This window comes from Amblyraja radiata, chromosome 28 (assembly GCF_010909765.2).
Source record: "Amblyraja radiata isolate CabotCenter1 chromosome 28, sAmbRad1.1.pri, whole genome shotgun sequence".
Lineage (NCBI taxonomy): Eukaryota > Metazoa > Chordata > Chondrichthyes > Rajiformes > Rajidae > Amblyraja > Amblyraja radiata.
In genome coordinates this window covers 8764396-8827225 of record NC_045983.1, presented here as the reverse complement: position 1 = coordinate 8827225, position 62830 = coordinate 8764396, and the positions used below count along the sequence as shown (strand labels likewise).

General features: G+C 46.2%; 3 protein-coding genes and 1 long non-coding RNA gene across 7 annotated transcripts; 3 read left to right on the top strand and 1 right to left on the bottom strand.

Moving 5' to 3' along the window:
• Window positions 1–2720: 2720 nt before the first annotated feature.
• Window positions 2721–11457, bottom strand: mrm3 (mitochondrial rRNA methyltransferase 3). Of its 3 annotated transcripts, XM_033045717.1 has the most exons (5): window positions 11073–11457; window positions 10919–11024; window positions 6403–6647; window positions 4376–4540; window positions 2721–3331 (listed from the first exon to the last, which is right to left on the bottom strand). In XM_033045717.1, exons 1-5 carry the CDS (start codon window positions 11422–11424, stop codon window positions 2790–2792), a joined length of 1410 nt encoding a protein of 469 aa, XP_032901608.1. In that variant the 5' UTR covers window positions 11425–11457; the 3' UTR covers window positions 2721–2789. The 3 variants fall into 3 exon arrangements, with proteins under 3 accessions (XP_032901608.1, XP_032901607.1, XP_032901609.1); XM_033045716.1 differs by having other exon boundaries at window positions 10919–11457; XM_033045718.1 differs by lacking the exons at window positions 10919–11024; window positions 11073–11457 and adding an exon at window positions 8969–9018.
• A 2695-nt stretch (window positions 11458–14152) lies between these two features.
• glod4 (glyoxalase domain containing 4) lies at window positions 14153–34320 on the top strand. Of its 2 annotated transcripts, XM_033045713.1 has the most exons (9): window positions 14153–14429; window positions 17622–17671; window positions 21442–21562; window positions 21705–21846; window positions 24130–24266; window positions 27079–27165; window positions 29444–29557; window positions 31536–31622; window positions 33852–34320. In XM_033045713.1, exons 1-9 carry the CDS (start codon window positions 14304–14306, stop codon window positions 33915–33917), a joined length of 930 nt encoding a protein of 309 aa, XP_032901604.1. In that variant the 5' UTR covers window positions 14153–14303; the 3' UTR covers window positions 33918–34320. The 2 variants fall into 2 exon arrangements, with proteins under 2 accessions (XP_032901604.1, XP_032901605.1); XM_033045714.1 differs by lacking the exon at window positions 31536–31622 and having other exon boundaries at window positions 14281–14429.
• A 4281-nt stretch (window positions 34321–38601) lies between these two features.
• Window positions 38602–42770, top strand: LOC116989136. Its single transcript, XM_033046362.1, has 4 exons — window positions 38602–39196; window positions 41759–41940; window positions 42265–42385; window positions 42748–42770. Exons 1-4 carry the CDS (start codon window positions 38797–38799, stop codon window positions 42768–42770), a joined length of 726 nt encoding a protein of 241 aa, XP_032902253.1. The 5' UTR covers window positions 38602–38796.
• A 39-nt stretch (window positions 42771–42809) lies between these two features.
• LOC116988800 lies at window positions 42810–43239 on the top strand. Its single transcript, XR_004416073.1, has 3 exons — window positions 42810–42822; window positions 42915–42980; window positions 43178–43239. It is a non-coding gene; the product is annotated as an uncharacterized LOC116988800 (long non-coding RNA).
• Window positions 43240–62830: the final 19591 nt, after the last annotated feature.

The window sequence follows — 62830 nt, the reverse complement described above, 5'->3', positions numbered from 1 at the left end:
TGTGTATGGATCCAGGCACCGCCATGTGGCTGATATCAGGATTGCAGCAGTGTGGCATGCTTCGCCTCACTTAATGGATGCAGCACCGGCTAGTGGCAAGCTACTGAACTGCAACTGGCAACTGGCTGCAGTAACTCTGCGGGACAGGCAGCAACTCTGGAGAGAAGGAATCGGTAACGTTGCGGGTCGAGACCCTTCCTCAGACCCGAAACGTCGCCCATTTCTTCTCTCCAGAGTTGCTGCCTGTCCCGATGGGTTCCTCCAGCATTTCGTGATCTATCTTCAATGTATTATTGGTGTGCTGCAATGGCAACTCAAATTTCACACCAATTGGTGTATGTGACAATAAGTGTCCTTTGTTTGTCTTTGTAAACCAGAATCTGCAGTTCTTTCCTCCACATTTACACTGCACCTGGCCAATTTGCTTCACTATGCCCCTATCTGTTCCCTCAAAGTGCTCTCCAATTAGTCCCACCGCATTCTCTTTCTCAACAATCCCTCAAACGTTTTCCATGCAGGTATTTAATTAATTCCCTCTGAAAGTTGTGTTCTTCATCCACTCCCAAGCTTCAAATCTCATATTTAGCTGAGTTCAGAGTTTAACTTAGTTTAGATACAACATGGCCCTTCAGCCCACTAGGTCCACACTGCCCATCGATCACCGGTTCACACTAGTTTATGTCATCCCACTTTCTCATCCACTCCCTACACACGAGGAGGAATTTGCAGAGGCCAATTAACCCGTATGTCTTTAGGAACGTGGGAGGAAACCGGAGCACCTGGGGGAAGCTCACGTGGTCACGGGGAGGACGTGCAAACTCCACAGATTGCACCCGAGGTCAGGATCGAACCTGGGTCTCTGGCGCTGTGAGAAAGCATCTCTACCCGCTTCCCCAAGGTCCTTTTGCCATTCACCTTAACAGAGAGAGGAGGTAGGTTTGAACGAGCAGTGAAATGTGGTCAGGGGGGGGTATAGATAGGATGAGGGAATCTCATTGACACGAATGATCCAAGGATGTTTAAGGAGGAACTGCAGATGCTGGAAAATCGAACGTAGACAAAAATGCTGGAGAAACTCAGCGGGTGCAGCAGCATCTATGGAGCGAAGGAAACAGGCAACGTTTCGGGTCGAAACCGTTGTCTAAGAAACCCAGTCTGAAGAAGGGTTTCGACCTGAAACGTTGCCTATTTCCTTTGCTCCATAGATGCTGCCTCACCCTCTGAGTTTCTCCAGCATTTTTGTCTACCAATGATCCGGGGATGATTGGGTTAACGCATGAGATGCGTTTGATGGCTCTGGACCTGTACTCAGGAGGTTGGAAGGATGAGGGGGTAATCTCACTGAAAACTGTTGGATAATTAAAGTCCTAGGTAGAGTGAACGTTTCCAGTAGTGGGAGAATCTAGGACCAGACTGTGCAGCCTCAGAATAAAGGGACATATCTTTAAAATGGAGACGAGGAGGAATTTCTTTAGCCAGAGGGTGGAATTCATTGCCGTAGATAGCAGTGGAGTCAAAGTCATTGGGTATTTTTTTAAATCTTGATTAGTAAGATGCCAAAGGTTACAGGGAGAAGGCAGGAGAATGGGGGTTGAGAGAGATCAGCAGTGATTAAATGGTGGAGCAGACTCAATGGGCCGAATGGCCTAATTCTGCTCCCATACCTTACAGAAGGGGATGGGGGTGGGACAGTGGGAGAATGGATGTGCATTGGGATCAGGGAGAGGGGGGGAAAGAGAAGAAAAAGAACAGAGTTGGATGTTAGCAAAATATAAGAGTAATATCCAGGTTAAAATAATACTAGAATAGAACCTGTTAGCCCTGGACCTAACCACTAGCCCCACTAAAGGTTAAGAGCGCTCTCATCACAGACGGCAGCCCTTTCATCAGAAGTCATTCATGAAGGCTACATTTAATCAAGCAAAACAATACTTTGCAAAGTATGCAGGTTGTGGTAATTGCCTGACATTTAATAGTTTTGCATTGAAGTGCATAATATATTGTTTATACAGTTGTGCAAACACTAACACTGTAGTCAATGTACATTAGAGTACGTCATTTAAAACCACTCTGTCAAATCACGCAGAGGCTTTGTGTTGCCGGCCCAACTCTGTTGCCTGGTTCATCAGCGGGATTGTGCTGACAATGACAAACACCGGTATATTGTCTACGTCCCTGCAAGAACGCACGATACCAGTGTTATTATCACGCTACCTGTTTGACTTGCACAGCTGACTCTATTGGTGTGAGGCATCACTGTGGCAGTTGGTAGAACTGCTGCCTTGCAGCGCCAGGGATCCAGGTTCGACCCCGTCCGCTGGTTCGATTCTGACCTCGGCTGCTGTCTGTGTGGAGTTTGCACCTTCTCACCATGACCGCGTGGGTTTCATCCGGGTGCTCCGGTTTCCTCCCACATCCCGAAGACGTGCGAGACAATAGGTTATTTGGCCTCTGTAAATCGGCCAAATATGTCGGGAGTGGGATGTGCACGCGGGATAATTAGTGTGAATGGGCAATGGACGGTCAGCATGGATTCGATGGGCCGAAGGGCTGGTTAACATGCTGTATCTCTAAAATACTAAACTAAAGACGGGCGTTGTCCCGAAAAGTCACCCATCCTATGTCTCCAGAGATGCTGCCTGACCCGCTGAGTTGCTCCAGCATTTTGTGTCTATCTATAAACTAAATTAAAAGTTGTGAATAGTTGAAAGACAGCTGGATTAGAGATTGTAAAGGATGCACTTGTTTTATTTTTTTTGCTCGTTTTTGATCATAGAACAGCGATGTTACTACTGGCTTGTTGGAGTCCTGTTGGCGTTTGTTGCCTGAAGCAAGAGCTGCCGCCGGCCCTCGAAGAGTAAAATGCATGCCGCCATGGCCGAATTGAGGCTCTCCACGCCCGGAGTGATGGGAATGTACAGTCTCCGCCCTCTCGTCTTCTCCACCAACAAGAGAGCCTCTAGGCTGAGGCCGTGCGTCTCCCCACCCACCACAATGGCCGTCTGTTCCATCGCCCACGGCTGGTAGCAACTCTGAGTGTCCACCTTGGGCAGCGAGAGCGAGCACTCTCGCTCCTCGTCCTTGCTGTCGCTCTCCTCGTACTCATCCGCTGTGCGCGAAGACCTGCAGCTCCGGTCACCCGCAGACAGGGGTCCGGGTAGGGCCGAGGGGTTGCCGACAACCGGGTAGGAATGGTCCGCCACGTGGACACAGGTGCTGTTGGAGATGTAGTTGGGAACCACCTCCCACTCCAGGCTCGCTATCACGGCCATGCGGAAGTGAGCACCCATTCCGGCCCGAAGCACTTTGGGCTCCCACACATCCACACAACCTGCATGGGGAGGGGGAGGGAGGGGGAGAGGGGAAGACGGAGGGGGAGGGGGGGGAGTTATAAAATTTCAATAATTCCCTGCATTAGCTTTTAACAACACAACACTGTCATTCATGCATGAGCTCGGAGTGAGGGTCAGTGTTTGAAGATATCAATGGGCTAAAGGGCTTGGTTACATGCTGTATCTGTCAATTAAAAAATAATTATCCAAAATGATTAAATTCAATGTTAAGTGCAAGGGCTGCAACATGCCTTGATGAAAGATGAGTTGTTCCTGCAGAGGCTTCTTTTAGTTATAGTATTAGTTTAGAGACACAGCGTGGAAACAGGCCGTTCGACCATCTGTCACTAGGTCCACGTTATCACTTCCACTCCCTACACACTCGGCATAATTTTACAGACGGTCAATAAATCTACATACCCGCACATCTTTGAGATGTGGGAGGAAACCGGAGCACCCAGAGGAAATCCATATGGGCAAAGGGAGAGAATACAAACTCCACACAGACAGCACCAGAGGTCAGGTTCAAACCCAGGCCTGTGGCGCTGTGAGGCAGCAGCTCTACCAGTTACGCCACTGTGCCACCTATAATTGGGGTATATAAAATCACATGGGGTATAGATAAAGGGGACAGCAATAAACTCTTCCCCAAAGTAGAAAGATTTGCAAACAATAAATTGGGATTTTTCTTTTTCTTCTTCTTCTTCTTGTTGCGTATGGCGTGCACAGTCTAAAGTTGTAGGACAACTTGTTCTATTTGATCTTATTTGATTGTGCACGCCAGGTTGATTGCATTCGTCGAAACAAGGCGGACCACGCAATCTCCCACCCCGGATTTTTGTTCGATTAGTGCAAACAGGCGCATGATAGCATGGAGTCAATGGGCCAAATGGCCTGCTTCAGTGCTGTGGCCTGGGCAACCTTGGCTGTCTTTGCTGCCAGTTCGTGGTGGTAGAGGTGGCGTTTCAACCAGGCTGCTGCCCGTGAGGACACTCTGGAGAGAAGACAACGTGTTGAGGGTGCAGAGGGTTATAGAGACTCACCTTTGGTCAATAATATCTTACTGCAGCCAGCTGCCGCTGCAGATCGTAATATTGTGCCCAGGTTCCCGGGATCTCGGATGTTGTCACAAATGAGGAAGAGGGGAACGGTGTGCTCTTGTTGAATTGGATACTTCATCTTTGAATATTCTGGCTTAACAAAAATTCCTGTCAGAAACAACGAGAACAGACGGGACATTTAGTATTTTAAATCCTGCCCGACTTTTTTCATGAGTAGTTCCAGGCCAGACAAAGGTTGCGCACTATTTTCACTGTTGTCCAGTCAAGATCTTAAATGGATGCCTGGCCTCCACTCAGTGCTGGAAATTCCACTACATTTCTGAAGAGTAGGGGGTTCAGCTGGAGGCCTGGACCATCTACCCTTCATCACATTCACCTTGCCGTGAAAAACTATCTGCCGTTCACCAGATGTAGAGACAAGGAACTGCAGGTGCAATTTACAACAAAAAAGACACAAAGTGCTGGAGTAATGAACAGGGGTGGGGGGGGGGGGGGGGGGGGAGGCAGCATCTCTGGAGAACATGGATAGGTAAAGTTTCAGGTCAGGACCCTTCTTCAGAATGATTGTGGGGGTAAGAAATCTAGTAGGGGCATGACAAAGAGTGGAGGGTGATAGGCGAACATAGGCAAGTGGGAGTTTTGATAGGCAGATGGTTGGACAAAATGGTGAGAGAAAAGGATTGAAGAGCTGTGATTTGCGAAGGAACAGAGGTGAGGGAGAAGGGTAGAAACAGGTGCAAGTCCAGGTGGGGTACGTGGGAGGGGGCAAGAAAAAGGGGTGTGGTGGGGGGGGGGGGGGGGGGGGGGAAAGGGAGAGGTTGTTAGAGGTGACCTAAAATTGGAGTATAGAATGTCCACTCATCAACATTGTTTGCCTCACAGCAGCTTGGTACAATAACACTTTGAAATGCATCAATGCAAAGTGATAGAGAATTACTATTCAAGTATAAGCTGATACTTGCTTTAATATTAGCAGTGTGGCTTGTCTTTTAGGTGTGTGCATTGATATGTTGTCCCCACTAGTTCAAAGAGTGACAGCCTCTAGGTCCGCCTCATCAGGCGAAGAGGGACTGTATTGTCAGAAATAGCATCTGGTCATTGCTATTCTGCTGTGTGTGGAGGCATGTGGTGTACGTAGAGGGTGGTGGAATGTGCTGCCAGGGGTGGTGGTGGTGGTCAGATAAAATAGTAGGTGGACAAAATTGCTGGAGAAACTCAGCGGGTGCGGCAGCACCTATGGAGCGAAGAAAATAGGCAACGTTTCGCCCCGAAACGTTGCCTATTTTCTTCGCTCCATAGATGCTGCCGCACCCGCTGAGTTTCTCCAGCAATTTTGTCTACCTTCGATTCTCCAGCATTTGCAGTTCCTTCTTGAACAGATAAAATAGTAGTGTTTAAGAGGCTTTTCGATAGGCACATGGATAGGCTGGGAATGGAGGGATATGGAACATGTGCAGGCAGAAGAGATTAGTCTAACCTGGAATCATGTTCGGCACAGACATTGTGGGATGAATGGCCTGTCCCTGTGCTGTACTCCTATCTTATGCTTATTTTTTTAAACCAGTATTGCTTTTTCTTTGCCTTCAGCCCACTGAGTCCGCGCCGACCAGCGACCACCTGGTCAGTACACGAGAACTATCCTCCACACTTGGGACAATTTTACAGCAGCCAATTAACCTACAAACCTGTATGTCTTTGGGGTGTGGGCGGAAACCAGAGCACCTGGAGAAAACCCACACAATCACAGGGAGAACGTACAGGCAGCACCCGTAGTCAGGATCGAACTTGGGTCTCTGGCGCTGGAAGGTAGCAACTCTACCGCTGTGTCACTGTGCCCCCAGACAGTGGACTTCTGGACAGATATTGATTAACAGATGTCTGTAAAAATGGAACGCATTCATTACCCGGGTACGGCCCGTATTGAGATAGGCGCAATCAGAATGAGACGATGCTCTCCCCGACTCTGATTCTGCCTTTCTCCCGTTTTATCGGTGATTTTTGGTACTTACCGAGTGCTCCCTGGGGAGTTACAAGCTCAGACCACATCTTAATCTCGTCAAACTTCACTTTGATCAATTTAACGTGCTTCAGTTTCTCCGGAGGCAATTCCTTCACGCTGTCCATGTTACTGAAGAAGAGGGTCTCCAGCGACGCTCCGGCTTTCAAGGCATCCGCTATCAGCCGCCAACCCTCCAGTAGGATTTTCCCATGCTGGTTACGGAATTTCTTGGACTTCACAATGGTCATAACTTTTCTATATCAGCAGGAAAGATAAACCAGAATTACAGGTCAAAAATGGACCAAGAGATTCAGATGCTGCCTGTGCCGCTGAGTTACTCCAGCATTTTGTGTCTATCTTCGGTGTAAACCAGCATCTGCTGTTCCTTCCGACACAGGTTCGCCATTTAGTTTAGAGATCCAGCACAGGACCAGGCCCTTCAGCCCATAGAGTCCAGTGTCCAGCGATCCCCGCGCGCTAACATTATCCTACACACACTGGGGACAATTTACAAATATAAGAAGCCAATTAACCTACAAACCTGTAGGAAGAAACCGGAGCTCCCAGAGAAAACCCACACAGGTCACTGGGAGAACGTACAAACTCCATACAGACAGCACCTGTAGTCAGGATTGAACCCAGGGTCTGGCGTTGTAAGGCAGCAACTCTGAGCCACTGTGCCTCTCCGAAGCAGATTTTATTTTTTAATTACATTTTTTTTTTTAAATGAGAAACCTGGACATAAAATGGACCAAGCGGTTCACATCACAAAAGGATCATAGAACTGTTCTTACATGCAGAACTGTGTCAAGGAATGTAAAAAGTGCTCTTCCTATTGATTTTCCAGTCTCTCTAATTAATTCCATCAATATTGCAGATAATATTAACAGTTTACATGTTGCAAGCATTCCCGTCTCTGAGCTTATTTAATGCTCACCCCAGATTTGTATTGATAACACTGAGTGAAGTTTCTTGAGCATGCTGCATCTGAGGGGCGAGGAGGAACAGGAAATCACAGAGTCTCTTGCTCAGAGTAGGGGAATCGAGAACCAGAGGACATAGGTTTGAGACGAGGGGGGAAAGATTTAATAGGAATCTGAGGGGTAGCCTTTTCACACAAGGGTGGTGGGTTTATGGAACGAGCTGCCGGAAGAGGTAGTTGAAGCTGGGACTATTACAACATTTAATAAACATTTAGACAAGTACATGGTTAGGATAGGTTTGGAGGGATATGGGCCAAATGGAGCAAAATAAACTGTTGGAAGAGCTCAGCGACTCAAGGCAGCATGAGTAAGACTTCACCCATCACCTTTCTTACCTGATCTTATAAAGGTGTATAAAATAATGAGTGGAATTGATCCGGTGGACGCACATAGTCTCCTGCCCAGAGTGGGGGAAACGAGAACCAGAGGGCATAGGTTTAAGGTGAAGGGAGAAAGATTTTATGGAAATCTGAGGGGTGGCTTATTCACGCAAAGTCTGGTGGGTGTATGGAATGAACTGCCAGAAGAGGTAGTTGAAACTGGGACTATCACAACATTTAATAAACAACCAGACATGTACATAGATAGAACCAGTTTAGAGGGATAAGGGCCAAACGCATGCAAGTGGGATTAGTGTAGATGGGAATGTGGATCAGTGAGGGCAAGTTGGGCTGAAGGGTCTGTTTCCACACTTTATGACTCTAAGACTTAGATTCCGGCATCTGCAGCCGCATTTTGACATCACCTTGCAGATGCTGTCACTGCCTCCACACTCCTCTTCCCCCACCTGGCTCCATTTGCCTCCTTTTATTTCTCTTTCATTATCTGTCTCCCCTCTGTCCTGATGCAGGGTCTCTGCACAAAACATCCACTATTCATTTGCCTCCATAGATGTTGCTTGTCTCACTGAGTTTATCCGGCTGTTTATTTTTTGCCCTGAATTTCAGATCATTCTGAGCATAATGTTTTTCCCTGACATTCACCTTTTGCCCAAACTTTAAACGAGTCCCCAGAATGACTCACTAATGGGAGTAGGTTCTGTCTATAAACCAGGCTTCGTCTTGCTGCAAGAGTGGCCCCAATCAACCGATAAAGCAAAAATGATGTTGACAAATGTTTTTTGAGGATGCAAGTATCAAAATAGAGAAGAAAGAAAACTGAGGATGTGGTGTGAAAAAACACAAAAAGCTGGAGTAACTCAGCGGGTCAGGAAGCATCTTTGAAGAAAAGGAATAGGTGATGTTACTGATCGATACCCTTCTTAATACTGAGAGACTCCAGACTGAAGGATGTGGTGTATTAGGATTTCTAATATCTGGATTTTGAAGAATATAACTGATAAGCAGGGTATTGTTAAATGGCGAGTGATAGTGGATAGTGATGTTGAAAGGGACAGAGGTGTGCTCGAAGTTCAGAAAAGATTTACTAGACTGGTTCCAGGAATGGTAGGTTTGCCATAAGAGGTTTAGTTTAGAGATACAGAGCGGAAACAGGCCCTTCGGACCACACTGACCAGCAATCCCCGCACATTAACACTACCCGACACACACTGGGGACAATTTACATATATAGCAAGCCAATTAACCTACATACCTGTACATCTTTGGAGTGTGGGAGGAAACTGAAGATCTCGGAGAAAACCCACGCGGTCACAGGGAGAACGTACAAACTCCGTACAGACAGCTCCCGTCATCGGGATCGAACCCGGGTCTCCGGCGCTGCAAGCGCTGTAAGGCAACAACTCTACCATTGTGCCACCGTGGCCGCCCTTGGAGATTGACTGGATGGACTGTATTCTCTAGTTTAGTAGAATGAGAGGAAATCTCATCAAAAGAATGCTGGAATCGTGAACAAAACACAAAGTGCTGGAGGATAAGAAGACTTTATTGCTTTCCATCAGTGAGGAATGTGGGGGAGCCGCTGTGATGGATGTTTTTGTTAATTTTTATGTAGTTGTGTGTCTTGGTGCTTTTTTCTGGTAGGACTGAATGGTAAATCAAAGTTCACAGTACCTTAAATGGCACACATGACAATAAAGGACCATTTAACTCAGCGGCTCAGGTAGCATCTGCAGAGGCAGAGGGATAGTCGAGACCTTACATTATGACTGAAGACGTCGAGGGGAGATCAGGTCTGACTGGCGATGAGTGGAACCTGTTGAGGAGGGAGATGGAGGGCAGATGGAACCGGTAGAGGAGAGGTAACCACACTTGCCCCAATCCTCCCCTGCTGAAGGTCAGCCCTGCCGGGATGTTTGATCAATACATCTTCCACGGGACCCGGACAAAGACGAGATGAGTACTTTTTGCAATTTTGTTTAGCGCCTTTATGGCGACCATTTTGTGTACTTTGTATGCAAAAACAAAGAATTCACAGCATCTAGCTGGGTACAAGTGACAATAGGGTGATTTCACGAAAGGTCACTGGAGCGTAGATCCGCACCCACGTGACCGAAAATTTTAACTGGAGTACATGCGTCACTTCCGGTACATGTTAGTGAATGGGAAAACACGCACTTTCACGCCATCAACTTGCAGAGCTATAGATGCTTGAGCTGCAACCAAATCTGCTTTAATACTCTCTTCTTGTTGCACGTGCATGGCGTTCTTGTGCACATTGTCTATCCTGCTCACAATGGGTGCCCAATCAGGATAGTTGACATCATTCCATGCTGCAGGCTTGTCTGTTATTAGATGATAAATAAATAAATAAGTAGTTTGGGTGATTGTGCAGGCTTTAAACAAGAAACATTGAGAAATATATTTTGGCAAATAATAAAATGTCCTGCTTTTGTCCAACTAACAGCTGACAGCTTGCATCTCAGTAAAATTTATTTCAAAACGCATTGATAGTTTACGATTATTTAAATGGTAAACGGAGCTTCAGAAGCGTTTTCATTTTGCATGTTAAAACCCACCTGAGAACCATGGGCGATTTTGCAATTTTACTGGCGGATTTTTAACTTTTAATACTTTTCATATAACAAATGAATAAAGATAAAAAGTCAATAATGCCTTACTTTTGATGAAATGCAGCGAGCAAACGCGATAATTCCCGATATTTTCGATCTTTAAATCTCCACGGCAAATGTCCGCTAACAACATCCGCTGTATTTACACCTTCAGCTCCCTCTTGAATTTACCTTAGTTTCTATCTTTTTTTGGGACTGTAAATTTAGGTAGCTGTGCCTCACGGTCACCCCGACTGGTACAGTTAATTGCAGCTCAAAAACGGGCCGTTTTCGATGTTTTTAACGGGTGAGAAAGTGCGTGTTTTCCCATTCACTACCATGTACCGGAAATGACGCATGTACTCCAGTTAAAATTTTCGGTCACGTTGGTGCGGATCTACGCTCCAGTGACCTTTCGTGAAATCACCCTAGACATCTTCCACGGGACCCGGACAAAGAAGGGATGAGTACTTTTTGCAATTTTGTTTAGCGCCTTTATGGCGACCATTTTGTGTACTTTGTATGCAAAAACAAAGAATTTCACAGCATCTAGCTGGGTACAAGTGACAATAAAGTATCATCATCATCCTTACGCCAGCCGCTTGTCTCCGGGGAACGCCCTCTCGAACGACAGGCCGGGGCCGAAGGGCAACTGCCCGGCCGGACCACGGAGCCCAGGTCCCTCCTGCCCGGCCGGACCACGAAGTCCAGTCTTCTCCCGGCCGAGGGGCAGCTGTCCAGAACGACCACGGAGCCCAGGTCCCTCCTGCCCGGCCGGACCACCGAGTCCAAGCTCCTTCTGCCCGGCCGGACCACGAAGTCCAGTCCTCTCCCGGCCGAGGGGCAGCTGCCCGGCCCGACCACCGAGCTGAACCTCCGTCTGCCGGGCGGGCCCACCGAGCCCTGGCCTCTCCCGGCCGGGAGGAGCCTCCCCGGCCCCAGCAGCTCCCTGCCGCCGAGTGTCCAGCACCTCGATGGGCCTCCTCCTCAGCGCTCTCACGTAGCGCCTCCCCGCAGCGGCCGGGAATGGGAGAGGAGCGGCCGGGAGGGAGAGGCGGGCGACGGCCCCGCCAAACACGAGCACCCTGAGCGCCGCCATCTTAGCCGGCAACGTCGCGCCTGCGCACTAGGCCAGAAGCAGACTCGCGTCACCAGCTGGTTACGTCACCCATTCCTTCTCTCCAGAGATGCTGCCTGTCCCACTGTGCAACTCCAGCATTTTTGTTAGTTAGTAAGTAAGTTTTATTTATATAGCACGTTTTAAGTCAACTCGCATTGACACCAAAGTGCTTTACATAAAATAGATAATAAGTTACTATACCATAGAAAAAGGTTTAAAAAAAATAAAGAAAATGGACACAACACATTATAGAGTTCAACACAAACGTCCCCCCACAGCAGAATCAAAAATTTCCACTTTTAATCCAGCATTTCAGTGTAAACCAGCAACTGCAGTTCCTTCCTACACATGTTTAATAGCACAATGGTTGTTGAGAAGAAGCTGCTCCTGAACTGAGGTTACAGCACTTCTACTATATTTTAGTGTTTTTTAACTTTGTTTTATGGGGGGGTGACTTTTTAAAATCTCTTACTTAGACGGAGATGCGATTTTTTTCCCGCATCGTATCTCCGTCCGCACTGTGGCCTAACATCGAGGAGCTGGCGGCCTTTTGCTGGGGACCAACTTCGGGGTCTCCAGGCCGCAGGAGCTTCGATCGCCCCAACGCGGGAACTTCGATCGCCAGCTGCGGGAGCTTCGATCGCCCCGACAGCAGGAGAATAAAGAGTGAAGATTAGACTCTATTGCCTTCCATCACGGTGAGAAATGTGGAATCCGCTGTGGTGGTTGTTTATGTTAACTTTTATGTAGTTGTGTGTCATGTTTCTTTTTTTTAGTATGTCTGTATGGTAAATCGAGTGTCACTGTACCTTAATTGGTACGCGTGGCAATAAAATACCTTGGAACCTTCTTCCATTTGGGTAGCTTACAGGCCAGAGATATAAACACTGAATTCTCAAATTTCTGTTCATCCTGTTCCCTACCCTCCGCTCTCTTTTTCCTGCCTCCCCACATATTTCTCCCACTATCCCATTTCTCCCATCCCCCAGTGACCCTGTTCCTTCCCCCTCCGCATGCACGTCTCCCATCAGAGTCCCACTTTGCTTTTATTCCCCCTCTTTCCATGTCCCCTTCCACCCGTATCCCACTATCTTGCATTACATTTCAATTCTCTTCTACTTTCTGTATCTGATGCCCCTTTGGCTCCTTTCACCTCTGGTATTTGTCACCCATTTTCTAGTAACTCCCTCCACCACCAGTATTCACCTATCACTTGTATAAGAAGGAACTGCAGATGCTGGTTTACACCAAAGATAGACACAACGGGACAAGCAGAATCTCTGGAGAGAAGGAATGGGTCACTTTTTGGGTTGAGACCCTTCTCTGAAAAAGTTTCTAAGAAGGGTCTCGACCCGAAGCGTCATCCATTGTGGCTTGGTTCGGCAACTTGAGTGCCCAGGAGCGGAAAAGACTACAAAAAGTAGTAAACACTGCCCAGTCCAACATTGGCTCTGACCTCCCTACCATCGAGGGGATCTCCTGCAGTCGCTGACTCAAAAAGGCTGGCAGCAGCATCAAGGACCCACACCATCCTGGCCACACACTCATCTCCCCCCTACAGGTACAGGAGCCTGAAGACTGCACGTCCAGGTTCAGAAATAGTTACTTCCCCACAGCCATCAAGCTACTAAATTCAACTGAAACAAACCTCTGAACATTAATAGACCATTATCTGTTTATTTGCACTTGATCTGTTTTATTTATTCATGTGTGTATATATTTATATAATGGTATATGGACACACTGATCTGTTCTGTATTCATGCCTACTATATTCTGCTGTGCTGAAGCAAAGCAAGAATTTCATTGTCCTATCTGGGACACATGACAATAAACTCTCTTGAATCTTCCTTCCGCCCAGAGATGCTGCCTGTCCCGCTGAGTTACTCCAGCATTTAGTGAATAACATAGAAACATAGAAAATAGGTGCAGGAGTAGGCCATTCGGCCCTTCGAGCCTGCACCGCCATTCAATATGATCATGGCTGATCATCCAACTCAGTATCCTGTACCTGCCTTCTCACCATACCCCCTGATCCCTTTAGCCACAAGGGCCACGTCTAACTCCCTCTTAAATATAGCCAATGAACTGGCCTCAACTACCTTCTGTGGCAGAGAATTCCAGAGAGTCACCACTCTCTGTGTGAAAAATGTTTTCCTCATCTCGGTCCTAAAAGATTTCCCCCTTATCCTTAAACTGTGACCCCTTGTTCTGGACTTCCCCAACATCGGGAACAATCTTCCTGCATCTAGCCTGTCCAACCCCTTAAGAACTTTGTAAGTTTCTATAAGATCCCCCCTCAATCTTCTAAATTCTAGCGAGTACAAACCGAGTCTATCCAGTCTTTCTTCATATGAAAGTCCTGCCATACCAGGAATCAGTCTGGTGAACCTTCTCTGTACTCCCTCTATGGCAAGAATAACCATCTATCACTTGTCAGACTTTCTCCTGGCCCCCACCTCTCCTTTCCAGCTTTCGTCCCCCTATTCCAATCAATCTGAAGAAGGGGGGGGGGGGTGTCGGAAGGAACTGGTTTACACCCAAGACAGTCACAACACGCAGCCATCTGTGTAAAGCAACATGTGCAGTTTCTCCATCCACACTCCACTGCAACTGAGATGGGCCTGGTCACGTGACGGCGGGGAGAAGCTGCGATGCCGCGGGTCACGTGGGGGCGGGATGACGTACGGGGCGGGGTCACATGAGGGATTGATGACGCGGTGCCGGGGTCACGGTGGGGCCGGGGGCGACATAGAGAGCAAGAGGGAGGGGGGTGGGGAGAGGTGGTGAAGTGGCGCCGGGGTCACATGAGGACGTGGGGGGGCGAAGTGGTGCCGGGGTGACGTGAGGCGGGGTCTCATGGGGATCGCCTGGTCACGCAGACGGTCCGATTTCGTGGTGCAGGGCCGGGCGCTGCACTTCGTCATCAGGGTGGGTGACCGGGAGGTCACCTTCAAGTTTTTCAGGGAGGTCCTGGGCATGAAGGTGAGTGGGATGTCGGTGTCGTCCACCCCCCTCAGTCACTGGTGGCGGCGGCCCGGCCCAGATGCTGCTTGTCCCAGTGTATGTGTAAACCAGCATCTGCACTTCCTTCCTACACTCCTCCCCACGCCCCCTCCCCTTGTCTTGGAGGGTGCTTGACATCCACCCACTCAGCTGTATGAACACTGATTTCACTAACTTCATGTAACCCTATCTCTCCATCCCTCCCCCACACTAGTTCTCTGACCAGTTTCACTGTCCTCCTGATTAATTTGACTGATTGTGTGTCACCTTCCCCTCGATCAACCATGAACCATACTACATTTCTTTTATCACTGTCTGCTTTGATCTGTTGTTTTTCGCACCTTAACCTTCCATATCTCTAATCTCCCTCTCCCCTGACTCGGTCTGTAGAAGGGTCTCGACCTGAAACATCACCTGTTCTTTCTCTCCAGAGATGTGCCTGTCCTGCTGAGCTGCTCCAGTACTTTGTGTCTAACATGTTCTCAGCCAGTTCCTAGGACCTCTGCATTCCCAGCCTCAGCCTGGTAATAACTCAGGTTTAACTCACATTTATCCAGATATTTTGCTTCTTTTCCCTGATCAGCCAATGACTGCCAATTCCTAAGATAGACATATGGGGTCACGTGTCCTGTCTGGAGAGAAGGAATAAGTGAAGTTTTGGGTCGAGACCCTTCTTTAGCTGGCTTCCTACATTTATTTCGTAAGTAGTAAGGTACTGACGGTCGAGGAAAGATCTGACGGACAACCTGCCAGACACTTGTCACTGCTAGACAACCAAATTCTTGGTGCTTGATGGTAGGGTCTGGCAGTAGGGCATTCCGGCAGTGCGCATAGGAAACCACACTACAGGATCCATCTTGTATGGGTTGAGCTATGTGCACCCAATGAATGGGCTCTTAAGTTCTTGTGATCTGTTTAGTTTAGTTTAGAGATACAGCATGTAAACAGGCCCTTCAACCCACCGAGTCCGCACCGACCAGCAATCACCCGTACACTAGTTCTATCCTACACAATAGAGGCCAATTAACCTACAAACCCACGTTTATTTGGGCTGTAGAGGAAACTGGGGAAAACCCACGCGGTCAGAGAAGGTACAAACTCCATACAGACAGCACCCATAGACAGGATCTGTCAATCAGCAACTCCACTACTGTGCCACCCACTAATCCCACATCCACGTTATCTTCTCCATTGAATGTGGATTGCAGGCTAGATTTGACGGTCGACCCTTTCATAAGACTCAAGGAACTATAAGATTAACCATCAGCAGTGGGTTATACTTGCACAAGGAGAGAAGTGTCAGTCAAAGGCTGTGATTGCAACTCCAAAGTTAAGTCGGCACAGCAGGACATGTATACACCAAAAAAGATAACAACTTAGGCAGTACAGATGTGAGGTAGATTGATATGTTAATTACAGGAGTTGTACTTTACTCTTACTTTGCACAAAAGTCGCGACTTCTCCATTCCAAATGCAATAAGGTACAAAAGGTAAGCAGTCTGAAGAAGGGTCTTGACCCGAAACACCACCCATTCCTTCTCTCCAGAGATGATGTTACTCCAGCATTTCGTGTCTACCTTTGATTAGGCCCTGTTTTTTTCCCATCATTATAAATTGTCTGCTCAAACCTGTCCAAACGTTTGGGAGGTTGTAGTTACTTAGAGTCATGGAATCATAGAGAGTGGAAACAGGCCCTTCAGCCCAACCTGCCCACACCGACCAACATGTCCCATCTACACTAGTTCCACCTTCCTGCGTTTGGTCCATATCATTAACCTGGTCTAAATGTTTCTTGCATGTTGCGATCGTCCCTGCCTCAACTATCTCCTCCGGCAGCTCGTTCCATACATCCACCATCCTTCGTGTGAAGACGTTACCCCTCATGTTCCTATTAAATCTCCCCCCCACTCCCCCTCTAACCTGAAACCTATGTCCTCTGGTACTCGATTCCACCATTTTGGGCAAGGGACTCTGTGATCTATTCCTCTCGTGATTTTGTTATCAAGACTGGAATTTGTGTATTCAACCTTATGCTGCTGCAGTTTCCATCTTGAATGCTGGAAGCTAGACCCCCTCCTACCAGGTACTGAACTCCCCTCCTGCATCCCATCTCCTCTCATTCCCAAGACCAGTCTCCAGTCATAGAGCATGTACAAGAGCAACAAGCCCTTGGGCCTACCTTGTCCATGTCTCATGCAGAGCTGTTGCCAAACCAAGCTGCGATGCATCCCAACAGTATGCCCTCTATGGTACATCATCGATAACTAGCTCCTTCGTCTTGCTGACATTCGGGGAGAGGTTGTTGCCCTGACCCCAATAGCCTGAATAAAAGAACGTATCTTTAGAAAGGAGATGAGGAGGAATTTCTTCAGCCAGAGGGTGGTGAACCTGTAGAATTCATTGCTGTAATCGGCTGTCAACGGGTATTTTTAAGGCAGAGATTGGCACGGGTTAATACGTGGTGTCAGGGGTTGATTAGTTCTTGATTAGTACGGGTGTCAGGGGTTATGGGGAGAAGGCAGGAGAATAGGGTTGAGAGGGTAAGATAGATCAGCCATGATTGAATGGTAGGGTAGACCTGATGGGCCGAATGGCCTAATTCTGCTCATAACATGAACAGAGCTTTACCCTGTGGTTTCTTTGTGATGGCTGCACCAAGCTTCAGAATGTCCACTCACCAATTACTGGCCTTCTGTCCTCTGGCTCTTACCCTTTGCTCCAACGTGGAAAGGTTTTTCTCGTCTAGTCCCTTTGTAATTTTAAGTATCTCCATCAGGTGTCTTCCTGGTCTCTGCCCCAAGAATACTAACCTAATATAGACACAAAAATCTGGAGTAACTCAGCAGGACAGGCAGCATCTCCATCCAACTCGCACCAGTTTCTTGTTTTCACCCAACAAACAGCTAACAATGCGCCTGTTTCCTTTATCATCGTGACTTTTTTGCCTATCTTTTATTCATTGTTCTACATCTCTACATCTTCGTCTATATCACTCGTTTCCGTTTCTCGTGTCTTTCAGTCTGAAGAAGGGTCTCAATCCGAAATGTCTCCCATTCCTTCTCTCCAACGATGCTGCCTGCCCCGCAGCTTTTTGTGGTCAATCTTCGGTTTAAACCAGCTTCTGCAGTTCCTTCCTATTCAATACTAACCTGATGTTGGATGTTTGTATAGGTTCTGCGACATGAGGAATTTCAAGAAGGCTGCAAAGCTACTTGCAATGGGTGAGTAAAGGCTTGCGTTGCTTGTGGAAGTGAAGGATGATTGAAAGTAATTGAGCACAAACAACACTGCTGGAGTAACTCAGTGGGCAGGCAGCATCTGTGGAGTGAATGCAAAGGACTTGGGTTTATTACTGTCACGTGTAACGAGATACAGTGCAAAGCTTTGTTTTGCCTGGTATCCAAAGGCAATCTCCGGTACAATAGATGAAGCAAAGGAGTAGATAGTGCAGAATATACTTCTTAGCATTGTAATGCATCTTCTCAAAGGCAATTAGAGATTGTCTAAAGCTTCATCTTTAAGATCAGATAATGGCACAAATTTTATCGGAGCTGAAAGAGAATTGAGAGAAGCGCTCGATGGCTTAAATCAGAATAACATCCAGAATGCTATGCTTCAGCAAGGGATAAGGTGGAACTTTAGTCCCCTAGCAGGATCCCATCACGGCGGTGTTTGGGAACGATTGATCAGCATGGTTCAAAATGTGCTGCACTCTGCTCTTAAACAACAAGTTCTGGACGATGAAGGATTGCAAACTTTCTTTTGTGAAATTGAAACAATTTTAAATGGTCGACCTATTACCAGGAGTTCTGGTGATCCAAGGGACCTGGAAGCACTTGCACCGAATCATCTTCTTCTGTTGAAGACCAAGTCAATACTACCACCTGGGCTCTTTGTGAGCGAGGATTTGTACATTCGACGCAGATGGAGACAGGTACAATATATGGCACATCTTTTTTGGAAACGGTGGACACAGGAATACTTGCCTCGAACCCCAGAACGACAATGATGGTCAAGGGTAAGAAGAAGCTTTATTCCAGGTGATATCGTTTTGGTGGTTGATTTAACTGCACCACGAAGTTCCTGGCAGAATATTGGAGATCATACCAAGGCAAAGGATTTTGTGCGCACAGTACGACTTCAGACTAAGAACAACATCTTGGTAAGACCGATAAGCAAGATATGTCTGCTCCCAGAAGCCAAAGAAGAAGATTGAAGAATCACTGAAGTAGTTTGAATGCTAACACATAGTGCATATCTTTTATTTTTGATAATATGTTTTCATAGCAAAAGGATTTGAGTATAAGAGCAGGGAGGTTCTACTGCAGTTGTAATGGGTCTTGGTGAGACCACACCTGGAGTATTGCGTACAGTTTTGGTCTCCTAATCTGAGGAAAGACATTCTTGCCATAGAGGGAGTGCAGAGAAGGTTCACCAGACTGATTCCTGGGATGGCAGGACTTTCAAATGAAGAAAGACTGGATAGACTCGGCTTGTACACGCTAGAATTTAGAAGATTGAGGGGGGATCTTATAGAAACTTACAACATTCTTAAGGGGTTGGACAGGCTAGATATAGGAAGATTATTCCCGATTATTCCCGAATTTCAGAACAAGGGGTCACAGTTTAAGGATTAGAGGGAAGTCTTTTAGGACCATGATGAAAAAATCATTTTTTACACAGAGAGTGGTGAATCTGTGGAATTCTCTGCCACAGAAGGTAGTTGAGGCCAGTTCATTGGCTAGATTTAAGAGGGAGTTGTGCCAGATCAGACAGGAGCTGATGGCCCTTGTGGCTAAAGGGATAATGGGGTATGGAGAGAAGGCAGGTATGGGATATTGATTTGGATGATCAGCCATGATCATATTGAAGGGCCGAATGGCCTACTCCTGCACCTATTTTCTATGTTTCTATGTTAAGCTTTTATAGCTCTTTTTACTGTTTATTAGTACTGGCTTCGTTATATACGTAGAACAACTAAGGGCCAGTGTGTAGGAGCCATTCATGCGTAAGTTAGTTACTGTTAGTATATTTTAGTATTTTGTCTAGATATTTCTATCTGTATTGTTTTGTATGCTTGAGGGTGGGATTTTGATACGCAGATGGGCGTGACTTACATTGAACTAAGTAAAATGACGGAGTGGTCAGATCAGACGGGAGCTGGCACTGGAGAGAAGACACAGTTTTTACCTTTAGTGTAATGGCAATTTCTTAACTTTCCAGTGTCCTACTTTTGATTGCCATTACTACACTGACAGGGAGGTGTGGAATCTTCCAGTCATTATTTCCAGTTTAATTGATTCTTTATTGAAGTTGAGAAACAAAGAAGTGAACATACCAGATCCTCTTTATTCTTATACAAATCGTAGCTTTCCGTTCTTACTATCTGAATTGGTAAAAAAATGTGTCTTCTCTCCTGTGCCAGCTCCTGTCTGATCTGGCCCACTCCCTGTTGTTTTAGTTGATAGTAACTAACTTATGCATAAATGGCTCCTACAGATGGTACGAGACCGGAATTGGCTAGGATAGACTAGCAAATGATACTTAAAGGGTTGACGGTGGAGATGCAAGGGCAAAGATTTAAAGATCGCTTGGATGAACTACAACAATTGTTCATCCCTGTCTGGCGTAAAAATAAAACAGGGTAGCTAATGTGGTTAACGAGGGAAATTAGGGATAGTGTTAAATCCAAGGAAGAGGCATATAAATTGGGAAAAATTTAGAACTCAACAGAGGAGGGTGAAGGGCTTAATTAAGAGGGGGGAAATAGAGCATGACACAAAGCTTGCGGGGAATATAAAAACTGACTAAAAGCTTCTATAGATATGTGAAGAAGAAAAGAATAGGGAAGACAAACGTTGGTCCCTTACAGTTAGAAACAGGTGAATTTATAACGGAAAAAAAGGAAATGGCAGGCTGATTAAACAAGTACTTTGGTTCTGTCTTCATGAAGGATCTTCTGAAACAGCCTCCCATGGAGTACTTTATCAAATGCCTTACTAAAATCCATGTAGGCAACATGCACTGCCCTACCCTCATCAATCATCCTTGTCGCCACCTCAAAAATACTAAAATCAACTTTGTACGACATGACCTTCCACGGGCAAAGCCATGGCGGCTGTCCCTAATTACCCCATTCGCATTCAAGTGAGCGTAAATCTTATCCCAAAGAACCCTCGCCCTTAGCTCCCCAACTACCGATGTAAGGCTCGCCAACCTATAATACTTGGATTATCTTTACTTCCCTTAATCAAGGAACAACATAGGCTATTCTCCAGTCCTCCGGGAGCTTGTTGGGACTTGAGCATGTAGTATGTGGTGCTGTTTTTGTAATACAGGGAGGAAGTGCTGCAGTGTCAAAGATGCCATCTCTTGGATGAAACATTCAATGGGCAGCCTGTGGCTGCTGACAATGGTGCACTATTCATACAGGTGTCAAAGTATTTTCACAGTGTCCAAACCAGGAGTTCCCGGTCAACTAAACCAGACTATATGAGGTGGCACAGCTGGTAGAGCTAAAAATCCGGGTTCGATCCTGACCTCGGGTGTTGACTGTGTGGAGTTTGCACGTTCTCCCCGTGACCATGCAGATATCCTCCGGGTACTCCGGTTTCCTCCGTCATCACAAAGAGCTGCAGGTTTGTAGGTTAATTGTCCTCTGTAAATTGCCCCGAGTTGTGTAGGCAGTGGGCGTGAAAGTGAGGTGATCGATGGTCAGCGTCGACTGGGTGAGCGGTGGGGCCAATATCCATGTTGTATTTTTCAATCGATTCAATGCCACAGCTGAGTTTGGAATCTTCTGTCATTACTGTAGCTTCTCTTCACCATTGGGTGCAGGGAAGGGACAGTATGTCTTGAACACCCCTGCTCTGAATAGCCTTAATTCTGCCACAGCAAATCGTGCATTTAAAAATTTTTTGTTGAATGCTGACAGTGCAAGAATGTGAGCTGCAGAAACTAAGTATCCTGAACTTTCTACACTGTGTTCCAGGCCTTACGATGGCAAATGGAGCAAGACCATGGTTGGCTATGGTGCGGAGGAAAATCACTTTGCAGTTGAGTTAACTTATAACTATGGAGTGGCTGGATATCGCTTGGGCAATGACTTCCTGGTAAGTGTCTCTCTTAACCATCCATTTTCCTACTGGCTTGGGATATAATTTTTGTTTGGTAAGCACGGTCAAAGGCCGATAAATTGAATTGCGGAAGAGCCCCGTTGTTAAAACCAGTCTTGCATTATCTCTCCTTCCCTAGGGGATCACCATTCAGTCGAAAGAGATAGTAGAAAAGGTCAAGCAGGCAGGGTGGCCACTGACCGAAACACCGGAAGGGATTGTAATCGAGTCCCCAGGAGGATACAAATTCTATGTGGTGGATAAGGACGAACCTCCGAAAGGTTGGGATGCAGATTGACGTACTTTTAATCTGTTATTGTTGTTAAACGTCTGACACAAGTTGGCACAGGATTTGACCTTGTGTTCGGAAAAGAAGGAAGTTCAACCAATTTCTATAAAGTCCCCCCACAAAAGGCATCCTATCAGATGCATGGCAGCTTGGTTTCACCACTGTTCCGCCCCTAGAAATTGCAAAGAGTTGTCGGTGTAGCCCAGTTAATCACACATTACGTCGCACTGCCCAGGGAAAGGGGCCAACGTAGCCATTAGTCTGACAAAGGGTCCCAACCCAAATCGTCGCCTATCCACTTTCTCCACAGATGATCCCCGACCCGCTGAGTTACTCCAGCATTTTGTGTCCTTTTGCGTAAACCAGCATCTGCAGTTCCTTGTTTCAACACAATCAAGGACACTCACACTCCGGTCATTCCCTCTTCCCCCCCTCTCTCCAAGGAGACCCTATGACCAGATTCATGAAAACAGCTTCATCCCTGCTGTTATGAGACTCTTGAACAGAACTCCCATAGGATGTAAGGATGTATTCCTGACCACCACCAATCTACCCTGTTGTGGCTTCTGCGCTTTTTTAAGCTGCACTTTCTTTGTAGCTGTAACACTACATTCTGCGCAGATTCCATTCTCTTTGCATTATCTGTTGAATGGTTTTTGATTGTGCTCGGGAAGGCTTTTACTTAGATAGCACCCAAAGTTATTCCACCGCAGTAACAATAATGAATAATAAACCAATGCCTATACCTGTCGAAGAATAACAAGGCAAATCACTTTACTGCTTTACAGGACAGGGTCTCACTTGCTATTGAGCTTGTCTGAAGAAGGGTCTCTGCCCAAAACGTCACGCATTCCTTCTGTCCAGGGATGCTGCCTGTCCTGCTGAGTTACTCCAGCATATTATGTCTTAGGTCTCTCTTTAATTTAAACCAGCATCTGCAGTTCTTCCCTACAGAGCTTGTCTCTGGGCTGGGCAGAGCCATGCAGAGGACAATGAAACAGGGAGAAGGCCCCTTGCGTCATGTCCGACTGGCAGTGAGAACAGAGACTGTAAGATCCGGGCAGTGTACTGACGTGTGTGTGTGGGGGGGTGGGGGCTACTGCTGGTGCCAAAGATGACTGTCGTCGTATATTGACACCGTTTAAAAATAAATAGTCCAAGTCCGTTCCACTGGTTGGAAGTAGTGGAGCGCCCCTGATCCAGGTAAGCCCCAGGTTACTGTCGGCCTGCGATCTGACATCCCTCTCTTTGCCCGACCGCCTCTGCAGCTGACCTGTAGGTGCCATGGCTCAGTTGGAAGCAAGACACAAAATGCTGGAGTAACTCAGCGGGATAGGCAGCATCTCTGGAGAGAAGGAATGGGTGACGCCTGTACTAATCAAAAATCTATCTATCTCCGCCATAAAAATATACAATGACTAGGCCTCTACTGCCTTCTGTGGCAAATAATTCCACAGATTCACCACCCTCTGATAAAGAAATTCATCCTCATCTCCTTCGTAAAAGAATGTCCTTTAATTCTGAGGACATGACCTCTGTCCTAGACTCACTCATGAGTGGAAACATACTCTCCACATCCACTCTATCCAAGCCTTTCACTATTCTGTACGTTTCAATGAGGTCTCCCCTCATTCATCTAGACTCCAGCGAGTACAGGCCCAGTGCCGACAAACGCTTGTCATATGTTAACCCACTAATTCCTGGGATCATATGCTCTCAGTTGTCATCGTATCCGTTCTCGTTCTCAGCCAACCGCCAGTTGTTAATGGTGGCAACCAGGTGTGCTTGCACGGCTCTGCGCCGGCCAACAGGTCCGCTCTTGTTCTATGACACGAGTTCTATAATTGGAAAAGAGATGCTGTTTTCACTATCCCTTCATTATCACCTCTTCCACAGCCAACAATGGACCATTGTGGGCTCCACCTTTCATCGGTGCCGGCTCTGTTTGTTCTGTTCCTTTTCATACCTCTACTTTCCCTCTCCCCTGATTGTCAGTCTGAAGAAGGGTCTCGACCCAAAACGTAATCCATTCCTTTTCTCCAGCGATGCTGCCTGACCTGCATTTTGTGTCTATCTTCTACAATTGGACTGCAGGATGTGAGTATGGCAATAGGCTGCTTGGTCTAAGCATCGTGAGTACCCCATGCATTCTCTGAGTACTGGGCTCTGATGTGAGAGGTTTGAGCAAATGGCCATTGGGTTATTCCTTAATGTTTGTTCCAAACAGTGTGTGTTTCATGTCAAGTGATGCTCAGATCCCATGTTGCCTCTGCAGATCCGGTGCAGAAGGTAAGCCTGGCGGTGTCAGACCTCCAGCGTGCGATTAATTACTGGACCAAGCTGCTTGGGATGAAAATCTACGACAGAGATGACACCAATATGGTGGCCCAGCTGTGTTTTGCAGATGATCAGGTGAGCCATGGTCAAATTGCATCGACAGATGACAAATTGTAGGACTTTGGTTGGGTCACTTTGGAATATTGTGTGAAGTTTTGTTTGCCTCCCCCCCCCTCATTACAGGAAGAACATGGAATCTTTGGAAAGGGTACTGAGACAATTTACCAGAATAATGTCTAGATTAGTGGGTATTAGCTACAGGAAGAGGTTGGACAAATGTCCAGAGATGCTGACCCACTGAGTTACTCCAGCATGTTGAGTCTATCTTTGGGACAGACTTAGATTTATGAAAGGCATAGGTACGGTAGACTGTCAGAGCCTTTCTCTCTGGATGAAAATATCAAATACTAGAGGGCATCGCATTCAGGTGAAATGGGGCAAAGTGTCAAGGGGATGTGCAGGGTACGTTTTTTACACAAAGGGTGTTGGGTGCCTGGAACACGCTGCCTGGTGTGGCGGTGAAGGCAGATTACAATAGAGGCACTTACAAGACTCTTGGAAAGGCAAGGAATGGAGGGATATGGATTATATGCAGGCAGATAAAAATTGGTCTTGCCCTCATGTTCGGCACAGATGAATCTCCTTTTCCTGTGCTGTTCCATGATTAAATGAAGTTGCTCTGACTGTGGGTTTGAGTTGAGAACAGGAAAAGGAGGAAGAAGGGAAGAGCTCTTCCTCACCTGTTGTGAGGAAGAGCTCCTCACAACATAGAAGGAACCTACTTTTCCCCATCAAATGCGTGCTGTCTAACAAAGCAATCCCATTCTCCCACACATTTTTCCCTGCCATCTATTCTCCCCACATTTCCACCATCTCTCCCCCCCCCGATTCTACTGCTTGAGAGACAAACCACTGGCAAAAATGTTTAGTGACCATCGGCCCGCGCGTTTTTGAGATGCGAGAGGAAATCGGGGTGCCTGGACAAAACGGCGAGATCTCAGGAAGAATATACACGGTCCACGCAGAAGGCACTGAATGAGCCCAGGGTGCTGGATCTGTGAAGGGGCAGTTCTACTGACTGTGTCACTGTGGAGGGGATTGGCAAAGCAGCGGTTCAGTTACTGGGTTAACCATTAGAGGCCTTCAAAACCTCGACTGGTCATCGTTCATGTCCACGTGACAGAGAAAGACAGAATCTTGCTTTAGCATCGCAGAGTCATCGAGTGATACAGCCTGGAAACAGGCCCTTCGGCTCAACTTGCCCACACTAGCCAACATGTCCCAGCTACACTAGTTCCACCTGCCTGTGTTTGGTCCATATCCCTCCAAACCTGTCCTATCCCTGTCTAAATATTTCTTAAATGTTGGGACAGTCCCAGACTCGCCTACCTCCTCTGGCAGCTTGTTCCATACACCCACCACCCTTTGTGTGAAAACTTCACCCCTCAGATTCCTATTAAATCTTTTCCCCTTTACCTTAAACCTATGTCCGCTGGTCCTCGATTCAGGAGGACTAGAGGACCTATGTCCTACTGTCCTCTGGTCCTCGATACTCTTCCCCTCCTCTGGACAAGAGACTCTGTGCATCTACCCAATGTATTCCGCTCATGATTTTATACACCTCTATAAGATCACCTCTCACCCTCCTGCGCTCCAGGGAATAGAGTCCCAGCGTACTCCCCAGGTACTCTCCTCTGTAACGGCAGGAGATGCAACACCTTTCCCTTTACCTCTCCCCCCCCCCCCCCCTCGACTCCATCCAAGGACCCCGACAGTCTCATTCAGGTGAGGCAGAGGTTCACTTGCAGCTCCTCCATCCTCATCTACTGTATCTGCTGTTCCAGGTGTCAACTCCTGTACATCGGTGAGACCAAGCGCAGGCTCGGCGATCGTTCCACTGAACACCTCCGCTCAGTCCGCCTTAACCTACCTGATCTCTCGGTTGCTCAGTACTTTAACTTCCCCTCCCATTCCCAATCTGACCTTTCAGTCCTGGGCCTCCTCCATTGTCAGAGTGAGGCCCGGCGCAGATTGGAGGAACAGCACCTCATATTTCACTTGGGTAGCTTATGCCCCAGCGGTATGAACATTGACTTCTCTAGCTTCAAATTACCCTTGCTTCCCCTCCCTCTCCATCCCCTCCCCCTTCGCAGTTCTCCCACCAGTCTTACTGTCTCGGACTACATCAGTCTGAAGAAGGGTCTCGACCGAAAATGTCACCCATTTCTTCTCTCCAGAGATGCTGCCTGTCCCGTTGCGTTACACCAGCATTTTATGTCTACCCAGCGTACAACTTCCTGATAGCTTAGACCCTCTAGTTGTGGCAACATCCTCGTAAATCTTCTCTGTACCCTTTCCAGCTTGACAACATCTTTCCTACAACATGGAGCCCAGAAGATAGCACCTCCCAGCAATCCTTAAGCCTATCTGCTCAGATCTTTGTGGCAGAGTCGTGGGGATGGGAATCGAACCCACAACCTCGTGACTTAGCAACGAGTTTGGTTCCAAACCAGCATATGAATATTGATTTCTCCAACAATTAACCATTTTACGTTTCCTTGATCAACATCTGCTTTGATCTGTCATTTTCACACCTTGCCCTACCATATCTCTAGACTCCCTCTCCCTGACTCCCGAAAAGTCACCCATTCCTTCCCTCCAGGGATGCTGCCAATCCCGCTGAGTTACTCCAGCATTTTGTGTCTTGCTTCCAACTGAGCCATGACCAGTGTTGAAAAGCAAACTCAATTGGGCAGTGACGTCTGAGGGTGGAGCTAGACCCGAAACAGCACTTCTCCATTTCTCTCCGCAGAAGCTGCCTGACCAGCTGTGTTCCTGGAGAACTTTGTGTTTTGGGCTATGATGTGTTGTCTTGCTTACGTTACAGTGCAAGGTGGAGCTCAAGGATATCGGAGTCGCCATCGATCATGCCTCAGGATTTGGAAGAAATGCTTTCTCTTGTCCGAAGAAGCAGGTAATGATGGGGTTGAGTCGAGGGGCGAATGACCACTCATTATTGTAAATGAAAGGTGCGATTTACTGTACCTTCCTTGGAACAACAGGATCTGTCCTGATGGGATTTTGAAGGTAGACACAAAATGCTGGAGTAACTCAGCAGGTCGGGCAGCATCTCTGCAGAAAAGGAATAGGTGATGTTTCCTGTTAAGGCCCTTCTTCAGACTGAGAGTCATGGGAGAGGTTATCTAGTGCCCTCCATAATGTTTGGGACAAGGACCCATCATTTATTTATTTGCCTCTACTCCACAATTTGAGATTTGTGATAGAAAACAAATCACATGCGGTTAACGTGCACATTGTCAGATTGTAATAAAGGCCATTTTTATACATCTTGGTTTCACCATGTAGAAATCACAACAATGTTTATACATAGTCCCCCCCCCCCCCCCCCCCATTTCAGGGCACCATAATGTTTGGGACACAACAATGTCATGTAAATGAAAGTAGTCATGATTAGTATTTTGTTGCATATCCTTTGCATGCAATTACTGCTTGAAGTCTGTGATTCATGGACATCACCAGTTGCCGGGTGTCTTCTCTGGTGATGCTCTGCTGGCCTGTATTGCACCCATCTTTAGCTTATGCTTGCATTGGGGGCTAGTCCCATTCAGTTTTCTCTTCAGTGTATAAAAGGCATGCTCAATTGGGTTCAGATCAATTGGCCACTCAAGAATTGACTTTTTTTTGCTTTGAAAAACTCCTTTGTTGCTTTAGCAGTATGTTTGGGATCATTGTCTTGCTGTAGAATGAACTGCCAGCCAATGAGTTTTGAGGCATTTGTTTGAACTTGAGCAGATAGGATGTGTCTATACACTTCAGAATTCATTATGCTACTACCATCAGCAGTTGTATCATCAATGAAGATAGGTGAGCCAGTATCTTTAGCAGCCATACATGCCCGGGCCATAACACCCCCACCACCGTGTTTCACAGATGAGGTGGTATGCTTTGGATCTTTGGCAGTTCCTTCCCTCCTCCATACTTTGCTCTTGCCATCACTCTGATATAAATTAATCTTCGTCTCATCTGTCCACAAGACCCTTTTCCAGAACTGTGGTTGTTCTTTTAAGTACTTGGCAAACTGTAACCTGGCCATCCTATTTTTGCAGCTAACCAGTGGTTTGGATCTTGCAGTGTAGCCTCTATATTTCTGTTCATGAAGTCTTCTGCGGACAGTGGTCATTGACAAATCCACACCTGACTCCCGAAGAGTGTTTCTGATCTGTCGGACACGTGTTTGTGGATTTTTCTTTGTTATCGAGAAAATTATTCTGTCATCAGCTGTGGAGGTCTACCTTGGCCTGCCAGTCCCTTTGTGATTAGTAAGCTCACCAGTGCTCTCTTTCTTCTCAATGATGTTCCAAAAAGTTGATTTTGTTAAGGCTAAGCTTTGGCTGATGTCTCAAAATAGTTTTAATCTTGTTTCTCAGTCTTATAATGGCTTTTTTTACTTTCATTGGCGCAACTTTGGTCCTCGTGTTGATAAACAGCAATAAATGTTTCCAAAGGTGATGGAAAGGACTGGGTGCTGAGAGCTCTCATATATATGCATTAAGGAGGCAATTAAACACATCTGTGCAATTACAAACACCCGTGAAGCCATGTATCCCAAACATTATGGTGCCCTGAAATTGGGGGACTATGTATAAACACAGCTGTAATTTCTACATGGTGAAACCAGAATGTATAAAAATGGCCTTTAATAAAATCTAACAATGTGCACTTTAACCACATGTGATTTTTTTTCTATTACAAATCTCAAATTGTGGAGTACAGAGGCAAACAGATAAACGATGGGTCTTTGTCCCAAACATTGTGGAGAGCACTGTATGAGGAGGTACAATGAATGAAAGCTTTTGTATTTTTTTGGGGAATGTAGTCTGAAGAGTAGGAGTCTTGACACATTTTAGGAAGGGTCATAGAGTCATACAATAGGCCATTCAGCCCACTCGTCCATGCAAACCAATGTACAAATGTCTTTTAAAAGTCATAATTATAGCTTCTATAGCTTCCTCTGGCTTTGTTGTCTATCTTTGGTTTAAACCAGCATCTGCAGTTCCTTCCTGCACCCCGCATGATTTTGTCTACTTCAATAAGGTCACCCCCCCCCCACCCCCTGTCCCATCTTATCCATCGTCTCCTTGTACCGCGCGTCCAGGTAATGTCCCAGTCAGTCTTTTCTGAATCTGTGCTCAACAATTTTAGATTGACCGTAACGCTGATGTTTTGTTAAGTTGTCAGCTATCGAGTCGAAGATGAGGAAACAGAAACAAAAGGTACTGATGGCATTGGTGAGCCTGGACACACCAGGGAAGGTGCCAGTGGAAGTTGTGATACTGGCAGATCCGGTAAGCACTGTGTAACTGTGGCGGTTTGTGGACATTTGCTGGCAGCACAAAGACCTGCACATGGTGGACTTTTGAGTAATGATTCAATGATACTTTATTGTCATAAGTTATAGGAGCAGAATTAGGCCATTCGGCCCATCAAGGGCAGCATGGTGACGCAGCAGGAGAGTTGCTGCCTCACAATGAGTGCTTGCAGCACCAGAGACCGTGTGAGTTTTCTCTGAGTTCTTTGGTTTCCTCCCACACTCCAAAAATGTACAGGTTTGTAGGTTAATTGGCTTGGTATAAATGTAAATTGTCCTTAATGTGGGGGGCTGGCTGTATCTCTAAACTAAACTATACTAAAATCTACTCTGCCATTCAATCATGGCAGATCTATCTCTCCCTCAACCCCATTCTCCTGCCTTCTCCCCATAAAGCCTGACACCCATACTAATCAAGAATCCATCTATCTGTCTATTCCTTTGACGGCCTCCACATCCTTCTGTGACATTGAATTCCACAGATTCACCACCCTCTTACTAAAGAACTTCCTTTTCATGTCCTTTTATTCTGAGGCTGAGCCCTCGGGTCCTAGACTCTCCCACTAGTGGAAACATCCTCTCCACATCCACTCTGTCAATGCCTTCGCTATTCAGTAAGTTTCAATTAAGTCCCCTCCCCCCCCCCCCCCTCATCATTTTAAACTCCAGTGAGTCCAGGCCCAGTGGCTTCAAACGCTCATCATATGTTCACTCATTCCTGGGACCATGCTTGTAAACCTCCGCTAGACCCTCTCCAATGGCAGCACATCCTTTCTCAGATATGGGGCCCAAAACTGCTTACATGTACCTAGGTACAGTGAAATGCTTTGTTTTGCGTACGACCCAGTCAAATCATATAGAGAGGCAGTACACAATTGTTGCCACGTTTTGGCACCGACAAAGTGGCAAAAGTTCATGAGGTTTAGTCACGGGGTGCCCCGCACGTGGCAGGTGTGTCCTGGGGAACCGACGATCGGAACGTGCCCCGGTAGGCCCGACGCGCCCGACAGGCCTCCCAGGGGACTGCGGTGAAGCCGGGCGGCGAGGCCCGTCTGGCCCGAAGGAGCCTCAGCAGCGGAGGCAGCGTGTGCCTCGGTGGCAACGGGAGTATCGGTGGTGGTGGGGCTTCGTGGACGATGAGTGTGACGGGGGAAGGGAAGACAGTGGGAACCCGGCGTGGGGGGACAAAGGGGGACCCTGTGTGGGGGAGGGGAGGAGGGGGGCACAAGTTTAGAATCCTCTGCCCAGGGTTTGTTTACATAGATAGAAACATAGAAAATAGGTGCAGGAGGAGGCCATTCGGCCCTTCGAGCCTGCACCGCCATTCATTGTGATCATGGCTGATCGTCCCTTATCAATAACCCGTGCCTGCCTTCTCCCCATATCCCCTGACTCCACTAGCCCCTAGAGCTCAATCTAACCTTCTCTTAAATACATCCAGTGATTTGGCCTCCACTGCCCTCTGTGGCAGGGAATTCCATAAATTCACAGCTCTCTGGGTGAAAAATGTATTCATCTGTTTCCACTGAAGGTGCTGTGCACACGACAACAGTCGCTTGTCTTTTTTCTTGTTGTTTTCACTTTTAATTTCAAGTGTTTGTGTACCATGTGTATTGTGACTGCCGGCAGCCCAATTTCTCTCTGGGGATGAATAAAGTTTATCGTATCGTGTTAGCAGATAGTTGTAGTAAGTGAAATTGTTACTTAAATAAATATGAAATATATTTTTCGCCTTTGTAGCCAAGACCAAATTGAGAGTGATTTCTAGATATAGTTGTTAAAAACGTCTTCTGTCCATTCGCTGCATAGATGCTGCGTGACCCACTGTGGATGTGCTGTGGATGTTTGTTGTTGAGCTTGGGCACTGTTTGTTATCCTGGTGGTTTGGCTGAGGTTGACGTACTGTTCAGATGCTGTGTAATGGATCCTGCTATGTTGTTCTTTACCCCCACAAGGACGGGCATGAGATCTGCTTAGTGGGCGATTCCAATTTCCGTATACTCTCCGCCATAGATCCGAATGGCGACAAGCTAGTGAATGACGTGAGTACCACCACCTCGAGCCTCGCCTCGCCTCGTTCACAGTGCAAACTCGGCCCTGACGGGGTAGCAAAAACACTACAACAGGCAGACTTTCTTCACCTTCCTGCCGTCATTCATTAGGGGGCGGCAGCAGCCGGTGGAGCTGCTGTGTCACAGCGCCAGAGAACCGGGCTCGATCTTCACCTTGGGTGCTGTCTGTGGACCTGTTGTTAGGTCAGGCTGCAATGTTAAATGATACACCATCTCCTTCTGAATTAGGATTTGTACTTGTTAACGTTAGATCTGCACACACCACCGGCCCAGCCACCAGGGCCAGCAATTACACCTCCAGTTGAGATCAAGTTCAAGTGAGTTTATTGTCATGCGTCCCTGTATAGGACAATGAAATTCTTGCTTTGCTTAAGCACACAGAAAAATAGTAGGCATTTACTACAAAACAGATAAATGTGTCCATATACCATGATATAAATATATACACACATGAATAAATAAACTGGTAAAGTGCAAATAACAGAAAGTGGTTATTAATAATCAGAGATTTGTCCGAGCCAGGTTTAATAGCCTGATGGCTGTGGGGAAGTAGCTATTCCTGAACCTGGTTGTTGCAGTCTTCAGGCTCCTGTACCTTCTACCTGAAGGTAGCAGGGAGATGAGTGTGTGGCCAGGATGGTGTGGGCTGCACCATAAAGAGATGCACCATTCTCTTTATTTCGGGCGTTGTCTGGGTGTGGAGTTTGTCCGTTCTCCCTGTGACCGCATGGGTTTTTTCCGGGCGCTCCGGTTCCCTCCCACATTCCAAAGATGCGCATGTTTGTAGGTTAATTGGCTTCTGGAAATTATGCGGGTGGTCGGTGGTCGGCGTGGAGTCGGTGGGCTGAAGGCCCTGTTTCCATGCTGTATCTTTCAATGAATCACTACTGTCGATCGCAATTTTCCACATCGGAAAACCCTATTTCCCATTGAATCCCATGTTATAAGGGGGGATGTATTCCCATGGGATGCTTTCTCTCAACGGGTGATAATATGTACTACAGCTGCTGGTCCAAGGCAGGTTTGAGAGGCTGCCTTGTCAGTTTCCCCAGCAAACCTCTTCAGGTGCACTTGGAGATAGATACTGTCACACTCCACACAGCCAGTGTCAGGTGTTATGGGGAGAAGGCAGGAGAATGGGGTTAGGAGGGTGAGATAGATCAGCCATGATTGAATGGTGGAGTAGACTTGATGGGCCGAATAGCCGAAATCCATCCCTATTCCCTATGGCTGTTTTTCTCCAGCAACAAACTTTAGTGAAATATCAAGATTTCCAGCATGGTGGCACAGCGGTAGAGTTGCTGTCTTACAGCGCCAGAGACCCGGGTTTGAGCCTGACTACAGGTGCTTGTCTGTACGGAGTTTGGACATTCTCCCCATGACCTTCGTGGGTTCTCTCCGCGATCTCTGGTTTCCTCCCACACATCAAAGAAGTACAGGTTTGTGCGCTAATTGGCCTTGGTATAATTGTAAATTGTCCCTAGTGTGTTTAGTTCAGTTTAGACATACAGCGCAGAAACAGGCCCTTCGGCCCACCGAGTCCGCATTCGACCAGTGATCCCTGCACCTTAACACTATCCTACACACACTAGGGTCAACTTACACCTATACCAAGCCAATAAATCTACAAACCAGTACGTCTTTGGAGTGTGGGAGGAAACCGAAGATCTCAGAAAAAAACCCACGTGGTCACGAGGAGAACATACAAAATTCCATACAGACAGCACCCATGGTCGGTGTCGAACCCGGGTCTCCGGTGCTGCAAGCGCTGCAAGGCAGCAACTCTACCGCTGCGCCACCATGTGTGTAGGGTAGTGTAAGCGTGCGGGGATCGCTGGTCGGCGCGGACTCGGCGGTCCGAAGGGCCTGTTTCCACGCTGTATCATACACACACTAGGGACAATTTACAATTATATCAAGCCAATTAACCAACAAGCCTGTAGGTCTTTGGAATCTGGGAATACACCGGAGCACCCGGAGAAAACCCACGCAGACACAGGGAGAATGTACAACATCCGTACAGACCGCGCTTGTAGTCAGGTTGGAATCCGGATCTCTGGTGCTGTAAGGCAGCAACTCTTATCACTGCGCCACCATGCCACCCTAGAGATGTGACCATAACTGCACACAATTGTGGTCTAACGTGTTTTGTAACTTCCCAACTCTTGCATTCGGTGACCCTTGCTTTACTCTTTACAGGCCATAGCAGCAGACGACAGCACCCAATGGTTCGTGCAGAATCGTCAGCATAAGCCGTTGGCGTGATGGAGGCCCGGAGTGGCTCGGACACACACCCCGTCCATCGTCCAGTGTGATTTCTATCGCGGGACTCTTTTCTTTGACTTCCAACACCAACAACATTCTTGGAAGCAAATTGACCTGCTCCTACATCCGTCTGCCCTGCCTGACAATACAGGCCATTTACATTTAGTGTTGGTGGCAATGTTGACATGGTTGTTTCTGCTTTTTGTTACTGTCGGAACCGTTGCCTTATTTCGTTGATCTGGACCATTGTCAGTGGTGGCCGTTGGGTGGGCTCTTTGGGGTCCTGTTCTTTTTTTGGGGGTTTTGCTCGGAGATTGTAAAGCGAACGAGTCCAACTTTACATCCAGCCCATTTTCTGTGTACTTCATATCTCACTTAAACCAAAGTCATCACTTCCCACCAAGTGTCTTGCCTTTGTGTCCTTTATTGCAGCCGTTGGGAATGGGAATCTGTTGGGAGGGACGCAGAGGAAGTGGCAGTTTGGAGGCAATGGAGGGTCACGTTGGGTTATTGTGCCTCTGGGGGTGATCGAGGGGATGGTAAACGCAGGTGACCGAGTCATTGTACACGTTCCCATGAATGCAGTGAGGAACACAAGTGTGGACCTTGCTGCAGTCCGCACTGTGTGGATGCATTGCTCTTGAATGCAGAGCTGAGTCCTTGAATTTGGGAAGAAAGAGGAGTCAAGTCTGGACATTTAAAGATCAAATTGTCCTGATCACATTAAATGGCGGTGCAGGCTTGAAGGGCCGAATGGCCTACTCCTGCACCTATTTTCTATGTTTCCTCCATACCTGACAGAGATTAGATGGATTCAGGGGGTTCAGATTTAACATTGGGATTGGCCTTGATTTTACAGAACAGTGGGTGGTGGGCTCAAGGGACAGAGAGGGAGAGTGGGAGGGGGGGAGAGAGGGAGAGGATGGAAAGGGGAGGGAGAGAGGGCGAAGGAGGGAGGAAGAAGGAGGAATGGAGAGAGGATGGGAGGGAAAGGGGGAGGGGGGGAGTGAGGGAGGGTGAGACAGAGGGAGCGAGAGAGCAGAGACTGAGACATGAGAGCAGGTTGAAAAAACAAAGAACGAAAGCTGTTGGAGGCAACGAAAGCTGCCATGCATAACACTGTACAAGTGAGTAACAAGGAGCAGGTAGATAGTGTATTTACATAGATGTGTTTTGCCTTGTTCTTCTTTGTGTTGTTTACTTGTGCCCGCAAAAAACAACAACAAATAGCACGCACGAACCATTTTGAAAATATCAGGAAATACCATTAAATTCCAGGAAATATGGGATTCTATTTCAGGAATTTTTATTTTTTTTGAGGTGTGGAAGCATTGCCCTCCATACCTATCCACTCCCCCCAGATTCTACCATTCACCCACACAGAAGGGGCAATTTATAACGCCCAATTATACTGAACTTTTAGTTTTTTGCACTGTTTACGAAGTAGTGTAGTTTAGAGGTACAGCACGGAAACAGGCCCTTTGTCCCACCGAATACCGTGCCGAGCAGCCATCACGCCGTACACTAGCACTATCCTACACGCTAGGGACAATTTACAATTTGCAGAAGTCAATTAACCTACAAACCGATAAGTCTTCGGAGTTTGGAAAGAAAAACCTGAGCACCCAAAGAAAACTAATGCTGTGACAAGGATGTACAAACTCTGTACAGCCAGCACCCGTAGTCAGGATTGAACCCATGCCTCTAGCGCCGTAAGGCAGCAACTCTACCGCTGTGCCACCCCGGTGTTTACTGCATTTACATATTCGATTGTGCTGCTGCAGGTAAGAATTTCATTGTTCTGTTTGGGGTATATGACAATAAAGCGCCCTACTAATCCACACGTTGGAGGAAACCTGAGCACCTGGAGGAGACCCCGGTGGTCTCATGGAGAATGGATGAAGTTCCTACAGACAGCATGGAGGTCTGAATCAAAGCTGGGTCACCAGAGCCACTCGCGTGAAGCCTTGAACTCTCAGCAATGTCTCCACAGGCAGGTAATGAGATTGCACAACTCTTAATGTCATTATGGCAAGGCACTGGGAAGCCATCAGACCGACAGAATCACAACTGGTGATCCTGGATGGAAACAGTACAGCATAGAACAGTACAGCACGTGAAGAGGCCCTTTCACCTTCACTTACAATTTCTCTGCCCAGCGTGATGGCAAAATTAACTAATCTCATCTGCCGGCACATGATAGATCCTGGCATATCCATGTATCTATCTAAAAGTCGTAAACATCACTATCACTTCTGCCTCCACCACCATGAGTCCAAGGCACCCACCACCATCTATGTAAATAAAACTTGCCCTGCGCATCTGATGAAGGGTTTCGGCTCGAAACGTTGCCTATTTCCTTTGCTCCATAGATGCTGCTGCACCCGCTGAGTTTCTCCAGCACTTTTGTATACCTCCTTTAAACTATTTCCCTCTCACCTTTTAGCTAGACCCTCTAGTCTTTGATACTAGGGCCCTATACAACTGCAGAAGGACCTCTTTGCTCCTATACTATGCTCCTATACTAAACTCTTGTTATGAAGGCCAACATGCCATTTGCTTTCTTTCCTGCCTGCTGTACTTGCATGCTTACTTTCATTGACTGATGAACAAGGACCCACAGATCCTGTTGCACTTCCCCTTTTCCCTTGACACCATTTAGATAATAATCTGTCTCCCTGTTTTTGCTACCAAAGTGGATAACCTCACATTTATCCACATTAAACTGCATCTGCCATGCATCTGCCCACTCACCCAAACTGTCACCCTGCATTCTCATAGCATCCTCCTCACAGTTCACACTGCCACCCAGCTTTGTGTCATCTGCAAATTTACTAATGTTACTTTGAATCCCTTGATCTAAATCATTGATGTATATTGTAAATAGCTGCGGTCCCAGCACCGAGCCTGGCGGTACCCCACTAGTCACTGCCTGCCATTCCGAAAGGGACCCGTTAATCCCTACTCTTTGTTTCCTGTCTGACAACCAATTTTCTATCCATGTCAGCACTCTACCCCCAATACCATGTGCCCTAATTTTGGCCGATTTATCTCCTATCTCGGGTTAAGATAGCAAAGATAGCTATAGGATCTTTGTAAGATAGTGTGGAGCTAGTTGAAGCTTCACTGAACACAGAAACCCTGGGATTCTCTGCACCAGGCTTCACAACAGCCTTGACACACCTCACCCACTTTCCTATGGGAACTACAAACTTGAGAGTCTGTCTCTGCACCATCCCACACAACACCTTGGCAGTCTCTGCTCTAAGATTAATGTGTAGCTTCCCCTCCTCCGACTAGACTAAACAAACAATAACGTAGCACGTAGCTTGGTTTGCTAATACTTCAAGAATATATTAACATTAGTTATTAGAATGTAATTTTAATTGGTTATTAACACTGAAGGCAGAGACTGATTCTTGGTTAGTGCGGGTGTCAGGGGTTATAGGGAGAAGTCAGGAGAATGGGGTTAGGAGGGAGAGATAGATCAGCCATGATTGAATGGCGAGTAGACTTGATGCAACTTATCAGAATAGATCCCGATTGGTAATTCCATTAGCTGATAGACAGTGTACAACTTCAATTGCATTGGGCATTTCTGAGCAGAATTTTGAGAGCAGTGCGGTGACTCGGATTGTGCTGCTGTCCAAAGATACCAGTATATTTGCTGCTGTCCATGTGCGCGAGTAAATAAAGTGTGTCTGGAAAACAAATGCAAGCTGTCAGAGTCCGGTGCATCTGCGACCACAGGTTCCTTGGAGCTTCCGCCGAGATGGCGAACCTTTAGCTTCGCTGTCCGGGAAAACGGAGTCGAGCCGCGGCGTCGGATCTGTCCCGAGGCCGCGACAGCTCAGGTTTGAGCAGGTGGGACCGAGACTGTGGCTGGACGCAGATTTCTTCCCGTGTGGAGTAGTGGAGGTACATCATCAGTTTGGTCGCCGCAGAGAGAGAGAGAGAGATGTGTGTGTGTATATATGAGAGAGAGACCGAGAGAAAGGGAGAGGGATATATATTTACACCCTCATATATATATATAGAGAGAAGGGGCGAGAGAAAAACGGAGAAAGTAAGTAGCAATTGTGGGGGCGAATAGCGATAGAATAGCAATGGTGACAGGAGGTTCGCAACCCCTGTAAGTTACAGGGTCCCGCCGGGAAAGCCACGGCAGTGGGAGGTTCGAGTCCTGGGACGAGGCGCCTGTGCCCGGTTCCTACGGACAAGGTCGAGCCTTGGCGGTCAGGGGTTCGAGCCTGGGACTGGGGACCTGTAGCCGGGACCCACGTTGAGCACAGAGAGGAGGGCGTGTAAGAGTGGGGAAGAGGACACTTTGGGTTAGAGTGGATTTTTTTTTGTTCATGTGTGAGCGTGAATGAATAATTTGAGCGCAACTAAAAATGAGGGGGGTTGGGGGTCATTAAAGAACTGCCCCAGGTCAACCAAGGGGGCGCCGGCTGCTTGTATGTGATTGCATTATGGCCCCGAGAGTGTACAGTATGTTGAGAAGTGGGAGACGTGGAGGAAAGGAGCGGACACGTTAAACGCAGGGCCGTCTAGAGTGGTCGCAGAAGGTACTGGAGAAATGTAAGAACAACGTGGACTGGTCTAGTCTCATTATCTGTACTTGATCTCACCTGGCCCACAGCTAACAATTGCCTGTTTCCTTTGTCATCCATACTTATTTGCATATCTTTCACCGGATACTCGTGTGTGGTCGTGGGTACTCGTGGGTGGTCGTGGGTACTTTAGTTCAAAGCCTTTGTTTGCTGACCGGTGAATTTCATTGGCTCATTGCAAAAAAAAAAGGCATGTATAAACAGCTCCACCTCTTGTGAGCGGCCATTACGCATTTTTTCCCCCCTAAGAGATCAGACGGTGGAACATGGCTCCCAGGAGAAGGAAGGTTCAACGCAGGGGCAACACACAACCCCCATCACCACCCACCAGGCAGGTGGAGATGGCACAGGTGGAGAATGCCCTGAAGGTGGAGAATGCCCTGAAGGAGGAAGCCCTGGAGTATGCCTCCATGGAGGTAGGCCTTGTCCCCACCACCACCCCATCTGGGACTGGCCTCCCTCAAATCAACAATCCAGGCACTGCTGCTGTTACTGCATCAATTAAAGCTGACCCAGACACAGCATCAGACACCAATGCCTCAATGGAAGTGAAGGACAGGAGGAAGGTTTTGCCTAATACCTTCAGCAGGGAGCAAGAGGGAGACCTGGAAGAGTGGAAGCCCACATTACTACAGAACAAGGTCAAGGAGTTCCCTGACCGTACCTGTAAGTACCTACTTTTATTGACTGCAGTAGCTCTTCCATTCTCTTGTGGGCAAGCAGGCAATTAAAACAGGCTCTTTTTTTAGACAAAAGTGCTGGAGAAACTCAGCGGGTGTGGCAGCATCTATGGAGCAAAGGAATTGGGTGACGTTTCGGGCCAAAACCCTTCTTCAGGCTGATGTAGGATTGGGGGGGGGAGAAGAAAGGAAGTGGAGGAGCCCGTGGCCTGAGGGAGAGCTGAGAAGGGGAGGAGACAGTGAGGGCTACCGGAAATTGGAGAAGTCAATGTTCATGCCGCTAGGGTGCAGACTGCCCAAGCGGAATATGAGCTGCTGCTCCTCCAATATCCGGTGGTCCTCACTCTGGCCATGGAGGTGGCCCAGGTAGGCTGTGGGCCGAGGAGCTTTATTCTGCAGTTTCGTGACCCAAGTCACCAAACTACATGAAATTTTCACATATTGTGTAAAAAAATTTATATAAATCACCCCTGAAACTCGATATGAAGAAGACTTGCACATTTTTATTAAATTAGAGAAAAACCGGAAAAATGTCGGGAATTTTTTAATCCAATCAAAGCACGTTTAACATTGATTTGTCTGCCAGTTGGCCAATCACGCGCTTTGTTTCAGGCCAGCACACAAAATGGCTGAGGGGGCTTCACAGATGCCTGTTTTACTGGAGATAAAACAGTATCTGTGTTGTTCTGTGGAACAGTGTTGTTCTGTGGAATAAATGTCGTGGAAACTTGCAGCAGGTTAATTGTATTTAGTGGGAAAAGCATAAAAAAGGCTGAAGAAAGTGCTGCTAACTGGATTAAAGTGCAAGAAAGCCTTGAAAGTCCCTGCTGATGTGCTGGAACACAAAGAAGGCCCCCGTGAACTAACTAAAAGGTAAGACTAAAGTCTGAATTTATGAAAATCTATTTGTATGGACTTTAATTAATTTAATTGCACCATTTTATAATGTGAATAAATTCATTCATTCCTTCATGAATGAATGAATGAATGAGTAAGTGAGTGAGTGAATGAATGAATGAATAAGGAGTGAATGAATGAATTAATTAATTGATTTATTCACATTATAAAATGGTGCAATTAAATTAATTAAAGTTCATACAGATAGATTTTCATAAATTCAGACTTTGTACCTTTTAGTTAGAGTTGGTCCCTGGGGGCCTTCTTTGTGTTCCAGCACATCAGCAGGGACTTTGAAGGCTTTCTTGCACTTTAATCCACTTCGCAGCACTTTCTTCAGCCTTTTTAATGCTTTTCCCACTAAATACAATTAAAGGGCTTTCTCACGGTGCGACCTGAAGCAAGACTTAACAAGAGTTTAACATCGTGGGAACCTTCTGCGATAGCAGTACGGCATTCGTGGACCACCGAGGACCTCCGTGGCGCTAACGGCAGGTAGTCGTGTAACTTTGTACGGTCGGGAGAAAATTCAAACATTTTTGAATTTCTCCAAGAGTGACTTGAGCAGCGTTGCAACATTGTATGAACGCAGATGCCAGTGCGATATCCGTAATGACTCTTGCGGGTACCGTGGGAACTCCTGCGAACAGTAAACCCGGAAGCTTGACAGAAGGGACATAAGGTGAGTAAAAAAGGTGGTCTCAATATCGCCAATGGACCATGTGTCCATCGAGGACGTCCCACCTAATTGTCATTGTTTGAGAATCTTTTTCACAGTAGAAAGACTTGCAGAGATGCCTCTCAGAAAAGCGCAAAGAAAGGGGTCAAAGAAAGTCAGAAAGTTTTTAGCCATGCAGGTAAATGAGGAGGAAACTCAGCAAGAGAGGCAAGAGGAGATGCCAGAGATACCACTGCCTGTGGGCTCCTTGGAGCAGGGAGAGGGTGATCAAGGTGGATTTGAGATTGCCTCCCCAGTAGCTGTTGCCTCCCCAATATCCTCAGCAGACGATAACATAAAGGGAAGATGGCAGAAGGTAAGGCCATATAACTTCAACAGGGAACAAGAGGGGGAACTGGTGGAGTGGTACCAATGCAATGAGATTCTCTATGACAAATCCAGAGAGGATTATAGAAATAGGGAGAGAAAGCGCAACCTGCTGGAGACGAAGGCTGTGGAGTATTCCGGGTGCTCATGTGAGTATCTATAACAATATATTAGTTTATGTACAGGAGAACAATTTAATGTTATCCATGATTTAAAAACATACAATGCTACAGATGTAAAAGTGCTGTTTTTGCAGTTACCTTTAATTTATCTTATAAGTCTGTCTGTTCCCTGCAGCTGCAATGTAAAAGTAGTGGCAGACAGCTTTTACACCCTCTTTGTTTGAAGTAGGAATCGTGTCTCTAAGAGCCATAAAATAAATTATGCATGAGGGCAGGCAATTTTCACTTGTAATGCTTGTCTTCAAAAAGGCCATCTGTATTGACCAACTTGTGCTCTGTTATCCAAGAAGAACAAGAAATAGCACATTAAATGCGGAGGGCATGCTCTTAAACAGGCCTCTCTTTACTGACCAATACTTTAATTTAACGGAATAGATCCAATGCTTAAAGTTCCATTTAATTCCAGCACTCTACTTTAATGCAGATGACCAACTCATGCAATGGTTCACGAATCAGAGGACCATCTATGGAAAGGTCACCGCACTTGGGACCAAAACAGGGTCAGCTGGCAGCACACTGACAGAGAGGAATAGGTGGATCGAGGAGAAGTGGCGGTTCCTATCGGGGCATATTGTGCGTACAGTGACCAGGACTAGCGCACCCAAGGTACTTTTATTACAACAGATTTTTGAGGTCTTGAGGCTCTGGACACCATGTGTAAATGACTTCATGTAATTCCTACAGGAAAAACACATCATTGAACAGGCGTTGGATGATCCTCTGGAAGGGACTTCCACACCGAGCCCATCCACCAGCCAACAGCACCGCAATAGGCACAGTGCAAGCATCGGCCTCACCACACCCAGAGGTGCTGAAGAAGGGACAGATGTAGACAGCATTAGTAGTGTGAGTATATAAACTTGATGCTTATTGGACAATGCACCCACCCAGCATTTTGCTGATTTTTATATTTGCGCTCTGAATTTTCAGCTCCATAAAACTATTCGAGACTGCGAAAGATTGTTGCGGGAAGGATGCGTGACACCAATGGGCTTCACGCACAGGGCATTCGACTTCTGTCGCTCAATGATGGAAGATGAAATAAGTGATGGTGAATGGGATGTTTCATGGAATATGATAAATGGTGCGATCACTTATAGAAATAACAAGGTATAATAACTTTATTCATAAAGCGCTTTAAACAACCGCAGTTGCCACAAAGTGCTGTACATGAGAACTCGTGGACAAAATGTTATTACAAACCATTAAAAACCGTAAAACGAAGGACTAAAAAACAGTAAAAATTAAAAGACATTAAAAGCACTAAGAACAGGAGCAATGTCTCAGCCAGTGTCGAAAGCCAGAGAATAAAAATGCTTAAAATTATTCCCTTCATTCAGCGTCTCTGTTAAAAATCTTTATTTCTCACATCATAAAGCAACATAGTTTTAATGTGTGGTGTTGTCTGTGCAGTTAATGGAAGCACGTGCACCTGAGGCGCAGCGTCTACTGGTTCCTCGGCCTCGCCCACCTTACTTCTATGACCAGGTATTAACAAAGATATGTGCGCTTCCCTAACTTGATTCATAATCTGTGGGTTTTTTTTACATTGACTAATACATAACTCTGTGATTCTAAAGTACACAGACAGGCCCTATGGATTGCCGCGTGCAATGGGGGGACATCCACCATTCCGTGCTGAACAGGTAAACTATTGTGTTTAGTGCGATATAAATTAAAAAATAAACATTAGCATCCGCATATGGACAACAACTTATTCATGAGTTGTGTTAATGAGATTCAAGAGAAGAACTCTGATCTTCAAAGGGAACTTTAATGAAAGGTCCCGCAATTGTAAGGTCCGTGAGAAATTTTTCACATGTACTTCTTAATTTCCTTCTAGAGACACTCACCATCACCTCTGATGTTTGCAGAGCTGCAGCCTGCTCGAAATCCACCTTTGCCTATTGTTTACGGAGAGGTCCGTGCAAAAAGTCCTTTACAAGAAAGGGCAGAAGGTTGCGCTGACGTCAACTACCTCAGTTAACCCTCGGAAGCTGAGAATATTTTTTGTGGTGTTTCAAATAACAGTTTGAGTTTTCGTTTATTTTATTTGTTGGCCACTCACCATTTGGTGTGACATCTATAGTCCTTTGTAAATGTCTGTATGTTAATTTATGTGTCCTTTACTCTTGTGCATTTTTTTTCTCTGTTGGTGGCTCCACATTTTATTATATCCTGAAGTGTGATAAAGCTTTTACCTCAGCATTTTGATTGTCATTGCTTGTTTACCTCACTGCTAAATAAATTTATTTTTTACTATCAGCTTGATGTCTGCAAATCGTCATTAATACATCACTACAAGATGAATGTCTCTAATGTTATAATCCCTCTCATGCTGAAACACAAAATACCTTAATGGAGGTGATATAATCACATTTCACTCATTTACATTTTTGAGTGTGCAGGACCCTGAAATGTTCAGCTATTTAAACGTGTTCTTCACCTCTTGGTAGAAAATGAAATAAGACAATCAGCACGGTAAATGTGATACAAAGTCTTTATCCCTATTTGACAATATAAGAAGACGAATTCTGTCACATATTGAGAGGAGATGCATCACACAAAACATTTGTCTGTAAAAGGGCCTCGCAAACACGAAATACAACAAATGAGGCATGCGAGATTATTTAAAACACATATCCATCAACCTCCGCTACAAGCGTGAACTCAGGCATTTAAAGGGACAATGCAATGTTCTAAACGGCAGGTTTTGCGACGAACATCTTATAGGAAGCACTTTTCAGAGGACAACACTAGGAAGTCAGCTTATAACATGCAGTAGTGTTCCTGTGGTTGGCTACCCATCAATATAGCTGTCCTGCCACGGCACACTCCCCAATTGTGAATTGTAGTAAGCGCAGAGATGGTCTCTTTGCTCTTTCACACTGGATGTGCCCGAGTCACCTTTCAAACGCTGCAGTGAGACCATTTTCAACTTGTTCGCACCACTTCTCCAAGCACCTAGTGTTACTTCCCCTGTGTCACTGTCCACTATGTCACTGTCCTGGATGGATGTTGCTGATCCAGCAGCTGCACCTCTCATTCGGATCAGGTTGTGCAGAACACATGCTGCATATACTATACTCTCCACATTCTTGGGCCTCTGCTCCATTGTCTTGAGCAAGCATCTAAATCTGTTTGCCAAGATGCCAAAATAATTTTCTACAACCCTCCTGGCCCTTGACAGCCTGTAATTGAAGATCCTCTGTTCCCTAGTTAGATTCCTCTGTGGATATGGCTTCATAATCCAGGGCCGTAGTGCAAAGGCTTCATCAGCAACCATCGCATATGGGATGTCCAGGCTGTCTTCTCCTGACAGAGGTTCTGGATCAGGCATGCCTGCTGTTCCACCTTCCATTTTCTTTCCAAGCCAGGTTTCTTTCCAAATCCGGCCATCACCAACACTTCCAGGTGTGCCCACATCCACATACAGGAAGTCGTAGTTATAATCAACCACCGCCATGAGTACAATTGAGTGGAATTTCTTGTAATTGAAATAATTTGAGCCACCTCCGGGTGGTTTACGAATTGCCACATGCTTGCCATCCAAAGCCCCACATGCAAAGATCATAGAGGAGCAAGATAGACCACTCCTCCGAAATCCAATGGACTGACGTGTAGTACGTGACGGAACGTCACGGCCGCCATTTCTTAATGCGACACGCGACTTCCGGTATGCCACCCGCTGTGATCCAAAGCAAAGATTATAGAGCTCCTCTATAATCTTTGATCCAAAGCAAAGATCCTCGAGTATCTTGTAGCGGGAACAGCCCCCTCCTTTGCGTAGTTTCCCTTGCATTGTATTGTGCAGTTTCCCTTGTATTGCTTTAACACACACTGCACAAAATTAAATTTAACGTATATATATTTATATGTATGTGTGTCTGTGTGTGAGAGGCAAGTTAGAGATAATAAAGTTTATTCTCATGGATCAGAAGCAACTTTGATTTAAATAATCACTATTAATTCATTTGTCATGTAAGATGATGTACATAAACCATAAAGGCAATTACATATATAATTATATAGTAATAATAAAGATATGCATATATATATATTTATACATATACACATACATATATACACACATACATATATACACATACATACATACACACGTATACACATACATATATACACATACAAATGCATACATACATATGGATACATTTATATGCATACATACACACATATATACATACATATATACACACATATACAGGTGCACAACCTTTTATCCGAAAGCCTTGGGACCAGACACATTTCGGATATCGGACATTTTCGGGTTTCGGAATGGAAGATTTTTAGCGTAGATTAGGTAGGTAGCGCTGGCGGCTTGGAAAGTCTGGAGCGGTGGCCTCCTCCCCGGAGACCGCGGAATCATTGTAAATCATTGCTTAAATGTTAGTCAGTTAGTTTGGAGGGATTTTATGTGGTGTGGGTGAAGGGGGAACTTTAATTCTTAGTCCCCTGGCTGGTCAGAGAGGCGGGGAGCGGGCAATGCCATTCCGGGTCGCCATGCAGTACTGTGCCGCGGCTCCCACATCACAGAGCTGGGGCTGCGGGTGTCCGGCCGCGCTGGATTTGGATTTGTAGCGCCGCGCAGCCAGGGGTAGAGTTCGCCGTGGTCGGAGCTACAACCGGCGCCGCCCGTGGCTGGACCACCGCAGCCCGGAGAGCTGTGGGCCGCCGACTCCCAACATCGTGGAGCTGCGGTGGTCCGGCCACGGGCGGCGCCGGTTGTAGCTCCGACCACGGCGAACTCTACCCGTGGCTGCGCGGCGCTACAAATCCAAATCCAGCGCAGCCGGCCACAGCCCCAGCTCCACGATGTTGGGAGCCGCGGCACAGCGGTCCGGAGCTTACTGCACGGCGACCCGGTAAGGCATTGCCCGCTCCCCGCTTCTCCGACCAGGTAGGGGACTAAGAATTAAAGTTCCCCCCAAAAGCCCACCAAACTAACTGACTAACATTTAAGCAATGATTTACAATGATTCCTACCCTCCCGCGCAATATACACTCACCCAATATACTCTCACCTTCTCTTTTACGAATGGGGATTTAGTTCCCCTTTGTTGGAGGACCGACCGGAGGTTCCGCTGTCACCTCTGCAGGCCGCCCTCGGTGAACGTTTTCAAGGACCTTTCTTCAAGGACCGAAAAAATGTCCGCTATTCGGAGGTTTTCGTTATTTAGATCTTCGGATAAAAGGTTGTGCACCTGTACATGCATATATACACATACATATATATTTATACATATGATCATTTTCCAACGATCAATAGATTTACGATCAGTTCCTGTGGATTGGAGGATAGTTAATGCTATCCCACTTTTCAAGAAAGGAGCGTGAGAGAAAACGGGGAATTACAGACCAGTTAGCCCGACTTTGGTGGTGTGAAAGATGCTGGGGTCAATTATTAAAGATGTAATAATGGGGCAATTGGATAGCAGTAAAATAATTAGTCCAAGTCAACATGGATTTATGAAAGGGAAATCATGTTTGACTAATCTTCTGGATTTTTTTGCCGCAAGGCTTGGTGTTGGGGCCGCAACTGTTTACCATATATATTAATGATTTCGAAAAGGGAATTAGGAGCAAAGCTAATGCATGCATACCTACATATTTAAATTCATCTGATAAATTGGTCAAATAACATGGGCACCTTCTTGCTTTTTTTGAGACATGGATTTTATAAATGTGAATGTCTCATAGCAACACATTTGTGGGTCACCAGTATTTTGTACCAACCCCCACAATTTCAAATAATTCTAAATTGAACTTCTTAAACAAGGAAAACAATTTTTATTTACATCATTTTGTGTGGCTGTCAAGGTGGCTGTGTTGACTGTAATTATGAGACTGCCGGGCAGTATCACTGTGAATGGCGGTGGCTGTGTGTTTTAATGCAAGTGTGAAAAGGAGAGTAAATTTAAAGAGACAATGTGAGAACCATCAGGGTTTCATCCAAGAACCAATTTAAAGGCAAGGTTCCATCAATTACAGTATTTTAATTGAAAATCTTACTCTTAATATTCTTCCTAATTAGGCTTTTTGTGTTCCCTCTTGAACCTTGTGTCTCCCAGAGCCTCTGGGGAGGTTCTGGAGATACAATAATCCAATCTTGAGGCAAATAACCATCTTTAAAACTGGCATTGCCTCTGCCTTTAATTCTACATTCTCCAAGGATGCTGGATGCCGCAACAATCTCTTGCAACAAGTACAGAAAGGCAGTCAACTGCAAAAAGATCAAAGAGAGGAAAGAGTATGGAAGGGAAAGGCTTTTCAGAATCATAATCAGATTTTATTTGCCAAGTATGTTTTGCAACATACGAGGAATTTCATTGGCCAGGTCAGTCATACAATTAAAAGAAACAGCACTCAAAAACACATTTTAATACGGACATTCACCACAGTGACTCCTACACATTCCTCACTGTGATGGAAGGCGAAATAAAGTTAAAGTCCCTTCCTTTTATTCTTCCTCGGTCGGGGGCCTCAAGCCCCCCGTTCAAACTCCGTTCAATGGTGAACTCCTCTTGGTCTCCAGGCCTATAGTGCTGCACAAATCACTGCACCACATGCATCTATTTATTCCCTTTTCACATGGTTCATGCAGCTGGATATTAACTTGCCGACATGGAAAGAGATGCAGTGAGCATTCAATAGTTCAGACTTCTGGGTGAATTAAGGGGCTGCTTGATGGGCTGAGGGTAATCGAGAATGGCTGATTATCATTCTTTTGGAAGAACTGATGGAAGTTCTTATGGAAAAGCTGATGAATTGACTACGGAATGAGCTGGTGGGCTCGAGGATTGCTGGATGAGTGTTCTAGAAACATAGAAAATAGGTGCAGGAGGAGGCCATTTGGCCCTTTGAGACAGCACCACCATTCATTGTGATCATGGCTGATCAGCCCCAATCGATAACCCGTGCCTGCCTTCTCCCCATATCCCTTGATTCCACTAGCCCCTAGAGATCTATCTAACTCTCTCTTAAATCCACCCAGTGATTTGGCCTCCACTGCCCTCTGTGGCAGGGAATTCCACAAATTCACAACTCTCTGGGTGAAAAAGTTTTTTCTCACCTCAGTCTTAAATGGCCTCCCCTTTGTTCTAAGACTGTGTCCCCTGGTTCTGGACTCGCCCAACATTGGGAACATTTTTCCTGTATCTAGCTTGTTCACTCCTTTTATTCATTTATATGTTTCTATAAGATCCCCTTGCATCTAACAAGAGTGTTTTATTGTCATGTAGAACAATTTCCTGCATCTAGCTTGTCCCAGATAGAACAATTAAATTCTTACTTTCAGCAGCACAACAGAATCTGTAAACATAGTACACTGTAAACAATATGATAAGATAACCCCTCATCCTTCTAAACTCCAGTGAATACAAGCCTAGTCTTTTCAATCTTTCCTCATATGACAGTTCTGTTAGGTTATTTAATGGTTAGGACAGGTTTAGAGGGGTATGGGCCAAATGCAGGCATGTGGGACCAGTGTAGATGGGACATGTTGGCCAGCGTGGGCAAGTTGAGCTGAAGGGCCTGCTTCTACGCTGTGAGACTCTCTGACTAGGTGATCTGTTGAGGCTGGTGGCATGCCATGAGGAACAACGGGCATGGACCTTTGTGAACCACCACCTGGTTGAGTCTCCTTGAGTCACCATTGGCATTGATAATATCAGTCAAGGGTTGATGATCTGCAAAAAACAAGTTGGTCTCATTCTTGTTCTCTCATGCGATACAGGCAGCAGCTCTGAACTGCCTGTGTTTGCCCTCTTGGCTGTCTTGTCAAATTACGCTGGAGATTAGAGTCACTCCTGAAACAAACAGTGCCTTGTGATCCACAGGGGAAAAAATAAAATCTAAATGCAGAGCAATGGATGGTTTAAATCAAAGAAAATTATACAAAGAGGCCGTTAGAGCAATACCGATCTAGGAAACTGAGAGCAGATTTTACAATGCATTTAAACCTCTCCCATTTTTATGAGATGCATTCCTGGAATATGTAGGAAGTTTATTGTAACCTAGTGCCCTAGTGTATTAAGGGCGGCATGGTGGTGCAGCGGTAAAGTTGCTGCCTTACAGTGGGTGCTGTCTGTACAGAGTTCGTACATTCTCCCCGTGACTGAATGGGTGTTCTCCGAGATCTTCAGTTTCCTCCCACACTCCAAAGACATACAGGTTTGTAGGCTTGGTATAAGTGTAAATTGTCCCTAGTGTGTGTAGGATGGTGTTAGTGTGCGGGGATCGCTGGTCAAAGCGGACGCGGTGGGCCAAAGGGCCTGTTTCTGTGCTGTATCTCTGTAAGAAATAGAAGCAAGGATAAGCCATCTAAGTTCACACCACCATCAGTAAGATTATTGTTGATCCTGCAACTCAACACCTTATTCCCACATTCTCTCCATTATCCTTCATCCTTTTCGTATTTGAAAAAAAATATCTCTCCTTTCAAGGACTCGACTTCCACCATCTCACGCGATAAAGAATTCCAAGATTCCCAGCCCTTGAGTGAAGAAACTGCTCCTTGTCTCATTACTAAATATCATGACCCATATTCTGAGACTTTGGCCCTCGTTCTAGATCACTAGACCAGCCGCAATCTCCACCCACGAATCCAATCTAAACAGAGATAGACACAAAATGCTGGAGTAACTCAGTGGGTCAGGCAGCATCTCTGGAGAAAAGGAATAGGTGACGTTGCAGGTCGGAAGCCTTCTTCAGACTGCGTTCTGACACTTCTTCTTCTTGCGTATGGCGTGCACAGCCTAAAGTTGTAGGACAACTTGTTCTATTTGATCTTATTTGACTGTGCACACCGGGTTGATTGCATTTGTCGAAACAGGGCGGACCACGTGAAGGTTGCAATCTGACACCAAAGAGCAAAATGTCCAACGTAGATACAATAATAAATATATCGCCATTTGCATTAGTTTTGTGCAGTTAACAAATCACAATTTCACACAATGTACATAAGACGGCAGTTATTTGACAAATACTCTGCAGTTCGGTGTAGGAGATCTTGTCGACGAGTATTCTGGACCCACTGTTGACATCTGAAATTACAGGAGATATCATTTAGGATTAACTAATAAGAAAAAAGATGATCATAACTACATGCCTGAACAATGGATGATATATCACTTAAATTCAATTGTTTTCAGTTGTGTGGAGAGACCTGTATGTTGAAGATGCTTTTTGCCCCTAATAAGTCAATTTACCTTAAATGTAGAAGAGCTTATTAAAATCTTCTTACAAAGACCATTAAATCTTTTCTTTCTATCCTCTTTTGGACCCAAGGCATAGCAGAGCTGCCAACTCTCACGAAGAGGTAAGGGAGGGAGAGAGGGAAGGGAGGGAGAGGGAAGGGAGGGAGATCGAGAGAAGAGAGGGAGAGAGAGAGAGATCGAGAGAAGAGAGGGAGAGAGAGATCGAGAGAAGAGAGAGGAGAGAGAGATCAAGAGAAGAGAGGGGAGAGAGAGATCGAAAGAGAGGGGAGAGAGAGATCGAGGGAAGAGAGGGAGAAGGGGGGAGAGGGAGAGGGGGAGAGGGAGAAGGGGGAGAGGGAGAAGGGGGGACAGGGAAAAGGGGGGACAGGGAGAAGGGGGAGAGGGAGTGGAACGATAGCACATTATAACGCGCAGCCGTCCCATTCCGACCAAAGATTATAGAGCAGAGCTCCTCTAGTATCTTTGATTGTGGCCGCCGCCGCCGAACCCCCTGGCCCACCATTGCACCCAATTCGAGGGATATAACGGGTAACAGCCGCCGCGTTCTCGGACTTGAATCTGAGCTCGAAAAATCTCCTGGTCACTGGGCCCAATGTGTCCCGCGGGCCATATTTTGGAGACCAATCCCCTACAAGAACAAAACCAAAAACGTACAGAAGTGTTAAAATTGTCTTTATTATAGTGGTAAGTAAAGATCTATTAAAAATAAGTCTAATAACTTTCTAATGTACCGACAAATCTAGTTTCCCAATGGCCGTTGATGGGAGAACAGAAAATAACGTTTTGACGACAGAATATCGACTGAAAATAATAATAATATTTTCTTACCTTTCTTTTTTATTGGGGAACCTAAAGAATGACAGGTCGGGTCGTTTAGATTTACGATTAGAACAATTGATAGCAGAGCAGTGAGATGAAGATTTACATGAGGACGCCATCACAGTGTGGGGGAAGCCCAATAAAATGCCTCAAAAAATGGCGTCCACAATCACACACGTCATACTACGCGTTTTTCGAGGAGTGGTCTATCTTGCTCCTCTATGATCTTTGCCCACATGTGTGAGCAAAGTTCCACCTGTTTTAAAACCCCAGTGCAACTCTTCCACGCATCTGGTGTACTGGGGCATTCCATCACTTCAGCTGAATAAAATTGGATGATCGCCTCACAGGTTTCTCGGACAATACCACAGATGCTGTTGGTGGCGACAAGAAAGTTGTAAGATAGACTTTTATAAGAATCGCCTGAGGCCAAGTAGCGGAGGGTGATTGCTATGCGCAACCCTGGTTCCAGTGCCTTTCTCATTACAATGTCTGTCTTCTTCAGCAGAGGTCCCAAATTATTCTTCAGCTCATTAAAGAGCTCGGGTGAAATTCTGACAAAGTTTGTGAATGCACTTTTATCCTCTTCGCACAGCACATTAAGCAGTTTACAATATTGTCCAAATAGAGGTCTCCGTTGAAACATGGGCTTCACCCAGTGAGACTTCCTCTTAATTCTCTTTTTAATTAATCTCACCCTTCTGCCTTCACGCAAGCGTCCTCGATTCACATAGAGGGCTGCTGCATACAGCGCGTCAATGAAAAACACCACCATCCTGTACTCGAAACTACTTAGTACAGCATGTCTCCAAATGAGCCAATTCAACCAAGGGAGGATATTTATAGTGTGTGAAAAAAAAAGTGACATCATTTGTGCCACATGATGATTTAACAACACTTCACAGCTCACAATGTTCGTTCAAGATTTAACGGGAAAGCTCGGGAGACGGACAAGTCACTCGCACAAATAACAGAAATGCCGAGTACTCGTGGGAACTCTTTATCTACCCCCCGTTATATCGTGTGATATCGTGCTAGACCACGATCACTTCACTTTGGTTACATCTTGCGTCAAGTCGCCCCGTGAGAAAGCGCTATTAGCTCGGCAGCTGGACAGAGAAAAAAAAAGGTGATGTCGACATCAGCACGTGACCCGAGTCTGTCTATCCAGGGCATTTCCCATCAATGCTGGAGAAGCTTTTGGAGAAGAAGCTTGTTTAGAGATGGCCCCCAGAAAAATCCAACACAAGGGCAGAGCAGAACCCTACAAAAAACCTGCCATCACACAGGAGGAGGAGAGGCAGGAGGAGATGCAAGAGGTGGAGGCAACACTACATGTGGGCTTCCTGCAGCAGGAGAACATGTGCAGCTCGCCTCCCCGGTAGCTGTGTCTGAAACTGCCTCAGACGCGGATGCCCCAATGAGTAAAAGCCCATAAAATTAAATATGCGTGAGGACAGGTAATTAACACATGCAATGCTTGTCTTAAAAGAGGCTGTTTGTTTTGAACTTTGAATCCTGTCTTCAAGAAAGACCACATTAAATATGCGGAGGGCAGGCTATTTAAACAGGGCAACAATTTTACAGGCCTCAATGGCTGAATGTCTGTTTACTCTCTGCAACTTTTCATCTCATGGAAGACATCCTATGCTAGAAGTTCTATCTAATCCCACCACTCTCCTTTAATGCAGACGAACAACCCCAGCAATGGTTTACAAACCCGAGGACCATCTACGGGAAAGTCATCGCACTTGGCAAAAAGACAGGTTCTGCTGGCAGCAGACTCGCAGAGAGAAACAAGTGGATTGAGGAGAAGTGGCGTTTCTTATCAAGCCATAAAGTGCGTGGGGTGACCAGAACTAGCGCGCCCAAGGTACTTATTACGACAAAGTTTTACAGTCATGAGGCTTTGGACACACTGTCTAAATGATTTAATTTAATTCCTCCAGCAACAACAGAGCAGTGGGCAGGCGTTGGATGGTCCTCTGGAGGGGACCTCTACGCTGGGACCATCCACCAGCCAACAGCACCCCAGGAGGCAGATGTCGCAGGAGAGCAACTTTGGCGGCACCACACCTGGAGGTGATGACAAGAGGAGAGCTGTAGAGAACATGAGTGTTGTGAGTACATAGAGTTTCTGCACATTTCAATTTTCATTGCACAATGCATCCATCCACCATTTTGCTCTTATCTAACATGGGTTCTTATGTTTCAGCTCACTGACCTTGTTAAAGAGGGGTTTCAATTGTTAAGAGATTCACGCAGGGAAATGTCACCACACGATTTTATGCATAAACTATGGCAGTTTTGTATTGCGGTGATGAACGAAGATATATCGGATGAAATGTGGGGATTTGCATTGTCTTTGATCAATATGGCAGTGAATTTCCGAGAGGCAAAGGTTAAGATCATATCTTTATTTACTTCACTTCCTTCATCGTTTCTGTTAAAAATCTTTATTTCTCACATGAAAAAATCACATTGATTTAATGTGTGGTGTTGTCTGTGCAGTTAAGGAGCGAACGTGCACCTGTGGCACCGCGTCCCATGGATGTGCAGCCTCGTCCGTCTCACATCTTTGATCAGGTATTAAAAAATATATGAACGCTTTAATCTGTGTTGTTCTCTGCCACTGAAGTCATCAGTGATTTTTTTTTTTTAATGCATTGAGCTCGACTAATATATTATTCTCTAATTCAAAAGCAACCAGCGAGGCAACAGGGAGGACACTTTGCAATGGGGGAACAGCCACGATACCAGGCAGCACAGATAAACAATTATCTTGTGTCGGATTGAAGGTTTAAAAATTGAGATTTTCATCCGCATAAGGACATTAACTTATTCCATATCCATGAGTAATGTTAATGAGATGCAAGAAAATCACATGATAATAATAATAATAATATATATTTTATTGTCATTGCACGTCAGTGCAACGAGATTTAGTGTGCAGCTCCACTGATGTACAAGAAAGGTAAATAAATACAATACATAAATAAGCAAGCTGAATTGATTGACGTGACCATCTGAGGGAGACTGTCCAAAGGGGGTGGGTGGGGGGGCACTCATTAGGGCCGGTTCAGAGCCGCTATAGCTCTTGGGATAAAACTGTTCCTGAGTCTGGAGGTTCGGGCGTAGAAGGCCTTGTAACGTCTGCCGGAGGGAAGTAGTTGAAACAGACCGTGGCAGGGGTGTGATGAGTCCTTATGGATGCTGAGGGCCTTCCTGAGGCACCGCGTGTGGTAGATGCCCTCCAAGGCTGGTAGCTCTGTCCCGATGATCCGCTGCGCTCTGTTGACGACGCGCTGAAGAGCTCTCCTCTCCGCCTCCGTGCAACTGAGATACCACACAGAGATGCCATACGTTAGTATGCTCTCTGTGGTGCAGCAGTAGAACGTTGTCAGCAGCTGTTGGGGCAGACCAGTCTTTTTTAATGTCCTCAGGAAGAACAGTCGTTGCTGTGCCTTCTTGACCAGCGCGGCGGTGTTCGTGGACCATGTGAGGTCTTCTGAAAAGTGAGTGCCCAGAAACTTAAAGCTGGACATTCTCTCCACACTGTCCCCGTAAATGGAGATTGGGGCGTATTCTCCAGAATGGGACCTCCTGAAGTCAATAATCAGCTCCTTGGAGGTGTTTAGTGCCAAGTTGTTATTGGCGCACCAGTCCGCCAGGTTCTGCACCTCCGCTCTGTAGTTTGTTTCATCACCGTTGGTGATCAGCCCAATCACTGTTGTGTCGTCTGCAAACTTCACGATGGTGTTGGTGTCGAATGCAGGGACACAGTCGTGAGTGAAGAGGGAGTAGAGCATGGGGCTTAGTACACAACCCTGTGGTGTGCCGGTGCTCAGGGTGATGGTGGAGGACAGGTGCGGGCACAGTCTCACTGCCTGCGGTCGCTCCGTGAGAAAGTTCAGGATCCAAGCGCATATCGGTGAGCTGAGGCCCAGCTGGTGGAGTTTGGTGGTGAGCTTGGTGGGGATGACCGTATTGAATGCAGAGCTATAGTCAATGAAGAGCATCCTCACATACGTGCCCTGTCTGTCCAGGTGAGTCAGGACAGTGTGAAGGGCCAGAGAGATGGCATCCTCTGTCGATCTATTTGCCCTGTATGCAAATTGATGGGAGTCCAGTGAGGCAGGGATGCTGGATTTAATATGGGAGAGGACCAGCCTTTCGAAGCACTCATTCAAAAAAACTTTACTTAAGTAACGCTATTGCACTTTTTTATGGTCCGTGAAAAGGTTTTGACATGTACTTCAAACTTATTTTCTAGAGACACTCACCTTCACCACTCAGTTATACAGAGGTGCAGCCTGCTGCAAGACCTGCATTGCAATCTGTATATGGAGAGGGCTGTGTAAGTGGGGCAGAATCACCATCTGAAGAAGGGACAGAGGGATTCAGTGACCTAGGTGATTAGTCCCGTTATCCCTCTGTTGTTTATCCTTATCTGTACGGTAATGTCATCTTTTGCCTGTTTGAGCATTCTTTAGTTTATTTTGGATACTTCCACTTTTTATAATAGCTTAAAGTGTGTGAAAGCTTTTAACTCATCCTTTTGATTCTCACTGTTTGTTTACCTCGTTGCACAATAAAAGAGAGTTCTTTGCTATCAAGATCAAATTGATGTCTGGAAGTCTTCATTTAAATATCACTACAAAGTCTCATGACTCAAATGTAATATTCCTTTCATCATGAACTCTGGAACTCTCTGCCACAGAAGGTAGTTGAGGCCAGTTCATTGGCTATATTTAAGAGGGAGTTAGATGTGGCCCCTGTGGCTAAAGGGATCAGGGGGTATGGAGAGAAGGCAGGTACAGGATACTGAGTTGGATGATCAGCCATGATCATATTGAATGGCGGTGCAGGCTCGAAGGGCCGAATGGCCTACTCCTGCACCTATTTTCTATGTTTCTATGGTTCTATCATAAAACACAAAATAGAGAAAGTGGCAAATTCTATTCACATCTTGATTCTCACAATCATTTATGAGAGTTAAGGACTCGGGTGCCTCAAATGCTGTGCTTTTTAAATGTTAGAAAGTGTCACCTCTCAGTAGATAATAAAATAAGACAATCAGCACGGTGAATGTGAGACAAAGTCTTTATTCATATTGTACAATATAAAAAACGTCTTTTTGCACATATTGAGAAAAGGAGCATCACAGCAAACAACAGTGGTCTGAAAAAGGGCTTCTCAAACATGCAAATCAACAGATGAAGCACAAATGAAAGAATTTACAGTATATACTAATTTAGCTTAGAAATGGAGCACAAGCCTAAACTCAGGCAATAAAAGAGACAATGCAATGTGCTCAATGGCAAGGTTTGAGATCGACCATCAGATAAGCAGATGCATGATAACCACTTTTTAAAGGAAAGACAGATGCAATGAAATCACTTACACTACAAAGCAAAAATAAATCCACACTTTAAAGTGAAATAAAGAAAAGTCAGCAGGATTAAAACTAAACATTAAATTAGCTGGATTTGTGTGTTTGTGGGCTCTCCTCATGCAGTGGTGTACCTGTGGTCGGCTGCCCCTCAAAGTAAGCTGTCCTGCCACGGCACACTGCTCAATTCTGAATTATAGTATGCGCAGAGATAGTCTCTTTGCTCTTTTGCACTGTTGGTCCCCATGTTACATCTAAAACACTACAGTGGCACCAAAGCCGCGTTGTTTGCACCACTTCACCATGCACCTGGTGTTATTCTCCCTGTTTCACTGTCCACTAAGTCAGTGATTCCCAACCTGGGGCCATACCATGGCAATTTTCAGGGGGGGCCACAGAAACATTTTGGGATTTAGGGGGCCACAGGTTCAATGAAGGGGGCCACAGAGCTACCACCCTGTTGCCTCCTACATTTCAGTTCTAATACATTTAAATCTATGTAGTTGAAATATTTTTGATGTTTGTGGAATAGAATAAAAGAGAATATATGTGCAATTAATAGACACTGATATTTTTATGGAAGGTATTATAATATTGAAGTACTTTTTTCCCGCTAATAATGTCAGGGGGGGGGGGCACAGAAAAATTAAAAGATCCCAAGGGTGCCATGAGCTAAAAAAGGTTGGGAACCACTGCACTAAGTCACCGTCTTGCACGGCTGTTGCTGATCCTGCAGCTGCACCTCTGATTCGGATCAGGTTGTGCAGAACACATGCAGCAAATACAATAGTCTCTACGTTCTTGGGTTCCTGTTCCATAGTTTTGAGCAAGCATCTAAATCTGTTTGCCAGGATGCCAAAAGCATTTTCTACAACCCTCCTAGCCCTGGACAGCCTGTAATTAAAGATCCTCTGTACCCTTGTTAAATGTCTGTGTGGATTTGGCTTCATCATCCAGGGCCTTAGTGCAAAGGCATCGTCAGCAACCATTGAATATGGAATATCCAGGCTGTCTTCTCCTGGCAGAGGTTCGGGATCAGGCATGCCTGCTGTTCCATTTTCCATTTTCTGCCCAAGCCAGGTCTCTCTCCAAATCCTGCCATCAGCGACACTTCCAGGTGTGCCCACATCCACATACTGGAAGTTGTAGTTAGAATCCACCACAGCTAACAGTACAATAGAATGGAATTTTTTGTAATTAAAATAATTTGAGCCACCATTGGGTGGACAACGAATGGCCACATGCTTGCCATCCACAGCCCCACATGTGTGTGAAGTTCGATCTGCTTTCAAACCCCAGCGCCACTCTCTTCCACGCATCTGGTGTACTGGGGCAGTCCATCACCTCATCTGCATAAAAATCGATAATGGCCTCACAGGTCTCTCGGACAATCCCGCTGATGGTGTTGTGGGCAACCAGAAAGTGTACGAGACTTTTGTAAGAATCACCCGAAACCAAGTAGCGGAGGGTGATGGCTAGGCGCAAACCTGGTTCTCATAACCGTGTCATGTTTCATCAGCAGAGGTCCCAAGTTAGTCTTCAGCTCATTAAAGAGCTCAGGTGAAATTCTGACTAAATTGTTAAATGCAGATTTATCCTCATCACACAGCACATTAAGCAGCTTTTCATACTGTCCAAAGAGAGATCTCCTTTGAAAGAGGGGCTTCATTCACTGAGACTTCTTCTTAATTTTCCTCTTTACTCTCTCCCTTCTGCCTTCATTACACAAGCGTCCTTGCATCACATAAAGGGCTGTTGCATACAGCACTCGAACAAAAAACATCACCCATCCTGGACTCCAATAGCCTTCTTGCAGACATGTTTCCAAATGAGCCAATTTAAACAAGGGGGCTTTTTATCGTGTGTAAAAAAAAATGCATTACATCGTTTTTACCATGTGATGATTTTTCAACACGTCGGTAAACGTTGTTGGCTCAAGATTAACGGGAGAGGAACTTGGTAACTCGGAAGACGAACTTGGAACATCGCAGAAATGACAAGTAAACGGCAAACTTAGTCGTACCCGTGGGAACTCGGTTAAATTCTTGATCATACACTTGGAATCTCGTACACAACCAAGAGTCTTTCACTCGGGGTACCTCGTGGGTCAGCTCGCACCGTGAGACAGGGTTTTAACTCATACTTGCAGCATGGTTGCCACGAGGTCGTAGGAGGTCGTAGGTGGGTCATAGCAGGTCGTTATGCTAGCCGTAGGTGCTCGTGGCATCAGGTAGGTCGCGGCGTTTTTGCTAGCCCGATAAAATAATGTCCATGAGTAAAAAAAGGTTGGCATGAAAAAAATGGTGACTTTTTACTCGTAGGTAGGTCGTAGTAGGTCTTGAAGGTAGTCGTAAATGGTCGTAGATAGTCGTAGGTCGGCAACTGGACCGAGAAGAAAAGGTGAGTGGAAAAAAAAGCTAAAGTAAACATCAGTACGTGACCTCTGTCACTTCAGGGCGTTTCCACTTATTGCTGGAGAGTCTTTGGGAGCAGGAGCTTGTGTGGAGTTGGCACCTAAGAGACAGCAACGAAGGGGCAGAGCACCACCCTCCAAATAACCTGCCATGAAGGTTTTGCCCAAAGATCCTATAGTGGAGCAAGATCGTCCACTCGACGAAAAAGCCGTAGTAGGGTCATGTGTAATCTTTAGTGCCATTTCCGTAACCGGGTTCCGTCTCTGCTCTGGTATCTTTGCTTTGGTCATGGCGTCTTCATACACCAATCACCTTTTTGTTTCTCAGCTGCAGGTGATCATTTTTGATATTCCTGCCTAGTCTTCCTTATTAACTTTGAACATACAAAATATTGCCATTAGGAAGGAGCTCCAGAAAATCCTGCACCCACTCAAGCCATCCTCCCCCTCCCCCCCCCCCCCCCCCCCCCCCAACATGGACACAGAGCGATCTCCGCCCCCCTTTTTTTTTGTTAAACATCTATTTCCTTTTCAAATTTTTTTAATTTCCCCCTTACGATTTCCGTACTTTTCCGGTAGGTGCCAGGACCCGTTCGATGTCATCCTTCGCCAGCACACTGCAGGAGGAGGATTATGTCCTCAAATTGACTGATTTTGTGGCCTCTATGGTACACGTCATTCCTTCAGAGGACTTGATGTCGCTCACCATCGGCATTGTTAACCCCCTCAGCTCACGAAGGTGCTGAGGATTTTTCCCATCGATGAAAAATAAAAGAGTTGTTAGTGTTTAAAAAATGTTGAGGTTCACTCTCCTGTCAATCACACCATGAAGGCCACACCCCATCCAGTGGGAAGGGGAGAGGACTATAAAACCCAGAAGTGTGGGCGTGGTTCAGTCTCTGCAAGATGGGGGAGAGGTCACAACTCTCTGTCTTTGGTGGCCTTGCACCCTGCTTGAAGTGGCAGGAAACTGCACTTGAATTTGGTGGCACTGCATCCTGCTTGAAGTGGAATTTCAAGGAATAGCTGTGAGTCAACTGCCAGCCCACCAGCCGTGAGTGAGTGAGTGAGCTGCCAGCACAACAGGCTTGAGAGACTGAGCCGCCAGCCCAAGAATCCATTCGGCCCACAATGTCCATACTAGCCCTCTGGAAACCAGTCTAATCAGCCCACAAGACTCATACTAGCGCTCCAGAAAGCCCCCCACTGGCCACCAATATTGGAATTGGTGGAGAGGTGGAATATTGCATTGGGGGACCAGCCCTACTGTGTGAAGCTGGGACCCACTTAGTCTAGTTTCATATAAAAACATACATTTGAAGGACAAATATTGCAGCTAAACTTTGCCAGAATGACCCACAAATCAAATGACATATACACCTTTTTTGCAGTAGTCGCCTATAAACCCCAGAAGACCAGTGGAGAAATTGAGCAGCTTGACCATCGGTGCCCATTGCATCATACGCTTTAAAAGATCTACAGAGACTTCAATATATTTCTCCTGTAGTGTCTGGGAGTTGGCAATATCCGTCTGCGATTCCTGGCGTTTTTAGCTGGAACACAAATGACCATGATAAAAGTACAATGATGGATGGATGCATGGATTGATGAATGAGAAGACAAATATGCAGAATTTTTAAACAAGGTACTTACTGTCTAGATCAGCTTGTACCAATCTGCCTCTCTGTCATCTTTATCAATTGCATGTTGGGTGGAGGCTGCACTGGGCTGGTACGTGCCATGCTCCTCTTCGGGTGCTGCTGACTGGTGGAGGGGGTTGGTGCAGATGCTCCCTCGAGTGGATCACCCTCCTCTTTACAGGGCTCACTGGGCAGTGGCTTGCCCATGTTAAACTGGAAGAAAATACATTTGTTTTACAAACTGTCAAGACCATCAAGACCAACTATTTTATAACAATTATCTTATTGGTACTCTTTCTATTCACTTTCACAAGATCTGAGGAGGTTCACAATAACCAACCTGGCTCAGCACTTCATCTCCCCCTCCCATTCCGAATCTGACCTTTCTGTCCTGGGCCTCCTCCATGGCCAGAGTGAGGACCACTGTAAATTGGAGGAGCAGCACCTCATATTTCGCTTGGGCAGTTTGCACACATTGACCTCTGTAATTTCAGGTAGTCCCTGCTTTCTCCTCCCCTTCCCAGCTCTCCCTCAGTTCACTGGCTCCACCATTTCCTCCCGCAAACCCCCCCCCCCCTTCACACCAGTCTGAAGAAGGGTTTTGACCCGAAACGTTGCCTTGTTCCTTCGCTCCATACAAAGACCTCCTAGGACCTCATGTCGACCATGCTGCATAGTATGAGTCGAAGGCAAACTCGGCTGAACTCGCGAATTAGGTCGCCGCAGTGGGACAGCCCTTAAAGGGCCTGTCCCACTTAAGAGACTTGTTTTGCGAGTGCAGGCGACTGTCATGGTCTTGTTAAATAGCCGAAAAGTTGCCATCCTTCGACTATGTAGAAGACCTCCTAATCGCTGATGCTCTCGTGAAAATTGGAGACCCAATAGTGGGGACTGAAGGCGACCACCTTTGACTCACAGACAACTACACCGAAAATCAAACTACGACCATCTACGACTTACCACCGCTCAAATGATCACCTAAAAAATGAAGTCATGTTTACCATGTTATTTCACTATAAAATGGCTTGCAGGGTGTTGTTTAAAATCATCCAGAGCCATGTGTGCAGGGGAGGAACTCGCAAAGAAAATGCTTGCAGAAAAAATACAATCCCTGCTGCTTGCAGCAGCCCTTGTGCTTGTACAGCCCAAAGGCAGAAGGACAAGAACAAGGGTGAAGAGGAAGCCCAAGAACAGGTCTCAGTGGGTGAAGCCTTTCTTCCAAAGGAGATTCAGTTTGGAACAGTCTGAAAACCTGATCAATGTGCTGCATGAAGAAGATTTGGCTGCTTTTACCAGAATACCCCCTGAGCTGTTTCAGGAGCGGAAGGCAATGGTGGGCCCTCTACTGGAAAAAAGGGAGACCAACATGTGGAAGCCACTGGAACCAGGCCTGCGCCTAGTCTGCTACCTGGCATCAGGTGACTCGTACAAGAGCCTCTCCTACAACTTTCCTGTGGCCCACAACACCATCAGCAAGATTGTCCGAGTGACCTGTGAGGCAATTAGTAAGGTATATGGAGATGATGTGATGGACTGTCCCAGTACACCAGATGACTGGAAGAGAGTGGCGCAGGGCTTTGATAATAGATGGATCTTCAAGCACACATGTGGGGCAGTGGACGGCAAGCATGTGGCCATCCAAGGGAGGGTCAAAATACTTCAATTACAAGAAGTTCCATTCGATCGTACTGCTAGCTGTGGTGGATTCAAACTACAACTTCCTGTATGTGGATGTGGGCAGTGTCGCGGATGGTTAAATCTGGAGATGGACCTCCCTTGGGCTGGCACTGGAAGAAGGAACAACAGGCATGCCTGATCCCAAACCTCTGCCAGGAGAAGACAACCCTGACATACACTACACACTACACTACACACTGGTTGGTGATGATGCCTTTGCACTCAGGTCATGGATGATGAAGCCATATCCACACAGGCGAATGACAAGTGAGCAGAGGATCTTTAATTACAGGCTGTCCAGGGCTGGGAGGGTTGTCGA

What these genes read in the sequence shown, in the direction of transcription:
- mrm3 (XM_033045716.1), bottom strand. Translation starts at nt 11,424, where the DNA reads ATGGCGGCGCTCAGGGTGCTCGTGTTTGGCGGGGCCGTCGCCCGCCTC. An exon ending in AACTCCCCAGGGAGCACTCG is followed by an intron (nt 4,541 to 6,402) that starts GTAAGTACCAAA and finishes TGTTTCTGACAG; the next exon opens with GAATTTTTGTTAAGCCAGAA. An exon ending in TAAGATATTATTGACCAAAG is followed by an intron (nt 3,332 to 4,375) that starts GTGAGTCTCTAT and finishes CTCCCCATGCAG; the next exon opens with GTTGTGTGGATGTGTGGGAG.
- glod4 (XM_033045713.1), top strand. Translation starts at nt 14,304, where the DNA reads ATGGGGATCGCCTGGTCACGCAGACGGTCCGATTTCGTGGTGCAGGGC. An exon ending in TCTCTTGTCCGAAGAAGCAG is followed by an intron (nt 27,166 to 29,443) that starts GTAATGATGGGG and finishes TGTTTTGTTAAG; the next exon opens with TTGTCAGCTATCGAGTCGAA. An exon ending in GCGACAAGCTAGTGAATGAC is followed by an intron (nt 31,623 to 33,851) that starts GTGAGTACCACC and finishes TACTCTTTACAG; the next exon opens with GCCATAGCAGCAGACGACAG.
- LOC116989136 (XM_033046362.1), top strand. Translation starts at nt 38,797, where the DNA reads ATGGCTCCCAGGAGAAGGAAGGTTCAACGCAGGGGCAACACACAACCC. An exon ending in GGAGTTCCCTGACCGTACCT is followed by an intron (nt 39,197 to 41,758) that starts GTAAGTACCTAC and finishes ACTTTAATGCAG; the next exon opens with ATGACCAACTCATGCAATGG. An exon ending in CCAGGACTAGCGCACCCAAG is followed by an intron (nt 41,941 to 42,264) that starts GTACTTTTATTA and finishes CTGAATTTTCAG; the next exon opens with CTCCATAAAACTATTCGAGA.